At 31.3% G+C, this 65,637-nt stretch overlaps 2 protein-coding genes across 8 annotated transcripts; both read left to right on the forward strand.

Moving 5' to 3' along the window:
- The first annotated feature begins 42,543 nt into the window (after positions 1-42,543).
- On the forward strand, positions 42,544-58,702 carry LOC137929946 (protein tramtrack, alpha isoform-like). Of its 7 annotated transcripts, XM_068773097.1 has the most exons (5): positions 43,357-43,476; positions 44,348-45,424; positions 56,567-57,001; positions 57,817-58,053; positions 58,370-58,702. In XM_068773097.1, exons 2-5 carry the CDS (start codon positions 44,563-44,565, stop codon positions 58,525-58,527), a joined length of 1,692 nt encoding a protein of 563 aa, XP_068629198.1. In that variant the 5' UTR covers positions 43,357-43,476; positions 44,348-44,562; the 3' UTR covers positions 58,528-58,702. The 7 variants fall into 7 exon arrangements, with proteins under 7 accessions (XP_068629194.1, XP_068629198.1, XP_068629192.1 ...); XM_068773093.1 differs by lacking the exons at positions 43,357-43,476; positions 56,567-57,001; positions 57,817-58,053; positions 58,370-58,702 and adding exons at positions 42,544-42,820; positions 46,218-47,838; XM_068773091.1 differs by lacking the exons at positions 56,567-57,001; positions 57,817-58,053; positions 58,370-58,702 and adding an exon at positions 46,218-47,838 and having other exon boundaries at positions 43,358-43,476.
- A 4,095-nt stretch (positions 58,703-62,797) lies between these two features.
- LOC137929747 (MRN complex-interacting protein) lies at positions 62,798-64,120 on the forward strand. The gene is made up of 2 exons (XM_068772833.1): positions 62,798-63,024; positions 63,097-64,120. The coding sequence occupies exons 1-2, from the start codon at positions 62,974-62,976 to the stop codon at positions 63,796-63,798; spliced, it is 753 nt and encodes a 250-aa protein (XP_068628934.1). The 5' UTR covers positions 62,798-62,973; the 3' UTR covers positions 63,799-64,120.
- Positions 64,121-65,637: the final 1,517 nt, after the last annotated feature.

Consider the following 65,637-nt stretch of genomic DNA (forward strand, 5'->3'; position numbering starts at 1 on the left):
TATACATTACGTAATTATTATTTTTTAAACCATTTTTAGACGAAGAGTACATATATTAATTGGCATCAAACGTGATATACATTTACTTGTTTAAAACCTTTATACATAGGTGTAGGTATAGAACCAATTTTTTGGATGGAGATTTTTGAGAAACCGATTTTTAAATTATCGATATCAGTTTTCCATAAAGACCACCAATGTGTGATATCTCCCGTTTAACGTGTGAAACAATAATCGTTTATTATATGCAGACTAAAATATTGCACGTTATTTACAAAGGTTATATATTTGGCTTCGTCGATTAAATTGTTTCCGTCTTGTAGTGCATCCTTTAAGAATTATCGTAAAAAACTTCTTCTTAGATGCAAAGTAAATTTAATTAAACTGTCTCTTCATTTTAAGAAAATTACTATTTATTGTTTTGAGTGTGTAACTATACTTTAAGTTATATTAAATGTATGTAGAGAAGAGAAATACAAATTGGTTGGCTGATAGAGAATGTCTTTAAGTCATTACGTCTACCATTACACAACTTGTATAAGGAGTATATAAATAAACTATAAGGTAGAATAACAGAATTCTATAAATATTTTAAATATTTGAAAGGACTCTTGTCTATTCATGTACATGTAATTACAATACAAAAATATGCACTATTAGAAATAGTGCATATAAACTTTATAAACTAAAATAAAAATTTAAATGTAAAAAAAATCTGCGCAAATCGTGCCAATAGATGCGCAATATCAAAAAGTAGGCTAAGAGGTATTTGCGAGTGGCCCATCGAATGATTATTAATTGGAATTTATATAAATAATTATAGAACACTCGGAAAGATGAAAAACATTTCATGAAAGCTTTTGAACTTTAGAATATTTTTATAGTAAAATTCGGTCCTCCAGAAGATCTACAGATGCAATAAGTTACAATAGGTAGGTATGTTTATAGCCGCATTGCATCTGGATTCCAATGCCGTAACGCTCAATCACATAAATCACAGTGCTTGTAACGTTGCATAAGTGCAATGGCGGCCGCTTCTCCGGGGTTCGTGTAATTTTTGATTCAAGAACTATTGATCAAACCTACAATTTGTTTATCTAATAAATCTCAGTGCGTACTTTATGCCCTCGATTATTTTACTATTATATTGTTATTAAATGTTAAATATACGCCCCCAAGTGACTGCAGCGGTAGTTTCCTGCAGTTTGTCTCTGTAATTGAGATTAAACAGACGCAAAGTCACCCCATAAAGTTCCATAATACATTACACTTTCAAAATTTCCTGTAAGCAATTACTGTATTTCGTTAGAAATAGAATTCAGTACAAAATTGGTCTATAAATAAAACTGGAAGGATTTATTGTTTAAACTAGAAATATTAAATATTTTGTTATCATAACAAACAGAACAAGTTTAACTTTGCACACTTACGATATGACGGAATTGCAACATGTATTTATACATGCAATTAGACGTTGTTAGTTACTGCATCATCATGAGCACGAAGTGGATTTAAATCAATACACAGACTAAGCTGAAAATAAAAAAATCATTATAAATTAAAATGGATGATATTTAACCACTATAATATAATGTTCGACAATTATTTCGTGTTTATTTTAAAGAGTAAGCAAAACAAATTATAACTGAACAAATGAAACGTGCCATTGCAGGAACCAAGATAACGAGGACAAACGAGGTAATGTTATTTCAAAATCTTGTGCATCATATTGTTATGTGGAGGGCGTATCACTTATTATTTTCCTTATTGCATCATTTATAAATTTATCACATAATATATTACCTCTATACAATAGCATTTATCTAATCTTTCTTTTTTATTTATATCTTTTCTTTATCCAAGTAGGAATTTAAACGCACTTTTTAATCGACCTATATTTTAATATTGTCGGTTCAAAAAAGCCGGCCAGAATCTCAACAGTTGCCCTTTTTATATGAAATTTAATAATTTTATAACACATTACAATATCAACCCTGCAAATGAGTTGATAAACCAAGTTCCGCTTATTTTAATCGACTAAAAACTATTGAATTGTGGAATTTTACTATAAAAGCGTGCACTTGTATCATAAAGAATTCGTTAACTTTTGGAGTCAAAATTTAGACGCGTTATTTCGTTTTAGATACTTGGTAGATAAAAGGAGACCGTAATAAGAGGACCGCACATTTATTTTAAACATTAGGTTAAATTATAACAGTAAATAATAAGAAAAAAATATTCATAAAAATGATTACGTTTTAAAACTGCAACTAAATAAGTTGTTCCAATTATAATAATTGCAACCTACTGACCCGCCGACGCTGCGTTTCCGAGTTACACTTGAAATATAACGATGCTATAAATTATAAAAAAGGTGTCGCGAGAATTATTATTATAAGCAAATTTAATTTTCTTGTGATATTAATTCTTTAATCTGGACGTCTATTTCTCTATTTATTATTATAAATATATAACTTTTGTTATGTCTGTATAAATAAAAGTTAAATGTTATTACACGTGTATTTTTTTTGATGCAGCATATTTTCCTTTCAGGAAGTAACATCGAAATTTAAATGTAAAGAAGATTTTTTTTAGCTTTCGCATTTGTGTCTTTAGTTTATTCAGTTTTATTATACTGTCTTTGAGAAAATTTGAGACCTGAGTTCCCAATCCGCTTAAATAGGTAATATAATGGCTCCCGAAGGTTTCCTCGTGCTTGGATATCGCAGAGAGATATATTTAATCTGCTAAACCTGCAAATTTCACCAGGCACTGTTTGTCTGTATTCGTCAATGACAATAAAAAATCGTACTTGAGGTCACTTGCAGAAGAATGGGTCATCTCAGATGACTTAATCCGAAGAAACATAGGCTATTAAGATTCGCAAATGTATAACAAATTTAATTAATAGCACTAGAAGATTTTAAAATAAACTATAAAGTAATAGAGACAATAGGAAACAATTCAACTTTGGACGTAAGGAATAAAGATATGCAATCAATGTTGTACAATTAATTAATAAAACATTTTATATTTACGAATAAATTTAATAACATTAATAACATATGTTTTTATTCTCGTTGATTATTCAGTTTTTGTGAATTTTAAAGACTCTAGTACTAATTCCGTTTCGATATATGCAGTGGTTGATACCGACGCTGCTAGCCTTGTGGGTCTGTTACAGCTTCATCGGACTTAGGACTCGACGATCAAAGATCCGCGATATATCTCTCTTCCCTTTTTTAAACCTAAGAACGTAATAATTTAAAAACAACATATTGACTTAATGACATTTCGTCTTTGCGAATGTCACCAGTTTTATTTGAAATCAGGTGTAATAATATCGTCTCTATGTTTATTCTCGTCGCGATTTCAGCCTCTACCGCCTAACGGTAGTCTTTTTTTCTAATCTTTTTTTCAGATTGTTTATTTAATTATTAATCTTATAAATAACTCGTTGTTACTCGTGGCATTTTATTACTATTTACTATTTTTATAATTCATTCACATTATTTTATGTCTTATACACTAATTTAAGCCTTGTGCTTGAGTGTATGCAACCTATACGAAAAATAGGTGGCGTTTAACAATCTTTTAACATTACCCTTAATTTACTAATCTTTTTATTCCTTTATCTTTTTATTTTGGCTTTCTTTTTTACCTCAGGTATAATTAAAAAAATATATTAATTTTTTATACAAACTTTCTAATAATTACTTAATTCTTATTTCTGTCTCCACTATTGTTTACGTTATTTTTAATCTCTACGTCAATTTTACCATAAGTGAGTAATAACTAAAAAACTAAAGCTAAGCTAATAAGCCTAACTTTAGCTATAAGTAAGTAGCAGAATACAATTTTGTCTCATTATCGTTTTTACTGATTCAAAACTTATTTAATATCGTCAGAAACTTAAAAGGCTCACTGTCCGGTAAATAATGTATGAACTAAAGATTATTTTTTATTTTCTTCATATTAAACGATACTGTTTCATCAGTTTACATCACAAAAAATTCAGTGTATTCTTTCCATTACAATTAATCTTTGCTCTCTTCTTCACCAAATATTTGTTTCATTATATATTTATAGTAAATCGCGCACAATGTGTATTTCACTATTCTGGAACTATGCCGCCTTTCATATGAAAGGAATCTAGTAAACTTCTTATAGAGAAGCTGGTTCGAAACCACTATATTGAGGCCGACCTCATTTAATTACGTATTTCTCTTAGTTTTTCATATTTACTTTGTATTTTCATTAATTCTAGGTATATTTAAAGGTATGTAGAAGTACGAAATGTGTGGGTAAGCACTTTTTAAGTATGTGTTTTATGTATTTGTGCGTAATAATTATTTATCGTCTGTATCACAGCTTGCAATAAATAATATAAAATATTTCAAGTACATTACGTAGAAGCATCTTGAAAATGGGATTTATAAATCGCTAAAAAATACAGTTATAAAAAATATCTTCTTAATACGTTATTCAGAAAAGTTCATTATTTTATTACTTTAATCGTCATAAAATGATGTCTATGGTTTTTAAGTCATTTTCATAATAAATCAGCTTTATATATCTTTCCTCTGAGTAGAATTAAGATAAGATATTATAAAGCTATGTCGTATATTTTTAATACTTCATTAGATAAAGGGAAAAGACGGTAAATCAATAGGGAAAGTTTTTGTTTGTTTATTAATATTTTAAGCGCAGAGATGAAAAAAAAGATATATTCTATAAATAAGTGTGACAGACATAATAAATAATACATTTATATCGATTGAAGAGTCGATTCATTACAAAATGATTGGCGATTCGAGTGATTACGCCGTAGTGTCAGCTCGTCTAATTGCGGCGCATTAACAAGATACTGTCCTCAATAGCCAACGTGGTCGACGTCCTGCACTCGTACCACCCCTAAGGATGCTCATTTCCTTATAGCTGATTACAGCTCACGGAGTAAAAAAGTACAATCATAGTGCTCTCCGGCGCGGAACGCACTGTCCTCATTTGAATACAAACGCAATGCGCTTGCGCACACACCCTTAACTGAACACAGAGTTACTAATTAACAAAGTAAACAAAACCGTATGTGTAAACCATTGAGTGTAAATTGCAGCGGCAACTAAATCTACGTGCCCTCTTTTCAAAGTTAAAAGAAGAGGGATTCTCGCGCGCTAGAACGGGAGGGCGCTATGCACGAGGAGGACGGAGGACATTAAGGGCATTCACCCCATACCCCGTGGGTTGCGACTAGCGGAGCTACAAATGATGTACAAGCACATAGATGCCTTTCTCTATTTAGGTGCGCACGAGTTTCGAAATAGTGGCCGTGGTACTTTTTGTTGGGAAGTGGATCCTGTTTGGGTTGCGTCACCGCATGGCGATAAGTTTGGCTGTTGCCGCGGCGAGAGAATATCCACCGTCGCAGGTGTGTTAATACAGTACTGCCAACCTTTACAAATTATCACCTATAAGAATTTACACGCACGGGCATGAGAATATTTAAGATTTTTCTTTCACTTACAGCTTTGCGCTCCTGTTGGAAATCTCCCTAAGTAATTTTCCGGTTTGAATATTAACTGGACGAATTGATTAGCTGCCAGAGGAAATAAATATCCTTTAAACGTTGCATTGAAGTTTGCGTGTTTATGTTAAAAATATGATCAGTACACAATAAATTTGCTTTATTGTGTATATGCCTATGCTATCGTATTATTTAGGTATATGCATACAATAGCATCATCTATACATAATATTAGCATTTAATGTAATAGTTCTATCGTTGAACTACATCTAGGGATTCGAGTGTGAATTATAGTTAATGCAGAAAAGGAATAAAACCTTTTATAGCGGCATAAAATTAAAGAATTTAATATTAATCACTCTACACTATCTTTAAATGCAATTTATTCATATTATTATCAGCATAGAATCATTTACAGTGACTGCTTCTGTGCGCCATGCGACAAATACAAGAAGAGCCCAATCCAATAAAAACTGGAATCAGATTGATACGATGTTTCCGAACGCAAAGTTGAGAGCCCACTACAAAATCAGGCAGACATATTTTTTATGGTAAATTAATATCTTTAACACAGCAAATCATTTTGAAGTATTGTTATAGAATATATGTATACATAATTCATTATAGAATTCTGTAACAAGTTTCCTTTAATGTACTTCTTAAATTTATAAAGTGACAATCGAGAGACAATACATTGAAAAATATTGTAATACTGTACAAAGCTGCTCACAAAAGAGTTACTAATTTTATGAATCCAGGAGAAAGTTTACATTTTACATTGCTATTTTTCCTAATTTTTTTTAAAGTGGTTTAATTAGTTATGGGTGCTTTAAAGGGGTGAATCTATAACTCATTTGTCAGCGTCGGTGTAGTAATAGTTTGTAGTGTAGTGTAGTGTAGAGATCACTTGAAAATAGGTTATATATTATTTATCAAATTGATAGTAAATGTGCTATTTCACATTCCTACTTTTAAAGCCTTTGCACCTATAATCAATCACCTTTTATATATCGATTATGTACCGTCAATATTTAGTTATATAAACAAAACCGTTTTTGTCTTTAAAATCTCCTTTTGATATTAAACTTATATCCAACATGTGCTCGATCGGAATAGGGTAATCACGTCTACTAAACATGTTAGTTGGTTGGCAGTATTTAATATCGGTGCGTTTGTATCCAATCTTCATAATTGAATTTGCTTGTAATAATATGATCGTATATAATTTTTAATGACGCATGAACATATCACTTCTGATTACTTCACAGTTTCCTTAATTTTGTAAATACAGCATATACTACGCATTGGAAATTGCGGTAATAGAATACACGTGTATTTTATATTTTCGATAAATATTTTTAGCCACTTGCCCTCTTGGACATCACTGATATGCCAATGGTAAAATTAATGAACTAACACCAGGAAATGCAAAGGCGATGCGATGAAGTATTTTGAATGTTTTATATTAAACTTTCCAAATAAGCTTTGCTAATCACCTTCTAAAAGTCCAGATAATAATATAACAAACGTTTTAATATAAACAGATAATTGTCAGGTTCGTAACGTTGATTTTATCGAGAAGAACCTGGGAAGAAATTCGATAATTACTCTTTTAACGCTAATTTTACAAATTTTCCTATTATAAATCTCTAAGTTATCACCACAAAAACAGTATATGATATAATATTTCGAGTTAGGTGATGGCGCTTCACAGATCGGTGAACGCTAGAAGCTCTCTTAGCTGCGTTCTTTAAGTAATTTAACTTCACTACAAATGATCCATGTAAGAAAATAACATGAATATAATTACCATGTATATGATTTTATTTATTAGGAGATTTTCCTTTATACATTGACTCATTACAAATTCTCTGGAACAATAAGGCATAGAGACTTCGTAGGAATATTCCTTTCGGCGAGTGGAGGCCAGTAAATAACGGATTATATGAAATATCGCCTGAAAGTAGGTTGAGAGGTTTTCATTAAAATCCATATGTCCAAACTATATGCTTTTATAGGTATAAACATTTGCAAGAATTATTTATTGATACGTTAAAAATTACTTTATAAAATTTACTCGTATTTTGTGAAATGAAATCCACAAATGACAATGCGATGCGGGCCACGCAAATGGATTAAGGAACTGCTGGTAAAATAATATGTATGTTGGCAAAGCTATATGCTTTAATCCTCATTATTATATTTTGTAACAACACTTTAAAAGAAGGGAACCCAATGAGGATATAAAAATGCTAACTTCAACTTCACATTGGATACGCAATTTTTGTCTTGTTAACGTGACTGCGTCTTAACGCTTGGATGTAACAATGCTTCTTTGTTTTTTCTCATCGAAAATCGTTGTTAACATCTGTGGACCACAGTGATCATTTTTAGATGATTATATCCCTATTTATATGATGTAAATTACTATTAAAATTTCAATGCTCTTTTCCTAAAATATATAAATTCGACATATAATGACAGTCACGTGGTTTGTTTAAAGATTATGGAAGTGCTGCCTACACTCGTAAATTTGTTTACTGGTAACCTACAGCAGAATGAGGCGCTTCCGTAAGGGATGTAGCACCTTAGATAACTCTTAATCACGTTGATTGTAAGTAATGTTTTAAAGTTTTCTTTAAAAACAGAAAGATATTTGTCATTAGGATGCCATGCATCAATACCGCTTTATAAATAATTCACTGCTGGCAATACATAGGCCGCCATCTTTGTTTGTGATTGTTACAAAATAATTATTCTATGTTTATCACTATTCTATTCTTCCGTACATACCATTATCTATTATATACATAAAACTTTGACCGAGATTTATGACCGAGCTCTAAGAGTTTAGAAACATATAAAAGGTAAAAATAAAATAAAGACGTCATAATAATTGGTCTTTACTTATGAACTTTCCGTTTTACAATAATGGACACTTGACTTGTTATTTATTTACGGTTGCCAATAAATTGGGGGACTGGAGGGAATGGAGGGACTCTCAGATACAGAAAATATTTTGATCAGAATCGTCACTTGTAATGAAATATGGTTTCTTTATGATAATTGTACGTAATCATCATGACGGTTAGACACTGGTTTTGAACCTAGGCAAAGACCCAAATGAAAGCTTACCTCTAGAAAAGTGATGGCCACTTTTTAGTGCTATAGTGTCGGTGTCATTCATCACGAAACGACAAGAGCGTTACTGAAGATGTGTACTGCAAGTAACTATTCACAATGATGATAGAGCTCGATCTTACACGGCTCAACAGAGACAGTATTTATGCCACAGGCGCTAAGATTGAAAGTACTAAGTAGTAATTCACGGTACACATATGACGTAGCCCCGACAGTCTTCTTTTTTTTCAAAATTTGGTCTTTGTCAAAAAAAAGGTCATCACTCGAAAGGCCTAAACGGTTTTTAATGAAATTGTTTCCTTACATTTCCTGATTGATTGCACGATTGCATATTTTGATTAAAAGAAATATAAAAAAGATTTTTTATAATAAACGACAGTTACTAAGCAAAGGACCAACATTAATGATGGCGCAAGATTTTAATGAAATAGTTCCTTATTTCAATCAATTGTGCAAAGTTCTATAATTATGTGCTTTAGAAAAGTTTCTTATATTTGTTAATCGAGTTACCAAAAATGATTGCGTAAAGAGGTAACTAGTTGGCTTTACGTATTGGTAGTTTTCCATCAGTTATATCGATCGGCGCAGATAAGGAGGCAGGTTAGCTTGGGGTGGGGGCATCCACCCCCCTGTCGATACGCCGATAGAGCCCGCATAGTGCATTGATATAGGGGGTGGTGACGCCATATTGCATCGAATTCGTATGCTAGATACGAACGCGACAGTTGTGAAAAACATTTAGTTATTGGGAGTGAAAATAATTAATATGGTTAAACTTTTCTTTTACAGAGGAATAAATAAACGATAAGAAAGAATGGAAATATTTATTAACTGTGTTATAGAGAATCAAATTATAATAGTTTGCATATTTATGATAATCATTTTTTTGTATTAGGTTCAATGTACACTCTGTGCATTGGTGTGTACATACATTTTTAGGTATATGTTGAGCAGCATTTTCGCGTTTTCTGAAAGTATATAAAATTTTATGAATTCAAGTGACTTATACATTGAGAACGGTTAAAACACTACATTTAAAAAGCAAAGATACTATTCAAATAAAAAATAATGATACGTATGATTGCAATAGTCGATTGATTAAACAATATCGATAAATAATTTTTGGTGACAACATTTTTATATTTTTTTGTATCAGCATATCCTCGTTGTCCCTTTGTCTTATGGTATATTTATTGTCGGTTTTTATATCCAAAACTGTAGATATCAAAGTTAAATTAATATTGAAAAACCAAATCTAAGTTTTAATTTTAACAATAGTTTTTGCTGTTATAATCTATTGCGGTTCTTGGTAAATGCATAAGAATTGTATAGAATTTTCAAGTACTAATATAAAAGCTAGCGTAATAGCTGCAATCATCTTTAAAATTCAAATTTAAAATTCATATGAAAATACAAATCGACCACGTGTTTATTAGCGTTTAACATTAATTACACAGCTATTATATAGATTACTTATACGTCAGAAAAATCTGTGCCATGTTTTCATGTACTGGTTAGCAACTGAGATAATCTTTGCTAGACGAACTGAAAGAGGCAGAAACTAAGAGACAGCCCTGTCAGACTTTGTGCAGACAAAAGTTGTTGGACTACGACAGTCAGAAAGGAATATTAAATCAATAAAGTTTTTTTTTTAGTAATCACTGTATTTACTGACTAAAATCCTAATAATACACAATTTTTAGTTGAAAATAAGTTTTCTGTTTTGTATACTGTCATTTTTTTTTATTAATTTTAATTTGTATCGCTAGTGTTTTTTTTTACAATATTTATTTAAGCTTTAACTAAACGCAGACAGTTGGGAGAGGGTTGCCGCTATTTGATACGGATCTTTCTTCTCCCAGCTGCGAGGCACGACAGCGTTTTATAATTTTTAAAGTTTGTCCTTAAGAATTAATAATAATTTTATTCCTGTTTATCGCAGACGATATTTATCGTTTTACAAAGTCCTAACAAACGTTTCTTTGATTGATCTAAAATACTTAACTACTACACTGGTGTTTTTATTGATTCTTTGGCTTATATGGAAAAAGGATATATTTTTTTTTACTATTTTTTGCAATCTTAACGTTTGGCCTCTTCGCAAAAACGTTCTATTAAAAAAAAAAAACACTTTAGAAAAATTCCCAAATTGTTCGAGACATTCTTCAGTTGTCCGCTTAGCAACACGTTTGAAGATTAATTTTGTTTATAAAAGATTACTTCAAATTTTATTCGGTATGATTTGTCACAAGTGAAAAAGCTTTAAAGCAGCTCATTTTTCAGAAAAAAAGCTTTTTACGTATTTTTACAGTCATCCTATACAAAGTGATCACAGTGATATTTATTGAGTTTGTTTATTTTTTCTACAAGATTGCTACAGACTAATAACTTTTGGCTGTACAAAATCTGCAGGGCCAGGTAAACAATAATTAATTTCAATACATAGTAATCCGAATTTCTAAACTTTATTGTCATTTATTATTTTTGTAGATTTATATATTTGATTTTTATATATCATTCAATACTTGTAAGCTTTTACGCCTATAAAAAATAACCCTGTACAGCGTTGCAAGTTTCGTTATATTTTTTTAATTTTGTTGATGAGTACGTTGTTATCAATACAAATAATATGGGTTATGAATCATTATGTTAAGGTTTTCAGAGTAAATTTTGAAAAAAATTGTTACTAAGTTATCATATCAAACATATACCAACTACGATTTTTGAGTATTTACCAAAGCATATCAATTACACTCTTATAAAGCACCCAGTTTAAATGGAATCAATTTCATTGCGTCAATTTGTGTTCTCTTAATTTCTGTGTAATCAGTTTTAACGTCCCACCGCTTAATGTAAGGAAACGAGGTAATAAACTATAGATTAACCTGAGTAGTAGATATTGAAATTGTTACGTGACGGTAAAATATTTTTACTGTTGAAATTAATTAGAAAAGTTTCAAAGCAATTATATCATAATATTTTATTATCCATTTTCTGTTACTATAAAGGAAATCTGAAGGTAGTTGTAGTTACTAGCTATTCTGACTTCATCAATGTTTTATTTATATTATTATTTACAGGTGGCTAAAATAGATTATGCGGTTGCGTGCTTCGTTTTTTAAAAATTAGGAATTTTTAAGAATTTTATCACCGCAAATATATTTATTATTTATGCCTGATTTATCGAAATAATTACAAAAAAGATTCTTTTAAAAAGATATAATGAAATATATTCGTAATTTGAAGACTTTTTTTAAAACGACGAAGATTGTTAGAGCTTATTATTTGTAAACATTACAATCTTCTTAGGTCAAATTATTTAGCTAATAATTTTATATAAAGATAATTAAAACGTATTAGGTAATATCATCAGCATTAATGTACCATCTATATTTTTTCATTGAAGTTTAACATGTCCTGGTCGGACCCTGAGAGGTGTGATGTGCATATTCAATGCATCTATTACATTTATATAATTGTTATTTAAATAGAATAAGAAGTAAAAGTTTCAAGGGCATGTCCAAAAATCCAAAAACAAAATGAACAAAAGATGGTCAAAGGATAAAAACGACTCACCCGGTCATCCCCCTCTGGACGGTTGAGAAAAAGAACAAAACGATCACCTCCCGCCGTTCCCAGGCATGCGTTTACGTCCCCTTCCCTCTGAGGGACGACTCGCTTTCGTGGGAGAATACTTAGTGATTTTTTTTGTGTTTAATTTGTGAAGTTTTAAAAATAGTCGTCTTTACCTAATGAATTAGCAACCACTGCAAACAGATTTGATAAAGCTAACTTAATTTCATCTTCGTAGTTTGTAATAAACTTAACATAAACATTAAGGTATATACTGTAAAGGACATATACAGGGTTTTTGTTTAAAGATGTAAAGCTTCAAGGGGGCGAATATGTAGGTCATTTATCAGCAAATAGCTGTACAGCTTTTACACCTGTTTCCAATTAAATCTGTATAAAGTGATCGCTCTGAAATACGTTACGTTATTTTTTTTTCTAATGTAATACGATTTGTCAGAAACATCTATCAGTCTATCATCACAATGTCTAAGACAGATAGTAAATATGAATTATTTTAATATGTAGTAATCCGAATTTTAAAAACGATTTTTCTTACGATGTTACATAACATTATATCTGAAACCATTGATTTTTGGATAAGGTTTACCGTATAGCAGTATATAATTCAACCTTTATACGAAACTGGTTGTATATTTCCAGTGTATTCACCTGTAAATCATAGAGATTAGTTTCTTTTACCTGTCATATCCTTTTGTCTCGTCTATAGACGGTATAAGACAGTGACGTCTGAACATTACTATTTAAGAGCTGCTGAGTTCCCCTTCAAGAGAGACGTAGCCAGTGAAATTACCAAGTTATTTAGACGTACTATCTCAAATTACAGGATTTATTATATTACTTTGTGCAACATCTACTATTATTTTTACTATCAACTATTTTTGACCAGTCATATAAATCACATGTTAAGCTCATCTTTTAGCTGTATGTAATAAAAACTATTACCTCACCATTTTCACACTAAGACGACGATTTTTTTTTATTTATTATCTTTTAGTGAAACTGTCTTGCATCTACAGTTGGACATGGGCCTTCCCATATATTTTTAATAAGATTTGCTGAAAGAAGCCTGCATCCAGCGTCTTCCAACGACCTGAACAAGGTCGTCTGTATCCTTGTTGTTGATCTCCTACGCTGTTTTTGTCGGTCTATGATTTCCACTTCAGAACCTTACAACTTAACGGTGGGATCTAACGGCTATCTATTTAAATTCATTCAAAAATTAATGTAAACTAAGTTAATTATACTTTATAACGATATTAATTTTAAATATATTTATTTAAGTAATGTTTAATTATGATATTTCTCTTATGTTGATATACGAGTTAATTATTGGAAATTGAATTGAATTAAGTGAATGTCCAAATAATAATATAAAATTCTATGTATAATAAAGGTATACATTAAAAAATATAGAATGAGGAAGTAACAAAATATCAATTGTTTTCGGTGTTACAATAAATAAAAGTATTAAATAGAAGAAATGATTAAAACGACTAATCAACTACAACTGCTAAAAAGGATATAAATTTTCGCTGCAATTATGGTTATCACATAAACGTAAACAATGTCTGTATAAACAATACATTCACTTTACCACTTTTCCCTAAAGCTAACGAATACCATAAGCCACAATCTAATGTTGATTTAAGTAACCACAGTTTATGCCTACTCTCTAATAAATGTGTCAACATAGGACAACATGACATAGCACGTCTATTAAAACATTTTAATCGTACGGAGTATACATTTTATAATTTTTATTTCACAAAAGTATTAAAAATATAGTTTACGACTTAATTTATAAAACTATGAAATTTAAAACAGTTCTATTCGGCTGAAACTATTACATCTTAATTCTAAAGTTAAACAATAATAATTACAAACCATATTTTTAACACGTCCTAAAAATAAATATTATTCTTGCACGGAACAGACTACAGAAAATCGTTAGTTTTATTTCTTTTTAACAGAAATCTCTCTTATAAAATGCAAATGAAATTTTACTATAGCAGAATATTTTTGGGATCTCAGATAAAAATATTCCTGACAATCGTCCTAGAACCAAAATGAGGTTAGGTTGTAGTATATTCAGCATTTTGTTAAAAATCACCTCAAATGTTTTTTACATATCTTATAACGAAAATTTAAATAGACGGAGTTCTGATGAAAGCAAGTAATATTACTCAAAGCTTAATCTGATTGTACACAAAACTTTACTTTTACTTCTTGAGACACTATTACTGTATTATCATTTCCTACGGAAAGTTCTGATCTGTTATTAAAAAATCTTAACATCTGTATTTTTATGGTCAATGTTATAATATTTTAAATTAAAAAAGTTAGAAATAATAAGTAATATATATATTTTTTATATTGGCGAGTCATTCAAATTTCAATTATGAAATAACAATCTACAGGTTGAAGACTTACATATATATATGTTAGGAGACTGAAGGCAGATCTACGTTAACCTCATCTGGGAAAAAGCATGACGGCACACATATGCATAGGTATATGTAAAAGATGATACTTTATTTTAGTATGAATGGTCTACATAATTAGTGAAATGAATATTATATATAGTATGTTATCAAGACGTATGATCTTGTTTCAAGGTGACGAGAGCGAACGTACTATCCATGTTGTTATATCTTATAATCCTAATAAGGTGACATAGACAGAGAATATTATTTTCCGTCAAATTAAAGACTTGCATCACCAATACTGATGTTATAAAACAAAGCATTACGCGCGTCTTGGTCAGATGAAACAGCAGTCAGTAACGGTTCAACGCGTAGTTTAACTAATGTATGTTTTTTTTTACCTGACTTGGACTACTAGTCAAGTGGCATTAGCAAATTCCACTGCCTCGAAGGGAAAAGTTACAAGGGGCACTTACCATAAAATCACTATCAAAGTTGCGATATTCGAAGGCCAACAGAAAAGCGCCAATTCGACCCGCTACATATATATAAATAGTTTCATCGGATTAGGAGGCCGCCGAACTCTTAGATCACTTAGGCGAACGTTTCATGGTCTTACTTAGATTACTTGCCTTCTCGGTTAAGGGTGACACCCTTCGTCGATAATGTTTGAGTTGTCTCTCATTTATATATGGACTAAGAACGCCAGTGCAATGTAATATATGATTTTGAAATAGAAAAATCTTGAGTCTTGAAATGATAAAAATGTGATAGAATTTGTTTTTCTAGTGCAAAAATTTCACTAATTGTGCGACACTTTTATCTAGAAAATTGTAATGGGTGTACAATAATAATTGTAACGGCATTTAAATGACTCTGTAATGGCTAGACAGTACTTTTTAAAATATCCATCAGTAAAATTAACATAGCACAGTAATCTTATATGACTTTAGATATTGAATTAAAAATGAAAAGATCGTTGTAAACTTATTACGACAAGTATTTCTGATAGATTATTGCTGCTGAAAACTATAATCTGAGAGAAACATAATTTTTTAAAGAGTGTAAAAGGGTAATTTTTATATAATCGCTTTTTATTATATGAAAGATTACATTGTTTCCAATTAATGTCAAAATAAAAGGCAATTAATATTTATTTGGTAATGAAATTATCGCCGATTTCCGTTCCAAGGGTGTCTCCTTTTCCCACTGAGATATTTATAGGAGAAATTTGAATAAGTTTATATGTTAATTACTCCTGTTTTACATTTTAATTTAATAAAGTCGAGGTTAGACGGGACATTTGTCATTCTTCGTGGGCATTAGACCGAAGCAGTATTATGAATGAACGCACTCCCCATGTCGGTGGTGTTGTCACGTGACATGTCGTGACTGGATGTATGACGTGGCGGCCACAGATATAGTGCACTTAGGAAGAGTCCCAGGTAATTCTTAGAATCATATACCTCGTATTTATTCTATCTTCGAAGATTGTGATTTTTTATTTAAATTAATGACATACTCTTTACAATCTAATTTAATATTGAAATCAGACACGTTGAAATCTCATAAGCATTTTTTTTTAAATTAATATGAGTTTAGGATCGTTGTAGAACTTAAAATTATTTAATATGAAAAAGTAACAAATGTCAACAAAGCCTATTTCCTATTTTGATTTCATAAAACATAGCAAATTAAAATTCAAATTAAAAAATTCTTTATTCAACTATGGACAGATTACTTCTCTTATATTATGATGGGTCTACAACATGTTCGATGATTAATAACTCAAATCAGAGAAACAAGAAAATAAAAATTAGCGAGACCATGTTTATATTTTAATAAACATAAAATTACATATTTAATGAACACTAAAACAACTTTGAGACGAATATATTAAGCATCAGAAGTGGTAGCCCAGGGGTAGGGGACTGAGACTTGTGATCGTACGTCACAGGTTTGATTCCCGAGATGCAATCTTATACTATTTACACGTTGTGCATTAATTACATAGAATTACCACTGCTCACAAACAAGTTTTCAGAAGATTATCAGCAGCGTCCTCTGCGTACCATTATACCACACTGCGATCGTCAACCCGCCAGCTAAGTGTGGCGCTCGTGGTATATCACCCAAAGATATCTTTATGGGAGGCCTATATACATTCTTTGAAGTCATTTACAGTATAATAACCATTAGCCCATAAGTGTTTTCGACATTTTTTTAAATCTAGCAATAGAAGTTTTCTGAATATTATCTAGGATCATAACGTAAGAGCATATACATTGCCCATGAAAAGATTTACTAACCCAATGAACTCTAGTCTTAGATATACAAAATTTATTTCATCATACTTCATGGGATATTCAACAATGTATTTGTGCACGTACAAAAACATTTTTATACAGACATTAAGAAACAATAGTATATCAATAAATATTTTTTTTATTTCTCTTTAAGACTACGATTATCACATATTTGTTAAGATGCTTGAGGATTTAAGAACATAAAAAGGTTCCTAAATCATCAATTAAAATAAATCGTTTATTACTTACGATAAGTAGGTTGTAAAACGTAGATATAATTTTAAATCATTCTTGTTAATTAACAGTTAAAGAAAAATTCGTTAAAACTTCGCCAACGGAGTTGAACGAAAATAATTGGTAAATTGAAATTTAGGGTTGAAACCCCAAAACAAGCAAGAGGTTTGTGGTTAAAGTAAGGGCGGTGTCACTTCCAGCGGCGGGATATCCCACGGGCCCCTAACCGTGGAAACCACGAGCACTTGTCGTTTGACACCGAGACTGTAGATAAGCAACGAGGGGCGCTTCAGTTTACAGGTTATTAAACCGGGCCCCACGGGGAGAATTCGCCCGCACGCCGATAAACGAACGTTCTCTATTTGGTGAATTGGCTTTTGGCTGCGGTTTCACGCACGTGGTCGTAGAAGCCGCAAAACAAAATGACATGAAACCAGACGTACTTTACCTGTATTTTAGGTCATTGCAATGTTTAAAATTTATTTTATTTTGTAAAATTTAATGAATATAATATCCTTTTTAATATGTGCGTGTAATTCAAAATTTTAGTTCATAAGGATACATGTTATTATTGCGTAAATGGAAAATGGTTAATATCGAATTCCCCTTTTCTGTTCCAGCATTATTGTAAAAAACAATTTATAGTGGCGGTATCGCTAAATATATTTTTTAATAATTTTAACGTATGTGTGATTTAAAAATATACAAATAGTTATAGGTTATGGTTGCAAAAGTATTAAAGGGGTGAATGTATAGCTTATTCGTCAGCAAAACGTTTTACAGTTTTTACACTCATTCCAATTGTATAAAGTAATTACTTGGAAATATGTTATCTATTTATTTATTTTTCTTTTGAAATACAACAGGCAAAATACATTCCGGAAGTATAACCTTTGCAGGGTCAGACGGTTAATAATGAATTTTGAATAGATTGTTATCACAATTTTGAAAGGATTTTTCTTATTATATTGTCTTTTCGTTATTTAATATTTCGGAAACCATTAAATTTAGGATAGATATGGATACATTCATACATTATATAGGATACATTCACCATTTTAAAGCTTTTACACCTATAAGCTAAATTATACTTTGCATATTCATAATCCTCCAATTCTTTGAAACTATTTACAAATGTATTTAAAACTACCGCCACTTAAAATATTTCTTTTATAAAGCTGGAACAGAAACGGGGAATGCAACGTTTTGGAAGGAAACATCGTTCATCGCCTCAGGGTTAGTTCGTATGTGTCGCGTTTTAAATCATCAGAAGCGTGATCTCATTTAAAAATAATCAACTCTTAAATTGCTTTACTTTCACCAAATTAACACTCTAAAGACGAATCATCAGTTTTGTTTCATTGTTGATATAACGAGATTTAAATTTGTATATTTTCAATTATATTAGATATACAATAACTAAACACTCCACATTTGATATTCATATATTATGGTCAAAAGTTAGAATATAATAATATTATATATAAAGAAAAACATGTTAGTCTGTAAGTAGACATTCAACATATTGGATACATCAAAGGAAATACGGGGAAGATAAGTTTTGATACGATTGCGAAATTTTGTTATTTGTAGATGGTGATAACAAATAAAGATAATTTTCGGTACAATTGACTAGACTGTAAATAAAATGCTATAAATAAAATTTATTATTAGTACATTTTCAATCACTAGCTATTATTGCACAACAATGGGATTTAAAAAAAATTGAATTCATAGTACCCGGCATTTGACTTGGCATATCGCAGAAGATTTTGGTTGAAAATCGGCTGGGTAAAGTTTTGTAAATCGCTTTCTTTCTCGCAAAATACTATGTGTATAGATTTTGTTTATTAAAAATAATATTTCCGTCATAAGTTATTTCCAACATATCAAATCGGGAAAAGATGAAACAAAACTTCTTCAAAATCTTACCCTTAGCTGTGGAATTTTATTTAGGATATAACATTGCCCAAGTCCAACTCTTAAGCTAGCGTTCTATGAGATTTAAAGACTTTTATTGGATAGACACACCTATCCAATAAAAGTCCTATAGGTAATAACCTGTATTGGAATATTTATTTATTGTAAAAAGTTGAAAATTGCGAGCAAATGAATCCATAGTTTTCGTAGTCCAACCTGCACTGATTGTAATCTAAAAAAATAAACATACCTTGCTGTAGAAAAATAATTTTAAGTTCTTTAGATAACATTAGTGTGATAAAAAAATACAGTGTTATGCAATATACAGCATTGGAAAATGGGAAGACCTGGCGTCTAAGGCGCACACACAGTAAGCCTAGTTTAGACCCATTAAATTTATTGTTAATAGAAGTATGATCAGAAGAATGCGGATACTTTTGACACTAAGAGGATATGATACTAAATTCTGATTGTATCACTAATTACCGTCCATTTGTACTGATAGCCTTAATCTCATTTCGTTTTTATTAAGACCATTTTATTAGTATATTATTTATTCCAACCTTATTATATTCATTCCAACTTCAACGTGTAAAAGTTTACTCGTATGTCTAACTAAACCTATTTTTTATTTTCTATTATATAATTAATTCTAAAAATTCGTTATGTCTAAGCTCATGATGTAATTTTTTTATACTCGTACATACCATTATATACACCATCACTACCATTTTCAGTAAGGAGTCAAGGTAGAAGAGTTGTTTATTTTATTCTATTATAATACTAAGGAAGTAAAACAAGCTGAGAGCTTGTTCGTCTGATGGCAGGCAGCCATCGTTGTGTGTGTGATATTGTTCTATATCCTTGTTGTGATCTTTAATAAGAACTATATCATTGTTTTACTATTCTGAAACATAATGGTTTATGTTAGTACCAGTGGCGTACCTAGGGGGGGGCGGTGGGTGCGGTCCGCACCGGGCGGCATTTACCTTGGGGCGGCATTTTTTATATTTACTTATAGTTGTAAAAAGCAACTTTTTCATTTCAAATTTATTTTCTTTCTTGAATAATAAATGATTATTATAAGTTTAATATTTGATATATATAAATTATGATTAACTTTATGTTTTCGAATATTATTCCTCTGCATTTTAGTGTAAATTTTGGATTCTAATTCAAGAACAAAATAATAATTTTATTTTATTGTATTCATTAAAATTCGTTGAATTCGTAAAAGGATCTTTACGACTTTGTTCGGCAATTTTTCCTAACTAAAATTTTTTGATGTCAGTTTATAAATGTCATTTCTTTTGAAAATTTTATATGATTACTTTGAAGTGATATATCAAAATTTTTTTAAATCAAAAACCACTATTTGATGGACATATAATAGAAAGGGCGGCAAACTGGAGATCGCCCCGGGCGGCAAAAGTTCTAGGTACGCCACTGGTTAGTACACTGTTCGATTTCCTTTTACTAGGCATTGGAAACCAACAGCTTAAAACATAGAATATTTTTTATTTAACACTACGTCAGCATTCATCGCCATTTATAGTTTTGAATCAGCTGTTACTGTTTATCGCCAAATAAGTCACTATTTTTTTTACCAGTCCGACAATAGCAAAGAAACTCACCCAAGATATTTTCTACCAATATAAACTAATCCATACTCAAGTTTTAGAGTGAATGGACGGACCGAATGTCCTTGTCGGAAGACGCTAGATGCAGGCCGCTTCCTATACGTCCAAATGGAAATGTTTGGGGGAGGCTATGTCAAACTGTGGACGCTTAACGGCTGAAATAGTGACGATTATATACTCATTTTATGTGAAGGTTGTTTAAGTGGTTCAGTACACTCCATTGTTATACATTAACTAATAAATAAATGTTTGAGAGGCTTTATGGATGAGCTTAAACAACTTTGTAAGCTCTGATAATTAATAAATTTTGTTCGTATGGGTACTCTGTTAGTAATCCATTTAAAATTGATCTGTTTTAAACAAATTAATCGTATAATATGTGTAATAATAAACAGAGTGCAATTGTTTTTCAGTTTGAAATGTATGTATATCATACATAGGGTTTTAATTTTTATCGGTAAATAAATGTTTCGCATTGCAGACAGAACAGATAATTTGGTTTAAACAGAAAAAGAATACCAGTTTAAATTTAATATTTAGTTGTCCGTATTTATAAAATCAGAAATCAAAATATTCACTTGGATGTTTTATTTATTTACTTATTTAGTTCTTGCGTGCTTGTATGAAAAAGATTGATCAAACTTATTAATGCAATCTTTGACAAATTCTATTTTTTTTTCAACTTTTCTTGTTTTCTGTTATGGCTATACTCACGTATCCTCGTGGCCCGAGTTTAGGAATCGACTTAAACTTTTTTATGTTTAAAGGTAATGGATGCAGGTATGTTGCTCTGCAAGATGCTGTATCGCACTGTCATCACATCTCATGTTAAACAAAAGTTACAAACATCAAACTCTAATAGCACACAGAACAGATGTGTGCTTAGAAGTTTAGGTTCTGGGGTGGTCTACGGACCAGTAACACCAGCGTAGGGCATATATGCCCTATATCGCAAAGTTGGTAGATGAACTAGTTGAGATTGTGGGGGCTGCTTCCAACCGGTGTTGGAAATCTATTGAGGTAGGCCTATGTTTAACAGTGGATGCCTTATGGCTAAAATGATGACAGTGATGATTATCACTGAGCTAATGTCTCTTCTTATCTCAAGACGACGCACGCAAATACGGTATTGAAATTAATCTTTATTTTCAAAACATTAAGAGAACGCAATAGTGGAGGTCGTTTATGTAACTCAAAACGTCTTGATCAACTTTGTAATATAAAAAACTAAAACTTTTTTCAGTTATTCTAGAACGTTATTTCCAAATTTAATGAAAGACTTTGCATTCAAACTACTTATGTACTTTGCCTTCTGATCCAAGTGGATTTAGAAACAGTCTAGTACAATCGAGATCGTTGCTATAAAGTTACCCAACTTTACGGTCTATCTATTTTGCCTCCCTTACTTTTATAGCTTGGTATCAGGCAAGATAATTTTAATGGTTCAATCATAGCTACTTTCTAATTGTATTTTACGTAAACAGGCTTATAAAAATAATTGAATTCTTACAAATTGCATAAATCAATTTAAAATAATAATATTACCTTTAAGAGTTAAATTATACAGGTAAACTATTTTCCTATTCTTTCTAAGTTACGTGACAGATGTGATAAAAGATTTATAGATATTTTCAAGTCACAATTATTAAGAACAATCTTTTCTCTACCATGTACCGCGGAAACCTTAACTACAGGTTATTATTGTTTCCATTAATTTATACATTCAATAATTTCCTTATTTTCACTAAAAACTAGTTTAAATATTATTTTTTTAACTTTTAAATACTTCCCACCGCTCTCCTTCACATTTTTTTCTGTTATTATTTTTATTTCTTCTTTTCAGCCGATAGACGCTCACTAGACTATCTTACTTACTGATCGTCTATTTATCTTTTTTATATATATTTAGTGCATAATTGTTTACATAAAAAAACAATATTGTTTTACACATCATAAAACATCTAATATTTTTAAGGGATATTTGTCATTTTTTTCCTAAACCTTATTTAACATGCTTAATTCCATAACTATAGACATATTTATTGTTACTATTACTTTTGATTAATAAAATGAATATACTTAATGTTTGTACTTGTAAAATTAAAATGCCAGCTTAAAACACTCGGAGCAATTTTAAATTAATTGTCATTAATAAAAACAATCCACCCCTATTCAGTTTACCCTCGCATAATATTAAAAGATCAAAAATATTTTCCCATATTCAGTAATGTATTGTATTTTATTACTTTTTGATAGAGTTCGTTATCGTTTGAAAATGTTTTGTACGTCTGTGTGAACGCAATGATTGTTTCGTAATGCAGTAAATTCAGTTCAATTTGCTACGAGCCAGTTCGTACGGCATGCGGGTGGGGTGCTGGTGTTTTATTGTTTTTTTGTCTTGCTGCCGCTACCCGATCGTTTTGGTCGATGGAGGGTGCATTTTTATTTTTTTATGGACATTAAGAGCTTACGTATTTTTAGAACTTAGGGCTTTTAGTTTCTTGATTTCAATGTCATAAAGTTGTATGATTAAACATTATTCAATAAAATGCGATTGTATGTTATGTAAAGGCAAATATAATCTTAAATATTTCATTTTTCTAATACGCGGTTAAAAACTATCGTCTAACGCGGAACTGAAGTGTTTTGGGAAACATTAGCAAAAACATTTTTTATATTTCATTTCATACCGATATCTCTTCAATCTGTTATCTTCAATTTATTAACTAAATATAAAGTTGCATGATTAATAAATGCAGTGTACAGTTACGGATAATAATCAATATTTTGTAGGTTATACTTTTAGGTTTGTGTAAACCTTAAAAGTGATTACACATATAGTACAGTACACAGTACATAGGTACTTATAAATATTTAAGTTAAAAAGCTAAAAATCATGTTTTTTAATCATTAATGGTTGACGTACCATCGGGCTAGGGTACTATTCACTTGTTGCCTCCCCATATTTAGATGGTCGGTAGAAACATTTAAATCATTTAAATTCATCAGGAAAACTGCGGGGCGACTTCACGGCCCGGTGATCTTATAGCCCACGCTCCGATACACACCACCGTGTTTTTGGAGGGAAACAGGATTTAATGTAGAAATTTAAGGCGCCGTAAACGCAGTATTTTTTTAGCCTTTAAAATTACTTCATTGTATATGTTCAGTAATACAATGCTCGAATAATTTGATTTACTTAATGTTATTAAATTTTGAACTGTCATGATTCAAAATTACATATATATTCAAAATGTCGGAACTTTTTTGTCATTAATATTTACTCGTATTTTAAAGGTTTAACTATTACTGGTTTAAATGTATTTGTAATTTTGCTAAATTAGTTCAAAAAAATAGTTTCACCAGAATGTAAATAAATATCAATTTCAATAAATTACTGTGTTTAATGCTATTAAATAAATTTTAAGAAATTTGTTCTTTATGTTTATAGTGAAACATGTTTTTGTGAGGTATCTTTTTTTTAACATGCCCACGGAATGATTTTCTTAATGTTAAACGTTTATTAATTATTTTAATATACTGGAAACTTTTTGTAATAATTAAATAAAATCAAAACCAAGCTTTTACTCTTTTATTTATAAAAGCCTAAATTTGCACAGGTTTGACTCGTAAAGTGAGATCAACACAAATCCTAATTCAAAGTATAATTAAAATTTTATACCTCGGCAAAGGTAAAAAAATAAAGAAGTATTATTTTCTATCTTGGCGATTTTTTTTATTAAAAGCCGTTCCTTCTATTTATTGTTTCTTAAATAAAACTGGCGAACTTACAAAGTTCCGAATTAAGTTTAATTACCATATTGCTTCTTAGATTAAATATCGAACATGATAATACCTTCCAATAATATGTCCAGAATAGTATTTCAGTTCCACAAAACTCAGTCCCCATGAGGTCACGGTGACTAAGCCTAGGGTTATGACCTAACAGAGGCATGTTACGTGTAGGCCTGATAATTATTTAGATGTGTTCTAGAGCGTGGATTAAGTATTTTACTACGTAAACCTGGACAATCATGCTTCGTGGCTAGCATTCGATGTTCAATGTTTACATGTTGACTAAAATACGCTGGGCACTTCTATGTTAATATCGTTTTCAGTTTATTTATTCCTTTCAATTTATTTTCTTAAAATAAATTGCGTTAACGGAGTAACTAATTTGTCTTCTTGTCATATCGGGCTTGAAAACAGGAGAACAACTGAAATAGTTTCGTCTACTGTTAAATTAAGTGATACGTCATCGTTCATATAAAATTACGACGAGTGGCCATGTTTTGTCTTAATAGTTTTACATGTTATTTTTGAAGCTCTAACATATCTCACTCATTCTGTGTTAAAGTTATACTTATGTTAAAAAAGAACAAAACTAATGTCCTCTCAAGTACCTGCGCAGTGCCCTCTTGAGTTAGAAGGCATTTCAAAACAAAGAAATACAAATGGAGTCCTTGCCCTCAGAGCCCTCGGCGAGAGCACAAAGGGCTGTGATTGCAATTGAAGCGAGGGAGGCAGGGTGGGCAGGGGAGGGGAGGTGAACGACCTCCGGCCGGGGTGGCCGCCCCCTGCGTATGCGCACGCTTGGGCGACGCTCTGCAACGCAAAGACGTGTACGTATTTATAAAACTTCTTATACCTCGAATTTGTATTTGGTCACTGAAAAATAAAATACGGGTTTGGACATGTATTTTAAGATTTAATATACTAAAAACTCTGAAACTTAGTATACAACATTTAAGACGTAACAAACTCTAAAACTAACTTATACCTATATCTTGCTCATAAGCAGTCAAAAAGTAAGTGACAAAATGGAAAGTGAAAAGAAATTATATTGAAATTATAATCATAATTTTATTATAATTATTTTGATTATGATTAATATTTTTGAGGTTATATAACAAGTTTTAACCTGTTTTATACGTAATCTTTAGGGGACGCCTATATCCAGCAACATCCTACGGCTAAAATTATTATGATGATGATTAAGAAATATACATAAACTTTTATTGAAAAATATTACTTAATATATTTTTCAATAAAAGTTTATGTATATTGTGATATTTTATATAAAAAAAAAATATTTTAATTAAAAAGCAGCCCAAATGATTCCCTTGGTGAATGTAGTGTTACAGAAAACATCGTGAAACCAATGTTCTGTCTCATTATTACACGTTTTTATAATTTATATTATTGTATTATATTATAATGTCAATCATAAAGAGGCAGTTTTAAATATTTAATTATTTTAAATATTTATTACTTCAAATATTATATCGAGTGTATGGAATGCAATAAAATATGATTTATCATTCAAAGGTTTTTTCTAATAAATGATAATTTTAAGCATAAGGGCAACATCACTCACGCTAAGTTAGCTTAACATTGCATGATTCATGAAAAAATTATCGGTAGACGGTTTTTTTTTTATAAATGCCAACGCTATCAACCATTAGAGTGTTGGCATTTACATGAAATATTCATTGGGAGGAAATGAAAATAAATATCAGAATCATTTTTCTTACAACATCGCTTGCAACGTTTTTGAAAATATTACATACTTTACGTACACGTTACCTTCTAAGATTTTATGCCAAGAATTATACGTTCGTATAGAAGTAAGGGCTTTTAGAAAATGTATTGTAATTTAAGAAAAATTTCTTGTTTAGACATGATTAAACGAAAATAAATATCTATGTAAAAGAAATTATAAATCAATTAAAATTTTGCCTCAATTTAAATTGTACTGAAATGCATAAAAATGTAAGTTTAATTCAATCAATTCCATAGGTTTATTGATGTAACAAATTGTGACAAATTTTTTTAACTTAAACCCGAAAAAATGTTCTTCGCCTTTAAAGTTAGTTAATCATCATATTTATTAAAATTTCAGCCGTAAGACGTCTATCACTGGACATAGGCCTCCCTCAGAGACGTCCAATAAGTTAAAGTTTCATGCAAGTTAAATCATATGTAAATATTGTTCGATTATTAATATATGATAATCTGACGATATTTCAAAAGCATAAACAAAACTTAACCACTTAAACGCTTTTATTACTAATGTAGCTATACATATGATTAAATAAACTTTCATAAATTATTAAACGTTATTTTTTAACAAAATGTTATTGACGAGCAGACATTTTTCGAAAAAAAATTGTAGTTGAAAAAAAAGGTTTTTTGTTGATCGTTTCATGTCAGATATTTTCCAGTAATTATTAATGCTTTTAATTATTAGATAATGTTTATAATCTGTATAGATTGTAATTATTTATTAGTATCGATTTGTATAAATGAACGTGAAATAGACGTGAAACAGGAGCGTAAACTAAAGCTTGTTTAGTTTTTTTACTGAAGCTTTCGGCTTATAACAAAAAAATTTGGTATTATTTATATGTGTATATATATATATACATACATATATATATATATGTATATATATATATGTGTGTGTGTGTATATGTATGAATATTAATGTCTTTAACAGCAACAATCGGAATAAAACTAAAAATTTCCTATTGTTCCTGAATATCTAGACATTATATGTTGAAACAACTTGACAATTTACAGGTTATTTCACTAATGTATTTTTTTATTTCATAAGGAATACATAACACTTGATATATAACCAATGACACTTAACCGGTGCCCCATGGCGCAAAGGATAATGAACCACATAAATTAGAACTAAATACATAGTCTATCCTAATGCGAGTGCAGTCCTAATGCCGAATGACCTACTTCATTGCTGATGTGAGTGAATTAGTGTACATTGACATTACTTTATTTATATTATAGTTTCTATAGCAAATGCAAACACATTTCACTTTATGTTAATATACAGATATTAAATTAAAACTGTTATAACATAAAACATTTACATAAAGGCAATAATTTGAAATAAAAAATAATTTCGATCGAATCTTTGCGTTATAATTAAATTATAAAAACAAGTTTTTATTTACATATACGAGATGTCCTAAAAATAGTAGCATATAGTGAGATAACCTTAGAATATTAATTTAGAAATGTATTTGGCTCGTATTTTACAAAAATGTTTAAATTTTGAAGTATTAAAAATTTTGAGTTCATCGTATGATAAGAACTGTAATATTCTTTAAAAATCAGGTCAGGTGATGACTTTTTGAAACGAATATGAATTTTTGTCCCTCGCTTAAAAAATGACTACTCACGATAATGTGTAAATATAAAGTTTCGATTTGTAGTCATACTAATAGAAAGGACATCATGGATATATAAAGTTCATTTATTTTTTAATGGCTATAATTTTAAACATACATGAGATAGATTTTTAATTACTTATTTAGGGTTCGCCACCTTCTGTCCTATCACCAGATTTTGACTTGACGTCGATTTATGGGAAAACATGTATACGTATATGAACGTGATATAATTTGAAGCCTAATAGTGCATATTGTGAGGGTATGCACCAAGGTTATATCAGAGTGGCATCATAGCGGTGATTTTTTAGTTCGGTGGCGCGACCCCCACCTGTTGGTCGCCCCCTCCGGAAATGGGGAATTTGCATCACAATCAAATAGTACCCTCGCTAGCTCGCTTCCTGCCCCCTGTGCCCGCGCCCTCGATGCTCATCGCAGCGACCCCGATTGTGATCTACCAGATAAATGCCAGTATCCGCTCCATTTCCACGATAACGTGAAAGTCGGAATTTGAAAAAGTACGTAATAACATATACAGGGTTTTCCAACGAGGCACGGATTAACATGTAGTTCTAACAGGGTGCTACACTTCACAAAACCATATAGATACAATGAATTATTTAATAAACCAAATATTCGGTAATTTCATGAAATTCAGTTGTTAATTTGCCACCGCAATATGCCGTTAAAAAACATTTCATAATTGTTGTAATCTACACACAGCTAATCGATTGCAGCTTGAACACTTGAATACTTTGTAATTTTACTTAGATTTGAAAACCTAAATTACAAAACTTTGTTTTAAACTCTTTTATATTGCCACCCTATAACATTCATGATTCTACATACAATCATGACATTTTTTAGGGGTTTAGCAATTCGTGTGAGGATATGAAATAAAGAAGCCAACGTTGATTTTACATTTCAAAGAATATATCCCATGTCTCCTTTTCACAATCGCAGCTTTGTGTCTGATTACTTTTATTTAGATATGTAAATTGACTATCCATGGATTAGAATAATTGACAAATTTTCTTTATAAAATAATTTTGTTCATACTCATTTCTACAAAGATTTTGTGACATTCAAGTATAGCGTAAAGAGCAAACATCACTCATAAGTACAGGTACGCGGTAGCGACCTCGTTTTTCCTGTGTGATCAGTGTTCTAATGATGGATTCGTCTAGCGGTGGGTGTTATAGATGTCTCTATTTTTTTATCTCTATTACAAAATTCCGTAAATTTTGTACATTGCCATTTTCCCACTCCAACCACAGTCATTTGTAGTCAACTAAATTACAGATACTTAAATTAATAATATTTAATTTTTATTAATATGTATTATACATTATTGATTTTTGTTGCCGATACAGAACAAAACACTTATCCGCTGTCACAATTTATATTTTACGCGGTAAACCGGGTGTAATGTCAATTGTTATCAATATATTTTTATAAACATAAATATCACACCATACCACCTATTCATTGTCTTATCACGATATCCTTGGAACCATAAGGCTTAGAGACGTGAGATTTGGCAGGAATATTCCTTTCGCCAAGTAGAGATTATCCAAAAACTGATTTTATAAAATTACACAAGCAAGGGGAGTTGAGGTAGCGTTCATAAAACTACTATACTACTATAGCTCTTATAGGCATAAAAGTTGCCCAGAATATTTTTTTGGAATACTAAACATTACCAAGATAGGATTTTATGAAATTACACCCACAAACAGCAAAGCGGGTCGCCTAAAGCAGACGGGGGACAACTAGTCTATTATAAATCGAGATATGCAAATTAGTTAGTTTTATTTTGTATAAATTCTTATTAAGACTTAAAGCATTTACAATTTTTTAATAATATGCGTTGATAAGCTTTTGTCGGCTAGTAATTATTCGGCCCAGTATCCTTAGTACATCCTCTTTAAACTATTACGCAAAATATACAGAGCGAAGTCTATATTTTCAATGGATAAATATGCATAATAATCCTTTGTTTCAGAAAAACATTCTGATTGTGTATTATCTCTAGTGATGTATTATATTTATATATATATAATATTGCAGATAAAGACGTGCTATACTTGCTACGATTTAACAAACAGCAGACGGATCTCTACAATCGTTCGGTGTTTAGCGCACGGCTTAGTGGAGTGGAGAGGGCTTATCGTGTCGAGCAACGGAGACCCTGCCGTGACCTTCCGATTATAGTAGGACACAAACGCCCCTCTAGTCCTGTGCGACCGACGACTCACTTCGATGTAGGTTGGTTATTTTAAGATGTGTCGGGCTAAAGTTATCGGCTAATTATGCGATTATTATTGTACATTTTAATTTCAAATATTATTATATTTCTGTTATACGTTATTTGTTTAGAACTTTTAGTGCCATTTTGTTTGTTATTTTATATTAATTTTTAATCTATTTAATGTACTATTTATTCATAAATATTTCTCATACTTTCTTGTACATAATAATTTTTTTTAATAATAAAAATGATTTATAAAACATAGTACACATTCTATCGTATCATTGCTGGAAAAAGTTAAGCTTAGGTTATGTAATGTAAATTAGTTTTGGTTAAATTTTAACATGATATCTAGAAATATTGGAAAGTGATAAAATTATTGTTATTTACTAATAAATAAGGGTATAATACTTACATCTATTGTTATATAAAAAACTTCAGTGTTTGAATCATTTTCAGCTGGTTTACAATAATTACGTGTAACGTCTGGTGTCAAGGCAAGCGTGATTTTTTATAGATACACCGTCGTGTATGTTTTTTCCTTATTATTAAAGACTTAGTGACATATAGTTTACTAGTACTACATAGCAGAGGTATTTGCGTTATTTTTGTATTAAAATATACTTGTATAACATTCTTTTAAATGCATTCTGTACAATACAGATTGTACTTAAGAAAATGTTACCAGATTCCACTCATATAAGAAGGGTTACGGCTGATATTATTTTAAAAAGTAACTTACAGATAAAATGTGAATAGCACTACTATCATTGACACACCCTACTGGTGGCTTTTTATCTCAAGTCATCGTGCGACAGTGCGCAAAATTACAATGTTCCATTTTCACCGAAGCCTTAGCAACTAGGACAACAATACGTGCCGTTTCATTCTCAAGGTTATTTAATCTATGTGTACGATTTATTATCTCTACTCTTGGGAAATATCACTTTGTTTTATTGGGTTTAGGACAAAATGTACGATCAGATCATCTTGTCGTTTTTTTTACTACCTGAAGCAACGGGACTACCTGATGATCTGTAAAACACTGCAATGATACTAAAACTTCTTGGTATAGTTTTAACATAGATTTCAGTTGAAAGATGTTATTATAGGAAAGCTCAATTCGATCCTAGTTTCTATTGAATTAAGCTCCACTGAGATTCTTCTTATGACATAAACAAGTGATTACTGGAAATGATGCATTGAAATCATTAAATCAGTAACGTACATTTTAATAAAGAGTCTTATTTATTATTGAATAAAAAATCTTATTCAACAAATGAATTAAATTTTACTTGATTTTATTAAATGTTTAACAATTGCAGTGTAAAAAACGTCGACTCAGAATTGTAAAAAAAATGATTAGGTTTTTAAAATATTCTTTCGGTCATCAATTTATAATTCATATTGCAACAAGCCCGCGATAAGATTATTATTAAGTGGACCAAAACAATTTTGACATAATGTTTATTTATACGAAGTTTTTTTTTTGAATTAATAGTATTATAAAACGAATAACGCGATGTAATTTTTAGAAATCTTTTAGTTTGGATTATTTTCTTGTCCTGTTGCGTTTGTACATAAATGACAACAACGCAACAATCATTCGCATACATGTATTGAGATTTCCCTGAGAATCGCGCAGAGCACATGCGGGGAGGAAGAGAGGGTAGGGAGGAGTACGGAGAGCGCAGCTCAAGGCGTAGAGGGCGCGGCGGGCAGCTTGCGCTGGCTCACTAATCACCCGTTGGGGCCTCTCGATCTACGCCCGCGCAAACGCCACTGCCCGTAATAATGACTCGAATCTACAGGGCTGCTCTCATAGAGGGGATCTCATCTACGGCCATATCGAAATCATTAAAAATTGCATGCACCATCTCCGATCGACGCGGCGGTCTCTCGAGCAAAACAGAGCCCTTTCTCTAATTAAACATTCCTACTTAAAGTATATGAATGACGCTATAATACTCGTGAAGTAGGAAAGATAACGGTGCTGAGAATGATGAGTGCGCCTTTCCGATGCACACGTGTGGGAAGCGTTTGCGCAAGGCTACTTCCAAGCCGTGGACACGTTGGGCCTCCAAGTACCGTGGAGAAGAGAAAGGCAAAATATAAGCAAGTCATGCGACGGAGACGAATATTTCGACTATTTCCGCTTTACGTCGAATCTTGTTCACATAAAAAATGCATCGACTACAGAAAATTCGTGCAACCATAGATTTTCTTACCCGTTGAGCAATATTTTATCGTTTGCCTTGACAAAAATTCGGTACACGTCAATTTGTTATGTACTTTTGTAAATTTTTAATACGAGCAGGCAAAAAAAAATTAATTCATTCTTATGATGCTAATATTTTAAAGTATCAATTAGTAATATAGATTCCGTTTAAAAAACCAAGGTGATCTATAAAAATGGACTAAAATTGTATTTTTGTAATAGGTACACATGTAGAGTTTTGAACAGGTCTCGTGCAAAAATATTAGGGTTGATAAAAGTATATTTAAAGTGAAGGTCATGATTATCATACAATGGCTGTAGCACCGCAGCGAGACGACATCGTTGACAAAATTGTTATGTAACAATATTGTTCAATGCCTTATCAGTTTTATTTGCTATTAAATTATATTAACATATTCGTTAATAAAATTTACATCTTGATACCTACTTATCAAATGCAATATTTCGCGAATATGTGTATATTGATTTATACAATAATTTAATTTACAATTTTTATTTATGACGTTAGACCCACTCTACCCTACGCTATAAGGATATTTTATCATGTTTAATTTTATTTACGTATGTATTATATATTTGACAAATGTTGCATATTCACGGACATGGATTAAACAAAATATATTAAGTGAAACAAAATGCAAACATGTTAATAATCATTGCAATTATCTCCCTTCCGCTTTACATGGACATTTTATCCTAAAATCTAAATTATAAAAATCACTGACACGTGTGTCGCAGCGAGTCGTTGACCTCACGTGGAACCACCCTAATTTCATATACGTCGTCTCTGTCTAGCTTTGCAGCGGCCGGTATAACCGCGCCGTTCGCGCCGTCCATTCTCACGTGCGCGTGCGCCGTACAACGCCGCGCGCCACCTATCCAAAATCTTTAATCCTTTTCTAAATCTCTTCATAAATCTATTCATTTTAAAAAATAATTACAGCATAGTCTACGAATAATACCTAATATACCCGTTTATAAACTTGTATTTGTTTCATATTACGAAATTAAAAGGAAGCCATAATTAATTTTTTTTATTGTTTTAGATTATTTTTTTAAATATAATATTTATTAAACTATAACAACTAATACAACTATAACAGTTTATAGATATTATATTTTGCTAAAAAGATTCATTAGAAATCGAAACGTTTGTGATTTCAAATATGACTAGATTTATTTCTATGTGCATTGATTTTTTTACCGAAGTTTTCCTTATTACCTTCTCTTCGTCTACTGTGCCATTTACAAACATAAGAGTGGGCAATCAACTAACATAGTTTACGTTTCTTATCTATCGCGAAACTATTAAATTAGGAGTAGCATTCATCACAGTGTAGCAATAAAAGAAACGGGAGTAGGGAGTTTTTCGTCTGCAATGTATTTTAAGTGTGAGACCCGAATTCGGGCTCTAGTAATTCACTTGATACCGCTACTTTGAGATAAAATTTACTCTTTTAATTTCCTGTTTACTGTAGCGCTCAAACGATAAAGAACTTTAATTCTTACTAATACATTGAGAGCATTTGTTTTGTTTTGAATAGAAAACGGGTATTTTTGAAAATGTCTGCGTGGATAGTGACATTTTAATGGAAAAAATAGGTAATATAGTTATACATTCTAAACTTTTTAGGCGCTATATAAAATATAGGATAGAAACTCTGGTTTCAATGTATTATCAGTTTCCTTTTATGAAACACTTACAAATATTGTAATTTATAACCGGAAAACAAATTGTTGGAGACAAAGAATAGTTCCTGGAGACGTATTGTTGTTTAGTTAAATTATCAAGGATGCTTATGAAATGTGATCAAATACCTTAGCGAATTACAGATCTCTTTAGAACAGCATTAAGAGACACTTTTATAACTATTATATCATAGCTTAATATTATTAAAAGTTTATAAGAACTCATATTTTCAACAACAAAATGTACGCATAGTTTTGCGATTTTATATATTTTTTGTTAAATATATATGTTTGAATAGTACGATAAAAAATCCCTGTTTTAATGCAAATTATGTTGATTTCTCACCGTTTATCTGTATACTAAGATGTAATACCACGGTGTAATAGAAACTACAAATGCTTGAATTCTTGTATTTTACTTTTAGGAAACTATAACAAGTTTAAATAAAATTTGTATAATTAAACAGGGGTATAAATAGAAAAAAAATTAGTGTAATTTGTTTTAATGTTACCACCACTACATTTTAATTTAAAACTAACAACATACGGATGAATCACAAATAAACGTGATTGTTACTATTTGCATCTTCCGTCTCGTTCAAATAAAGTACCAATTTGCTATGTACAAAGGTAGTTAGTTTATCGCTATATAGGTAGGCGTCGCCGCTCAAGGTCTCAATGCGATGGTGGTGGTGTTGAATACGTATAGCTATGCATTAGTTATTAACTACATAACCTACAGTCTGTGCATCTCGACGCGTCGCTTATGATTTATCCCTTTGATGAACTCGCCGAGTCGTAAAACACAACGATAAAATGATACTAAATGCATATTGAAATCGCTATCTACTCGCATCTCCTCGTAGATATAAAATTGTTAAACGAATGTAGCGTTGCTGCAACTTCGAATGTAACTCGTGTGAAAGTAATTTAAGATTCAGATGAAGATGACGTTCAGAAAACGCAAAAAAAAGCTTATGTGCGAAGTAATTAACGCGTGTTTTTTTAATGTAATATGTTTAGCGTATCAGCTGTTGTCTTGTCACAGTGGTAAATATTTCAAATGGGCGTAGAGTCAATGTTTCCTTAGAATTGTGTATTTTATAGACGGTAAGTGGCGGGCGTCCGCAGCTAGCGTCGTTCTGAAGCGTTGGCCTTGTCGCGTGGGAGCCGCGCTAGAAATCGGCCCTGCACTTACGCAATCCCAACCACTCGAGCACGGTCTACGAGTCTAAGATATTTAATTCACAAACAATCTGAAGATATCCTTCGTCATAAATATGAACCTGTCATTCTGTTGTCTTTCATTCCCTTTGACGTATAGTTGTTAATGTTTGTTTTTTATAACATTTTTATTAATCTTACATTATTTTCACATTTACAGCTTCTCGTTGCTTAACGTGCCAGTTACAAACATAGTTATTCTAATGTTTCTCATTCCCTTTAATTATAATAATATGTGAAGATTTCAATATTATGTAAAAGTATGCTAATCCTACGTAACATATATCGTAAAAAAATATAACTTAGGAGAATTTAAATTTAAATAATGATATTTTATGCAAAGTGATTAATATCAATACTCGTAAGTTTAGCACTATATCGATTCAAATTTAAAATATCCTTATTCAAGTAGGCATCTACACGCACTTTTAAATCGTCAGTTATTTTGACATTACAAGAAATATGCAGTTTGTTATTGTACAATAATATTATTTATAAACCAGATTTTTTTAAACAAACATAAGAAATTATAAATAATGTATATATACACCGCGTTACTTTTGTTAACAATTTACGTGAAAATGGCTGCCCGTAACAGGTTACGGGTGGAGCTTCCGTAAGATGCTAATTAAGATAGACATTGTAGAGCACTGGGAGGCTCGGGTCAAATTACGTTAATGATAACACTTAAAAATCCCGTGGCTATGAATTTCGTGCAACCATGTGAATTATTTTTAAAACGAATAATAATTGAAAAACTATTTTTGAGCAAACGACAGATGACTTATTTACCTTTTCAACTAGTTTGAGTGGGTACTTCGAAAACAAAAGACATACCTAACAAATGAACTGTAAATCACTTGAAAAGCTAGCAACCTAAAAATACGATCAACCGCTGTGTTCCATAAAAATTGGTTTATATTTCGGAAAAGTAAACCATTATTATATAGGCATGTAAACCCTTATAACAATAATATTAATACACATCGGGATAAAGCTTTTCAGATTATGAATCACTCCATGAAAATGGAGTTTAAACTTAAGATAATCCTATTTTTATATTAAACAAACATTTTTGTTTTCTAAATAAAATTAAAGGAAACCATGAATAATATCGGCAATGACGATAACGACAAAGTTAGTGATATATATAAATACAACAATTTAATGAGAAAATTAAGATAAATTTAGTAGTAATTAATAACTCATATATATTATTTTTTATTCCGTCTGGTCTATTTTAGATAGTAAAAATTCAGGCGGCATCCAGCGGGTAATGTTTGAACGTAATTGATTTGCGGCCGAGCGTAGTTTTCGTGAGATAGAATTTGTTATGAGTCGGGCTGTAACGGGACGGAACGCATCTCGCTAACGGATGCTTTGCTTGGCCTCCGCCGTTCGCAATGACAGGTGTCTATGGTTGCGATTACTATCTGATAGACTTCAATACATGACATATCACACGTTCGACGAAAAACATGATATTCTTTAAGTGATAATAGCGCTTGGGAATAAATTGCTTTAACTACTATTAAAAATATAAAAGTTACCACTAAAAAACCTCTTTGATTTCTATATAAGGTGTTCGCAGATCAAGGCGCGTTTGAAGTTTTCGTTGCTTTAATAGCCTAGAGTTTCAATTTTGATACGAATCTTTTAAACCGAATGTTCATATTACTATTATTTTTTTAAAGGTTGGCTGTGCGAATTTTACTGTTGTATAATATTCTTTCCAACGAAATTAAAAAAAAATCTATTTTTCCCTTCATCTAGACCCTCAAGCAAACACAGTAAAATTAAAAAAAATCACTTTCGTAAATCAGGCTATTATTATTAAGGGTTAAGTTGAAGGATGTCTTAATCTAAGTTCCAACCAATTGTATTTTTTATCAAATTGGGCTCTTATGACATTCTTTTGATGACGTACGTTTAACTTTAATTGATGGTGTATTTTTGATGTGGTATTTTTATTAATTACATTGTGTAATAAATTCCTCGCAATTTAAAAAGTAATTTTGGTAAAATTTTTATGCTATAGTCGTTATTTAACTGCGACATAACAATTAATCTGCCATTATAACGTCGCAGTTAAATAATGATTTGTGCTAATGCATACATAGAATTATTTAACATTGTTTTATCAAACTAGATATCATCAGTAAAGTAATGAATTCCGACGACTATAACAATAATAAAAATGCATTGTCATCAGGTCATTTCTTGATATTCTCGCCCTTCCTAGAATCGAGAGTTAGTCGTAATAGGAAGTTTTACACCCTATTAACCGCTGGCTGGCCTTACGAGTACCAATCGTCTAGTATATCCTACTTGTAATATAATTAACGACGTATTTTAATATTAATTCATTTTTATTTATTTACTCTTTGTTTATTTATTTATTATAACTCAAAATAAAATATAAAAATTAATGAGATGAAATAGGAAAAGAGAAAAGGCGATTTCTTCTGGGCAAGTCCTTCAATACAAGACTTTTACATCGATACTATGTATACCGGTACTATTTTACCATAATAAGTGTATGTTCTATTCTGATATTTATTTTTCGCCATCGCCAGAAGTTCCGTTGACAAAATTACGTAATTAACGAAAACTCAATTTTATAAACAAAATCCAGGTTTTATCAATTATTACTTAAAAACTATTTTTGCTTAATATAAAAAGTTTATGCAATATTAATGTTTACTATGTAGCCTGAAAATAAAAATACATTTTATTATAATTTTTATTTGCAGGCTACTAGTTAATCAACGCTAAATTTCAGAAATAGCACTGTATTCGTAGCGACTTAAAACTGTTTTAATAAACGTGTTAGTAATTGAAATGTTATTCTACTGGTGCGGACTCGTTTAATAATCAAGGAGTCAGAATGCAAAAACTATAAATCATGAACACGTTAGAAAGGAGAGGCGTTTTAAAGAAAGAAGGACGTGCTACCGCGCTTCCACGACATAGCCTCGGGACACATTTCTCTCATTATTGCGGAGACTGCTGTTGCTTGGTACAAGATATCTAACAGTACACGGCGAAAATTGAGCGTCCGAATCGAGTCAATGAACCGAAAACCGACCGTTAGTCGCACCGAATCGAATCTAGCAGGACGGGCCCTTCCACCTCCTCCCACTATTATTGCACCCAACATTTTTTCGTCGTCGAATGTGTGTTGCAGCATCACGGAAAGTAGGCGAGTCCGCCATTAGGCGGCATCTATTGCAAACCTTGCTTTATCAACACAAACGTAGAGCTTATTTCAATAAACGTCTATTGAATTACAATTAACTCGAAGCTTTTATTAAATGTAAATTAACGTTGCTTTATTGTTTCAGATTTCGTTATAACTGTAAATGTTATTGCTGCAATTGTAAAATAAAAGGAAATATTTCTTAATGGAAAATATCTAGAGAGAATGCAATAGACAGCTATCTTTAGTGCAAAGAAAATAATAATCAACGAGTGACGTTTCTCCCATCCCATCTTCATTGAGAACGTAGACGATTTATACACACGTGTGTGTTAGAAAGCTGAAGGATTTCTTTTTGTTCGCAGCTTTTACCACTTGCGTAGTTTTAACAGTTACCGGCAACTGTTAGTTGGAGCCGTTACTATGAGTCTGCTTATTCATTGGTCTTTAAAGTTACTTAAATAATGTCTTCGGTATCACGATGGTATAGTAAGCAAAGATAATAATTAAAAAGAATATAAAATCTGAATAATTATTGTATATGTATGATGGTTATGTTTTATATGATATAATAAACACGTATTCAAAACAAAGATTTTTTTTAATTTAAAACATCAAACCTGTGATTTTTAGGCCACGTTTGTTATTAAGGGAAAAGTATGTTGGCAAGCTTTTATGTGCCAACAGCGTCGCCTCAAAACTGGGTCAGCTCACTGTAAGGACTTCAGCTAACACTGGCACGATGACCTAGGTCAGGTCACTGCTGAATTATACCCTAGCTGCCGACAAATCGATACCGACACGTTTATTTACATCGCCTTACATGTATTTATATTCAGCTCCATTACGACACATCTGCATTTCTATTTAAATAAATATATAAAAGTATAAGCACTTTTAAAGTTGTTAATTGTTTATTGTTCTTATTAAGACAATAGTTTTTTTTTCCAAAAAGGGATAATCTAAAGTAAATTATATGTAAAGCGTATTTATAAATAATTTTACTTTTAGGATGTAATATTCTAAAAGTTCTTTTTATATATGCATCGATGTAGAAAATTTCTATGTTTACACGATTTATGGATAAAGGTTTTGATGGCTTTTTCTAATAAAGGAGTATTATTTTTTATAAATATATATAACCATTAAACTACATAATGTAACGGGTATTTATACATAGTAATTATTAAAACGAGAGAACGAGAGTTCTATCCGATTAAGTGTTTGTTGTGGTTTTTAGATGTAGTAATAAATCAGTATCACATACTAGTAATGTAATTCATCGTCGTTTTTAAACTGTTATACAGGGTGTTTGGTTATAAAACATTTAAACGGGTAAATGTATTGCTCATTTGTCAGCAAAAAGCTAGTTTTTACACCTATTTCCAATCACTCTGTATACAAAAGATACGAGGTTTTCTTGAAAATCAAAATTATTTAAATCAAAAATACTATAGCAAAGTGAATTTTGGCAGTAGATCACCTTTTCAATGATGCATCGATTTTTTGTTCCCACATATAACTACCATTCGTTACCTTTACTATATTATTCAGAAAAGCCAGCGCGGTTCCGCGCTCTCCTCATTACCAACAATAAATGCATTCAAAATATTGAATAATATAAATGATTTAGGATTATTTTGGAACCTGGTGCAATGTAGGGTACTTCCTCTGTCTTAATGTTTGCGAAGAAATACGCTACACGAAATATTAATTGTTCTCACCAAATATATATAAACGTAATAAATATATATTGTGGATATGAATAATATGTAATAGAATAATATGTATAGAATGCTAACTTTTCTACATATGAGTATATTTAAAAATTACTGCACCCTAGCTTACCTGTTTATTTGTCGCCATTCATTAATATTGCCTAATATTTTTCTAATATCATTAGTAGTAGGTTTAATCAGCTACTTAACCTTTTCAAAAAGAGTGTAATTTTCAAAACATGTTCCGCATGTTACAAATTATCGGAACAATGAATATTTGTGTCTAAGTGTTAAGAATTTACCTCACCTGAAGAAATATTTGTGTGTTTATATTGAACCCATATTTGCTTCAAATTAACAAAAGAAAATAATTATATTTTACTAATAGTTGGTTGTTTTGATAACATGTTAATTATTATTCTCTTTAATTAGCTCTTCCATACTAAAGTTTTGTGGCATGTGTTACTCTTTATTTTCATTTAAGCTTCCATCAACGCATTTTCAAAATTTTCTTTAAAAAATGTGCTATCCTAATTTTAGTATCTTTTAGTATGCTGATAGACGTAAGATAAAATTTGTAAATGATAACGTAAGATAAGCGCCAGATGACGAATCATCACCGCTGGTAATTTAACATCGCGTTTGACAGGGATTGCTATATATAGAGTGTCTATACTCCTTTAAAACGTTATACCTATTTACAGGATGATTGGTTATATGTGTAAAAGCTTTTAAAGGATTAATGTATAGCTCATTTGCTGCAAGTGAATGTATGATATACACTTACGAAATCTTAATGGTTTCAGAAATAATAAATGATATAATGATAATATAGTAAGAAAAGGCGTTTTCAAAATTCGGAGGTAGCAAATATTAAAATTAATTATTATTTGCACTACCAGAAGTTATTATCCACGTCGTATTCCAATAGAAAAAATAAATTCATGTAACATATTTATGAGTGACCACTTCATACAGCGTTATTGGAAATAAGTGTAAAGCATTTTGCTGACAATTCTTTGTGTTCCTGTATATTGTTTCTTTTATTACCTACACGTTAAAAACTGTTATATATACTGGAAGAAATGGGTAGTTCCAAAAATTGATATTGGTACATAACTACAGTTTTGGAGTTATAAAATTCATTTAGTGTCACGTAAGTAATAAGCATTACATTAATACTAACTAACGCATCGAGTGACGTCTACGCATAGAAAGAGCCTGTATTAGTGTTAATAATGCACTTGATACCGTAGTTTTGAATGGTTAATTTGGGGCTTAAACACTACAAAGGTTCGACCTTAATACGACCGTTAACTGTTTTTAATTAATGACAAATTTTACTTAATATAAAGAATTCGTTTCAAGACTTCAATGTTTTATGTTGCAAAATAGAAACAAAGAGGTTTATGGAAAATAATTTAGTACCCGTAGTTTACAAGATTTTATTTTTTGAAAAATTATGTGTAAAGTGATATACCGTGCTTCTCAAAAATAAGTTATTTATGAATATTAACTATTAGTTATTGGAATTTACGAAAAAATACGTTGTTATAATGTTAGGAAATAGAGATAGCAATTGCACAAATTGATGTATAATATCTAAACTTACGATTTAGAACTATTGCATTATTCATTTTAAAGTCGGACATACGTACGTAGTCTAGATAGAGAATATTAAAATTTTATTGCTACAAATATAATTTTAAATTGATTCAACCGTTTATTTATTTATATAAAATTAATTAAGTATGCCGTAAACAGCTATACTAGTTATTGTGCTATCCCATCCCCTATAGTCCTTCTCCCTTCTAGTCCCTTCTATTGAAATATACTTAAACAACAAAAAATTTAAACTAAAGTTAAAAATGTTAGGTTCATGGATGTAGTCAGGATAGATTATCAAGGAAATTTGGGAATATTTTCACCCTAAGAATAAAGCATCTCAGCACCCAGGCTAATGCAGCGCGACGCGTTTTCCATGATTCACTTTTGAAACTTTCTAACCCTGTGCCGGAGTGAAGCGGCAGGGAGGGGCGTACGCGGGTGCCAGAGTGAGGGTACCGACCTCATTGCCCATTGCCACTCCTCCCGTCGAGGCGGCAGGCCATTTTTATTAAAAATACTTCCGTGTAACATATCGCGCGCGGATTTTTTTTTCATTGTCCTTCAATCCTAAAAACTTTTGAACTTTTTTTAAATATCATCCTTTTTCTATACTTTGGTGCGAAAAATTTATTACTTTAGTTTAAGACTATTTTTTGTGTTAAAAGTGAATAATTTAAATAAAAAATAAATAAAGATATCAGTGCGACTCGCGGACTATTTTCCGTGTGGACTCGGGTGCATTCGGTTGCGAAAAGTGGCGAAGATCGGGTATCTCCGGCGGCGGCTGGCGCGACGAGGGCGTCCATGCCACCCCGCCCGTGAGGAACAGAGACGGAGCATGTGCTGACATGGCGACAACACAAATGGATTAATGTTTTTCACGTGGAAAAATCATCCCTTGTACAATCCTTCGAAAAGTAGGTTGTATTAAACGATAATACAATATTTTATCATATGTTCATACTTATGTAGTTACCTAAGATATCTTCTTCGAGAAATCGAAAAAGGACACCTAGAGATGAGATATAGATGGAAAAGCCTTACAATGTAACGGTGTGTTTTAAGTTTATGGTATTCTCTAATTATGTTTCTTGAAAACTAGATTTATCTAAATTAAAACTGTCCTAAGTAGTCTCCTAACATAATTCTGAAATAAACGAGGGATAGTCGCATTGGAAAATTCTTTTAGTCCATTAAAATACGTTTAATACATTGTCCACGACATGTAATGAAAACATATGATATAGTGAGTCATAGTCGTAAAGCATAACCTTTACATGGGAGCTGGTTAAGTTAGACGAATTGTAATCAATACATTTCAATAAATCAATATTTTACCGTGCACCCTGCGCTGAATATATCCGCTGCCGCCATTTCGATGATGACGGCGTATTTTTTGTGAGAGATATTCGAGTCGCGGAGCGAGGCGGTGTACGCCGCGCGGGGTTGCGGCCGCGAGCCCGTCAGTCGTCGGGTGAGCGGGGTGCGACGTAAACGCGGACTCGGACTATGGCGGAAGGGCTGTTCCTCACTCCCATAAAAGGGTCGAGTTGATTGTTGTGCAGTACGTGTGGTACGTTATTACGTTAGTGCAGTGATATAATTATTCTCTAACTGTCGTTATCACGGCGCATCAACCGAATTAATGCGGATAACGTAGGTAATAATGCCATTGTGATGACGTAATGTAACGCGCTCGACTGGGTGCGTAGTAATAATTCGAGCGCCCGTTTATGCCGCGATAACGTTAGTGGTCAGCACCTGTGGATGTGACGCGAAATCTTAATGTTTTCAGTTTCATTTAATATTTTATTCTCATTGGAATCTTATAGGATTTATGTAAGAGTTGTAATGTATTTTTTTACCATTGCTGAAAATTGTTTAAATGTTAAATTGTATCCGGTGCAAAAGTGTGACCACGATGTTCTCGCGGGGATGCATGTCGTATACATACTTGAGTTTACACGTAGAACGTTTTCCTACTGCAGTGCGCTCTTCGATGCACAGACTCGCCACCCGCCGCTAGAGGCGCCCTCGATTTTTTTAACCTTGATTGAATCTACTAGTATCTACGTATCGGATCATTCATAACAAACCAGTTAAAGGCATAATAAAGTTTTTTGAAGAGTTTAAGTTATTGTTTACCGATAATTATGTTTTAAATATTTTAAAATTAGGAACGAATTGTAACGTTTATAGGCCAAAGAACAAAATGGACAATTTGGGTTGAACTTTTTAAAATTTAAATTTTGTGCTCATGTTAAACCTAGTTTTTATAATTATATTTTGTTGTAAAAACTGATAGCCCTTGGAAAAAACAATTAATAATTGTTAATACTAAATAGATTAACACACACACACATATATATATATGTATATACATGATGATAATGATGATTGATGTTGTTTCTATTCATATTAATTTGTATTTTTTCCTATTACAGGTCCCCCTGCGCCCGTCACACAAAATGCGCTAGCACTACGAAACAAGCAATTTAAAAATGGCTTCTAAGTAAACATTATCCATTGTTAAACTTTTGTTATATTGTTCATGGAACACGAGAGAATACTTATGTATACATCATTGATATTGTTAATACATTAGACTTTAAGCCTGAAGGTGGAATTTAAATCTTCCGACGAATAATAAAAAGCAAAGATGGCTACGCAAAGATTTTGTTTGCGATGGAACAACCATCAGTCTAACATGCTGTCAGTATTTGACCAGCTATTGCACGCAGAGACGTTCACAGACGTTACTTTAGCAGTCGATGGCCAATTACTTAAAGCACATAAAATGGTTTTATCGGCTTGCAGTCCTTACTTTCAAGCCCTCTTTGTGAATCATCAAGAGAAACATCCTATAGTTATATTGAAGGATGTGCCCTACTCAGACATGAAGAGTTTATTGGATTTTATGTACAGAGGTGAAGTAAGTGTGGACCAGGAACGTTTGACGGCTTTCTTGAAAGTAGCCGAGAGTTTAAGGATAAAGGGTTTGACTGAAGTTAACGAGGAAAAGTGCGATATTCCGGCTCTGACGAACTCGCTTATTCAACAGCAACAGAGCGGCGGCAGCGCGCACACGCCACCGCCGCAGCTTCACAGAATACATCCGTACATGCATCAGAAACGGCCAGCTTCCGGAATGCCCAGCGGAGGCGCACCTCCCAACTTGTTAATGCCTTTACTGGGCAACGCATTAATGCAACCTAAAAGAAAACGGGGTCGGCCGAGAAAGCTCAGTGGAAGTTCTAGTGATGCGTTGAACACGGCAGCGAGCCCACCTGGCGAGTTCATTCCGGAGTCCGCGTCTCACGCCTCATCCAACAGGGCCGGCGACCAGTTGATCAGGGGCTCCCCAGAAATGCTCGAGGTGAAAATGTCCATGGATGCCTTCAGCACTGAGGACGGTGCGACGTCAGGAGGCGAAGAAGCAGGGGAAGCTCTCATGATAGATGAGGGCGACGATGCCCAGTCGAACGAAGCTCAAACTTGCGGCAAAGACTCCGAATCTGCAGGTATGTGTAGTGATAATGGATTTTCGTCGGTAGCAGAAATTCTTTTACCCTTGTAGTTGTATTTTTCTTATTAGAAGAAAAAATTACGAACCTAAATTATTCTTAGATTTCGTAATAAATTTGTAAAATAAACGGAAAAAAAATATGAAATTCGTGGATATTTTAATTTCGCTTATCTTTTGTAAATACATTATAATTTTCCTTTCCATTGACCTAACACCGATTTTGTTTTTTTTTTTAATGTACAAAGATATAAGAGAAAAGCTAATGGGATATAAGCTTTGATGATAGGAAATGAATTGAACAAGTGAAAAAGTGAAGTGTATTATGATTACCTATTTATTTATGATATTTAAAGTTTATTATGAATGGGGTAAGTGATAATCTATCAAATTATTATTGACGTATTCGTACTCGAAATGCTTATTTCTTCTACAAGTCATCAATTTAACTATTGCTTGCTTTTCTGCTTTCGGGGAGAGCTATTAGAGGAATGGCCAGGGGCAATTTCGGTGTGGTAATGGTTTGAATAACATAATTTCACTCTATTAACTTTTTAAACATATATATAATACACGAGAAAAGGGAAAACAAACAAGGCTTATTCCCAATAGCTTTCCTTCATTCAAAGCATAATTGGAAATATTCTAGTTCCTAGTATTTATTTAGTTATTTTTTGTTTGATCACGTTATTTCCTGACCTACTACAATATTTCCAATAGTCATTCAAATAAATTTATTTTATTAACCTTATAGTTAAAGAGATAAGAAGTTTGAAATTACAATCTTTCAGATGTTGACAAAACCACAAAAGAGGACCTACAATCTCATAATCCGACTAACGGACCAATCCTTAAAATTGAAAATGGGTCCATCAAACAAGAGCCGATCAACGAAGCGACTGACGAGTACAATGAACCAATCGAATACAAATTTAATCCGGAAAGAAGCCGCGAAAATTCCAATTCACAAGAAGGTCCTATAAAAGACGCAGAAGATAAAACAAGACAAGGTCGTAATTTAAAGCCAAAGAATAGTAAAAAACTGCTGCCCCAAATGTCTAAATTTAGAGCTCGAAACTTATTCAGTCAGCTCTCCGGTCTCTCTAACTTAAATCCAGCACTAAACAGCTTCGATAAATTCCCTCCCGAGACGGTGCTAATGCCCGCTCTGGCGACGCAGTTGTTCGCTGCTGAATTAGAGCAGAACAATCTCAACCTGCCCGCCAGCGAAATGTCCGATTTGTCCCAAACTAACTGGGAGCATCGCATATTCCCGTCTCCTATTAGGAAAAATAACTTGGGTAACGTTGGCAACTATCACGAAGAGACCAACGAGTCGGTGAGAGATTATTGTATTAAGGAAGGAGAAAACGTTTTTCGTTGCAAAATATGTGCGAGGGTTTACACGCATATCAGTAACTTCTGTCGGCACTATGTCACTTCCCACAAAAAAGATGTCAAGGTGTTTCCTTGCCCAATCTGCTTTAAAGAATTTACTAGAAAGGATAACATGATCGCTCACTTGAAAATAATACATAAAAATCAACCGAATGCCGGCGAGCAGATGGCGAAACAAGAGTCTTAAACTGTAGCAAAATAAATTTGTAAAGAGTTACTTAACTCGCTTTGAAAATTAACAGATCTGATTTAACAAGTAGGGATTCGTTTTTAAGTGATAGAATTTGTCTTAAAACATAGCAGCTATAGTAGATTTCAATTGAATAGAAGTTCGAGCTCTAAATTTCACGAATATATCAATAAGTTTGTTGATATTGAGCGACAATATGTCGTTTGTTGTTATATTTATGTAATTATTTATGTTGTTCCATTTGTTTCTTGGAGTGCTTCAACTCGAAGGAGTTTTGTGGTGAATTCTATAATTTACTTGTTATTTTGCACTCACTTGTTACTTAATTTTATTACTTACAAAAATTTCAGGGTACAAAGTAAACTTACTCATGGTAATTTTATCAAAAGTAGTGTATCGGAAAACATGCAATTCTCATTGAACTGAATTAGTTAGTATAGGATTAGGAATTACGTTCACGAGTATACCGATGGCGCGACCTTTTTGTGAAATAACGGTTAAGTGATGTAAGACGTACATTACAAAATCCTAATGAAGAGGCTAATTGACACAATTTACAAAAAGGTTCGATATCACTGCGCCATTAAGTAGCGGTGTGGAATGCATTTTCGTTTACTTGCCTTATTAGTGATCTTAGATGGTAATACAATAACTTCTCCGAAGTAAAACTCAACACGGGCTATGATAATTTCTAGGTTTTTGTTAAGATAATTTAAAATATTTTATCAATGTTAATATACTTGAACATAGATACTATGCAATACGATTATAATCCTTATATTGATGACAAATCTTTATATTTCAAAATCTCAGTAATATGAAAAGGTAGATTAGAGTCAGTTCCTCATTAAATATATAATGACAATTTTACAGCTCTGAATAAGCTAAATTTATTTACACTTATTTTGTTTACCCATCAGAGTGATGAATAAATGTTATATGTATTTAGTAAAACAAGAAGAATCTATTTATCAAATCTGAGTTTCTGTCAAAGACAATATAATAGACAAAATATATTAGAAAATATCAAATTATAGGGGCAAATAGATATCTGTAAACTAAAATACTATATTTAATTTAAAACTTTTGCAAAAAAACATATTTACCCGGGTTTAAATCTAAAAAAAGTTTTAACCAAATCTTAAAATTGTAAATATTCAAAATGGTACCACATTGTTGTCGTAAAGTGATGTAAGCACGGTGCTTCAAAATAAAATTGTAAAAATATCTAATTACGGAACCATGAGATGATTTGTAAACTCTATTTGATTAGAAATCAAAACGCCTTATTAGTAAGGAATCGTACTTATAAATAAACGTTTTAGTTAATTTAGAAGCAAAATGTAGTCTTCCAAGTTTAATACCGATAGTCACATTTTCATTTTGATTACGGGATAGATGTCGATTTAGGTACATGTCTTATTTATGCGTTTGCATAAATTTCTACTGTATTAGTATACAAGACAATTACGTTCTTAATCCAAAAAGTTTTAATGTTTCCAACATACTAGGTAGAGTCCAGGGAACGCTTGCCTATTAGTGTGCCTTTACTTGTAATAATAAGTTAAATTACTACGACTACTAGGTGACTAAGAAATTCAAAGAATATTATGTATAATTATTTATTTTCATTATTCAGATTTTACAAATCTACTTTAAGAAGCTTCCTTAGAAATATAGTAACCTTTAGGCCCAAGTAGTTAAATATAACGTTGATAGATGTATGTAAGAATATCATCTCATGTTTCCCATTTTCTTGGAAAATCGAAACGTAAATGAAATTAAAAAATTAAAAAAAAGATTTAAAGGCAGATTTGCCTTTATCAAAATGAAGACTGTAAAAATCTATTAAAAAAAAACGAATTTATTGTACCTACCTTTCATAAACTTTATACGAAATTTATCTCGGAAATTCGTTAGGTACTTAAAATGGAGGGAAATATGTGATTAGAGATGAGGCTATAAACGGAATCGTAAAAAAAACTTAATAATAATAGTCAATTTAGCCAGTGCCTAAAACCCTAACATATTAGGAAAATGAAGGTCTTTTAAATATTGTCTAATTCCAAGGCAAAAGTATCTTTTCGGTGTTCCTTTATAACTTTTACTTTGTAGATAACGGCTATAACAGTTTATTTATAATACAACAGAGTTATATAATAATTTTAATGACAATGAAGATTATTTAATGTTGTTAAAAGCTATATCATCGATTGGTGCTAAATTAAACTTAAGAAAATGTCACATGTGATGTGACATTAAATATATTGTCCCTATTATATGTATGTATATAAAATATGTATTATTTGTTGAATTGTTATTTAAATACATGTAAGTTTCCATTTCTTTAATTACAAACAAGGTTACGAAATGGAAATCTTTTGCAATTCACACTAACAAAGCTATAAAATTGGTATATTCATATGTAAATACAAAGTAAATATCATATTTTATTGCAGACTAATGAAATATGGCTACTTAATATTATTGGGTCTTTCACAGATGATATTTGTTTAACATAAGCTGTTCAACTAGTTTTCTTCACAATTTTCAGAGTGTTGCTATTACCAGAGTTTCATAACTATTAAATAATATTTATTAATAATTAATATATATTGCTTTTATTCGAAATAGTACATATATATCAGTATGAAAGCAATTTGTCTAGAGAAGTTTTTAATATTCATTTGAAAACCGTTGTTCGATTTCTCTACTTTATTAAAAAATATAGAAGATAGTGCAAAAAGTTAGAAAAGAGTCATAGACTTCAAAAATCATTAGACGATCTAAAATATAGTTACAATAGGAAAGTAATTTTTCTGAACAATGTTAATCAATTTGAGAACTAAATGGGGCCAATTTCGTGCCCGTGTTACTGACTTATATTGATTCCCAATAGCGATATATAAAATACTAATATATATTATATATTTATGTATAGCAGTTGCTTAAAAACGACTGCTTATTGCCTTATTCTGTCGTCAAATTACAATATTTAAAGGTTAGGGTTTATTAAAAACGCAGTCATTTTTAGGCAACTTATAAAATGATGGCAACGTGCAATCAATAGATATTAAAATATAATGATCAATGCATTAAAATTTTACCTCTCATAAGTAATTCAAAAAACGAATAGATCTATTTAAATTATTTTAATAATCATAAAATATGGACGATAACTTATTACAATAGTCTCTAGCCAAATGTTAAATCCATATCTTTTGTTACGCACTTAGACAATAGCAAATGCAAAGAGTAATTATATAGAGGAATGAACGTTAGGAAGGAAAGTTACACGACATACATAGAATATTTGTTAATAAAACAAATTCATCTGTATACAATAAGGTGTTAATTACTATTTTTAGAATCTTTAAAGAGAATAATAAAAGTTACAGCAAAATAATCCAATGTTTTGAATTCATGTTATGATTTTTGAATTTCAATTTTTATTTTTGTTTTAACCATTTTTTTGTTTTAACCCAACGTTCGCCGCGGGCGTGTTTCTTTGTGCATAAAGTGAAAACTTAAATACAAATGAATATGTCTTTAATACAATGCCTGTAATGGTTTTTATATATTTTCAATTTTATTTCGGTGATTATCGCGGCATTTTAATTTTTCTGACTGGTGAAATTAGACGTGTAGATACGTCAAAAAATACAGTTTCTATGGAAAATATCATATGTCAATTACAACAGAGAGGCATAACTCTATTATACTGTCACTGTTGCTATACTGGACGTATCTATACGTTTTACATCACCTAATAGGGTCATGACTCTGTCACTGGTGATATTAGCAACGACGACGCTATGGACTTAAATAACATTTAAATAAATTTTAATTGTAATTGTAGCAAAGTAACAACACGGGTTATTAGTAAAGATTAGTGTAAGTTATTTATAAATACTTAGATATATTACGAATTGTGTTGTTAACAATGGAGTGAATTTTCTAAAGTTTAGAAAATGAGTAGTCAGGAAGAGAGGACTGATCAGGTAGGTATGTAATCATATGATACTACCCTCGTTTCGTAGTTGGTGTGGTTAGAGGTAGATTATGTTTAACAATATGCTTTCTATGTTGCTCAAAATGGCGCTATGCGAGAACAAAGTATTTTTGGTTCAGTACAAATTATTGCTTTTGTGATTTTATTTTACTATTGAAGTTTTCCTTTGTTTTCTTTGTTACGAAATATAGATAAAGAGGCTTTTATATCTAAATTCTTGTTAATGTTTTGATTTCTGTTTTCTCCTATACTGTATATATATTTACGATAAAATTTTTTGTTATGTTTAACTTAGTTACTATGTTTCAATTTCAAAATGCAGCTAATAGCAGATATATTTCATTTTCAACTTAACAACCCACCTTTTGTGATCTTATGAGCTAGGTGTGCTGACGCGTTATTTTTTTAATTATTATGTACCTACTACCGAACTTGCCGAAATAGTTCCAAATGCAAATACTTGAGTCCTATTATAACATAGTTAGAAACTTCTTTTTTGTTACATTTTTATAATTTATTAATTAGCAATACGTTTATTTTTAAAATAATTTAGGATGTTTGACTTTGCTACAGTTTGGTCTATTCGATATACATACTTTTAAATTACACTGCCTAGTGTAGTAGATTGCACAAAAGTAATTTTATTTACACAATTTTGTAAGATTTCGATATTGTTTCGACTTATATAAATTTTTTTGTTCCTTAGTTTTATTTTAGAGTTCATTTTATGGATGAATTTGTTTCTCTAACGCGCAAATCCTTCTCAAAGCAAATGAACTTGGTGCTATTTGCCACATACCTTGCATTTGTGGAATAACGGTTGTCTTTGAACTTCTTGATCGCGATAGAATCCGAGCAGCACGTTCATCCATGAATTATAGATCCATCATTCATTGATTCCTTTTATTTTTTCACGATGTAATTAAATTCGTCATTCATTTTGAACAAATAAATATTATTATATTTTCTACTTTGTTTTTTTTTCACCTATTTCATTTTTTTAGTTACGTTTAGATTTTTAAGTAGATGCCAAAATGTACGTATTATACATTATAGCTAAAAGGCTATTATTTGTATGGTGTGAAGTAAAACACTAACAGTTTTGTAAAGCATTCCTTTACTGATTGCAGGACGCGGCACTCCCGAATTTGAAAATAAAGATTTAAAGTTCGCACAGTCCCCTTCGAGCGACGGACATGGAAAAATTCGTATAAATCCAGCAACACAAAACGCATCAACATCTACGGAATATCAGAACGACTCGATAAATAATAACACGTTACAATCCGGAGGTAATCAAATGCAACGGCCGGTTGCCAGGAGAAGATTACGAAGGAGAGCAAATTCTGCTTCCAACGATCCCGCAGAACAGCTAACTGAAATGTCCGTCCGAGGTCTCAACTTGTTCCGTTATGCCTCCGTCAATGAAGGGGTTTATCAATGCATTGAATGCGCGAAGGAAAATATCCAGAAAACATTCAAAAACAAATATTCATTCCAGCGGCACGCCTTCCTATACCACGAGGGCCAACAGCGGAAAGTATTCCCGTGCCCTGTGTGCTGCAAAGAGTTTTCAAGGCCCGACAAAATGAAGAATCACATGAAAACAACGCACGACTGCTATGTACCTAAAGATTGCGTATATCCAACTAACGCATTTTTCATGATACCGGGTATGGAAGGGCAACTGCCGCCAGGAATTAAGTTGGAAGCTATGGGGTCCGGCTCTCCTCGCGGCACTACACCCTCTCATCCTTCTCCCGACCCTGCGCAAGTCTAAATGATGACGTCAGACCTGCCATCTTATCTTCAAAATTTTGAGGACCCGCAAGTGCCTTGATAAATGTTTTAAAGAAAAAAAAACCCTTTTAAATTAGTTTTGTACGTAGCCATAAGAGAATTCTGAATTTGATAGACATAATATTTGTTCTATTTTTGGAGTAAAATTTTGGGGTATACTTTTTTGTACGCGTCGTATATTTCCAATGATACTGTTATGCATTTAAAATCTAACGTTTGTTACATGGAGTTCATAATGTTATACTTTTTTTAATGGTATGGTTGTGCAAATACTAGACAATAAATATACATAATGGAATAATGGAGGCCAGTTACGCAGTTATTACGGCGTTATAAATTTATTGTTATATTCATACAAAAGAATAAGATTAAACGTTAACAGGTGCTGTACAAGTCTGTAAGTGCCTTCCATTTATACAGTTCTGTTAGGATTAAAGGTTACGAGACATTTTTGAGTGCATGAATTAAATATGATCACGTGTACAGTTTTGAATTTAAATATCAGCTGCACGATGATCTTAACAATCGCGTGTTGTTAGTAATTACTGTTGTCATATATCAACTGTTAAAGAAAGTTGCTTATACTACGAGAAGAGTGCGTCCTTAAAACTCTTTGAGGGTTTCAAAATCGCCTTTACAAATTATAGTTTGTTTATTTACCGCAAGACACCAACCAAAGACTGTAACTTTTTTATCTGTCTTCGCAATAATAATTTGAGTTGTGGAGTAACTATTTGACTACTCTGATGTAAGTTGCCCGTGTCATATACATATTAAGATTGTGTTCGTAGCAACAAAATTTATTAGCTTGCGGAGGTTTTAAGGATATATAAATAATATAGTTTAACGTAAATGTTACTTTATAGCCGTCTGTTCTAATTAAAGACTTTAACTTAGATTATTAAATATACGATTAATAGTGAGTCTATTGTTACATTATGTACCTATATATCTTATATATTAAAAGATTTTATGGTTTAGAAATATCGGAAGGCTTACGTAAAATGTAATAGTGCCATAGCACATTTATCCGTATTGACGTGTTTCCATCAAACCTTCATTTAAGTGTAGTTATAACATGTTCTGGTATACGTGCCGGGACAGAAAACGACAATCAGCAGTTCTTCCATTGATAAGGGATATAATGTTTGTTAGTTAATGTTACGTCTAAACTCCGCATAGGTTTAAGTTATCGTTCGAGGTTAATAAATCTCCATTTAGGAGTAAGATCTTCGTTTCTATCGTTAAAATGTAATTGGCAAGCAATTTGTTTAGTGTTGAAATATAGAAATATAGGATATAACTATATCATTTCCCACTTAAAACTATAATTGGTTATAATTGAAGTTACTTTTCGTGTTTTAAATTTGAACGCACAAACTTAAGGTTTTCGTTAAGTTTATTATTTAGGGTTGTTAGGTACGAGTTTTGTACATACTGTACGGGATGTAACACTTGGATTATTGTAGATTTAATATCGCCATTAAGGTATTAACAATTGCAGTGTGATTTATTTAGATAGTTATGTCAGCGCCGGTCTCTCGCACAAATTTAACATTTTAATTAATCACCTTTTCTTGTACGCGTAGATTTATTTCTGTACACTTATCGTTTTATATTTTTTCTGTTATTTTCTGACGCCGCCACTCTTTCAGTCTCCTATCCGAAGAGATAGAGCGGTAGATTGTTTTTTTTTCTTCTTTTTTTGTAGTATTTTATTTTGTGATATTAGTGCTAACTAAGTTGGCGATTCATATATTCATTGTTAAATCATTATAATTATTTCTTTTCCTTTCTAACCAGACGCTGCAAGGCAGCTTATTTAAATTTATAGTTTTTATAAAGAAAAGTAATCTTCATAAGTATTATAGGCTATAAACGTCACGTTTTTGGCACTTATATAATTAACAAATTAAGTAGATTCTCTTTGAATTAACTTAAATTTTGCATCATTTATTTTATAGTTTATATATCTTTAATAAAGTAACTTATCGATTTATATTGGATATATTATGAGTATATTACTGTACAGTAATGTTTATTGACAATAACATATAACAATTATATGAAATCGGTAAAATAATGACGTAGCAGCACTACATACAATCGGTATGATCTTCAAATTACTTTTTTTTTTATTTAATAGTTATATCATGTTGCTAAAATAGCATCTAAGTTATCGTACATATTATCATTGTATTTTCTAGAGTATTCTACCTATATACTTTAATATAAAGTTAGCTTCACATAAATTTTTCACACTTAAGCTATGTGCAATGTTTTATTCAACTGTTAATTTTCTATATTCTATTAAATTGATGGTTAACTAAAATACAGATCAAATGATATTTATGTGCTATATAACTTCACAAGTAGCACTCTAGATATTTTTATCTACTATATTTTGTTATATTTTAAGTAGCTTTGGACATTTTCATTATATTTTTAACATCCACAATTTTAAACATAGATATTTAAAAGATCACTGAACTAAAAATCAAATATAGATTATAGGAAGAGAAATTAATTATCGTTAATATTTCTTTCATTTTAAAAAATCATGATTTATTTCATAGGTAACAAGTAAAAATCGTTACATGTTCTAATGTTTATTATATGGGTCTTAACTTATGGTTATGACTTAACGAGTTAGAATTTTTTTACAGAAGTTCGACTACCACAGTGTAACTGATTCTAACTGCTAAGTGTAAATGATCGTTGCAAACAGTAAAGCTTTAACAATTGAGGTGTACGACGCAAAACTTTATTACTACTGTAACAAGAAATTAAGTAGATAATATTATATAAGAAAACGAATTTTACCAGCGTATTAAAGTTTAATAAAAAATGTGTACACAACAAATAATAAATAATTCATAAAAAATAAAATGTTAAATACTACAACTTGTTTATTTTTCTCGGAAAATTGCCAATTTTGGTTTGGTTCCAACTCGAATATATATGTAGAAATGTCCCATTTTCTTTTTGTATTTGTTTTATTCAACGATTTTGTAATGTATGTTGTTTTCAAAATAGCAAGGTTTATCACATATAATTTATTTTTACAGGTAAGTATAAAAATAGCATAATAGTTGCTTTACATGATTATTACAGTTAAATTTATTTTTAGTTGAAAAGTAATTTTAAAATAAGTTGCACGTATTTTTGCTATCTTTAACATGAACATTTCTAATTTTTTTAGTGCTTTTCAGTTTGAAATTACATCAGACGTTATTATTTTTTTTTTCAATTATTTGTGAATTTTAATTATAATACATTTAATTCAAAAATTGATTAAAAAAATCATGGATGATATTTCTTACACTATATTATTAAAGTTAACTCTAATACTGGCAGTGGTAGTCCAGCGGTAGAGGGTTGAGACTTGCGATCGTAAGTCGCAAGTTCGATTCTGGGGATAACGAACAAGTTTTCAGACGATGGATAGCAGCGTGCTCTGCGTACCATAATACCACACTCCGCTAACCCGCCTACCAAGCGTGGCGATTGTAGTATTTACCCCTATAGATGTCTTTGAGGGAGACTTATACCTTGCAGAAGGCGTCTAAGATAATGAGTATGATTTGCTTTAAAAATGTTTTTGTCATTAATATTTTAATTCTTAATAATTTTATATTGTATCTTTTCATACAAGATGTGATACTCATGAAAACAAAATATCCAAGGGTAAAGTAATAATTACTAATTAATACTATAATATTGGTGACTTCGTGTTACAGGTTATCACTTTTCTTATGAAGATGACGGAGAAAGTGTACCCGTGATCACTTTAGAAGTTCTACCTCACGTAACACAAACTGAATATTGTGACCAACGTGATCCTTTATTAGATGCAGTGCAACAAATCCCTGGCGACTTGAATGAAACGATGGGCTTGCAATATGTATTAGAGAATAAACAAAATGATCAAATTAAGCCCGAAATTAATGATAATAAAGAAATAGATTCTGCAAACACTTCGAAAGTGAGAAATGATCTTTTAGAATATATGACTCGCAATGACGGTAGTGTTGTATGTAAACTATGTGGAGAAATCCTGCAAAGCCGTACCCACTGGTACCGGCATAAATACAAAGCTCATGCCATACCACCATTAAATCCAGCGCCATTATTTCAATGTGAACAATGTCTTGTATTCTTCAAAAGCAGAAAAGGTTAGTAAGACTACTTCCAGCTAAAGCTTGCCGTAACTCTGTTTATTAACTTTAATTATTTTAATTTTAGTTTTGTGGTTGTACAAATTACAAGGAAATGAAAAAGTAATTTTCTTCTATGAGAAGCAGCAGATAATACTTGATATAAATTGCTTAATGTTATATAAAATCTCTAATTTTCTTAGTCCATTTCTCTTGTAAACATACGTGGGGGCCGATAACTGCTTTTTTTTTAAGTTTCCCGGTTGTTAGCTTAGCGGCGTTTTTGTGAAGACTCAACACTGGACAAATAGTGTCTACCAAACTGAAAGCTATATATATTCGCACATTTTTTAATCCGCGAATTCCAATTTCTTTTTCTTATAATTTCTCAATCACTAAACCAACGGTAAGCTTAGGGCGAAGAGAGAACAAACATCTTATAGATATGCGAATCGCCGTCAAGAACGGCGTTACAACGATAACATTTCGAGTAATGATAAAAACCATTCCCTACTAAAGTGGTATCCCAATAGAAATAAAACTCTGTTTTGTGAATTAAACTGTATGACGGTTCCATACATAATGTCTGTGTTGACAAAATACACCCATGGTAATAATATCATAAAGGGTTTCGATAATCTTGCGGCATATGCGCAGATGTTGTGGAGACGTTTGTTTATTTCGACCTGTTTGAGCAGTGTCATTTGAATTGTGTAGTCTGTTGCGACAGTGCTTCAAGTAACACTGAATTCTAAGTAGTCAGAAAGTGCTTGCGACTTAAGACTGGAAAAAAACTGACTTAAAAACTAAAATAAAATTCTTTATTATTTAAGGGTACATCGGTCATTTGGCCAGCAGGCACAGTGAAGTTTTAGCAGATTCTAGTCCAGTTTTAACTAATTCACAAGCAGAAGCACTAGCAAAACAAATTCAGACACAAACAGAGATTAAAGACGAAACTGATCCGGAACTGGCTATACCCAAAACGAGCGTGCCAAATTATCAATCAATTGTTAAACAAGCGGCAAAAACTTTGGAATCCAAACGACAATGCAGAAATAACAACAAAGGTAAATTAGAAAATTCTTTTCGTGACGGTTTTTTGTTTGTCACTGTTGAACTATTGGTAGATAAAAGTTCCGCGAGTTTGAGGAGACAGGATGCAGATGGCGCGTAGCCTAAATCTAACATTAGACTATCTCGGCTCCGGTCGCTACATACTGCCTTAAAAAATCCACAAAATATTACATGTCAATTTAAGACTAATAGATTTAATATATAGAATTTTTAACGTTTATTGGTGAACCGTGTGTGACTTACATTGTTTTTTTTAAACATTTTATATACTATACAAATAGCATTAAGATGACTATTTCTTTATAACAGATCAAGAAAACAAAGCTGATTGGGAGGAGCGACGAACCCGGGAGGAGAAACTAGTTGCGGATATCATAGATCGTGTTCGCAGAGAATGTGAAGCTCAGGGTTCTGGTGGGCCAGCACGGCGAGGCTACACCCGACGCACTACCGTCATGCACACGTAACGCCCTCTAAGCAACGCGTCAGTCCCGATATGAACTCAAAAGTTCCTCTCATTAGTGTATACAGGACTTTAAAAGGCCTATCTGGGTCAGTAAAAATGCTCATTGTTCAAACTGTGCCATAATTATGTGCCATTCATCATTACTGGTGTAACGTCGGTAACATTAGTGCCAAATATTAAATTTTTAGCGTGATATAGTTATTTATATGTTAAATTGTTAACAATTATTAGTTTTTAGTTCTTTTCTTTTGTAACTTTTAAAGTTGCTCTCTTTTCGAAAGTAATATTTTTCCAAAAAAAGAATAAAAATGTAAGCCTTATATTTTGCCATGACGTTCCGCTCCAATTATGTTGATTTATCTTAACTTACTTTTAGGTTGCTATTTTGCATTTACTAAAATTTAATGATGCCCTGACAAAATGCATTTAAAATGTGAAAATACTCAAACGTGTCATGTAGTTTAGTATTTTTAAAAACTATCCGCGAGCGGGTCTCCGCGAAAGTATATGTATACATAGCTTTTAAAAATATTCGAGCGCGGAAACTCAAGTTTGACGTGCTTAATATAATTTTCTTGGGACTTGCTGGAAGGTGACGAGAATTCCCACCGATAAGCAGCATAGGCAAGCTGCCTAAGATTTTAATTGTAACTCGAAGTGTGAAATACTCAAAATCAGGCTTGAGAGGTGTTACCAGAGAAATAATTACTAGGCTAATAACGAAATTTCAAAATGACGACTTCACATCGATGCTTTGCAACGGTGTAAGACTACACAGTTATGTTATAGAGAGGTGTCCTATAAATTAACGTAAAGCGAAATTGATTAAAACTTTCAATAAAAAAATCTGTCACGGACTTTTAAAATGATGCCATAAAAGAAAATTATGTATTATATGCATGTTATGCTATTCTTTTTATCGATAATGACCAACAATCCTTACTTTTCCACATGTTTTATGCCACTATGTGTAATCCTTCTGTAAATGACAGACTAGAATTCATACTTCATGGCCTGATTTTGTTGGAAAATACTATATCCAACTTTAATCAACTGTACAAAAATAGCAGTTTTCAATTAATTTTCTGGGGCTAGGTTAGATATATTCACACACACAGAATGTCCCGTGTTGAAGTTTTACAGTTTATTAGTAAACTCTTTGAACTAATTTCCTTTGATGTTTTAAGGAAATACACTTTTATTTGGCGTATCCTTTAAAGTCAATAGATTTATATATTGATGCTGATGTTAGGTTATTTAAAAATATGTCACCGTTTTCCCGGGAAGATAAAGCTCTAAATTTAACTTTTTATTGGAGACGCAATTTCCAGATTTTTCCAATTACATAGTGTGCTCTTTGCAGCATATTGTATAGTAGTCTTAAAAATGCGTTCCTCGGTTCGCGTTTAACGTTTAGTATTACTACCAGAACCTGGTTTTTATTATACATATATTTAGATTATAAGATTAATCTTTTTAATAAAGGAGTTTCAAGTCCTACGTTTTCTAATTTGTAAGATTTATTAATGTTTTATTTTTCAAATGACTTTAAAAAAATCTTCCATGAATGATAGAAACAGTGTGCAATGATGTTAAATAATAGTTATGTTGATCGTTGATTTTTTTTAATTTACCATTTATTTAATGTATATTATATTATATTTGTATGATACATTACCAACTAACATAACCTCAGTTTTTGTAAAACTATTTCTTGAAAGAGACAAATAATTTAAAATAAGAATATGGGTATATAAACATTGCATTGTTCTACAGATGAGTTTCCGACATGAATTTCCTATTGAAATTATGTAACAAAGATTTTACTTATTTTTTTGCATTTATTGGAATAACCTTCTATACAAAAAACTTTAGTTACATTTATGACATTATATAATTTATGAGTAAATTTATCGTAAATGTATGAAAATTAACATTATTAATATACGTAACAAAGCATATTTTTTTAGTTCTTTGTTAGCATAAAAAATTAAAATAAAGTTAATCGTTGCTAAAACGGCTGATTAAAAATTCTGTCCTTCAATAAACAATATAGCTATAAGAATGAATTGTGAGACTGGATTAAATATCTTTAATACTATTTAATATGTAATTTAAGTTAGATAAATATTTGTGTTATACATTTTTAATATGTATATAATTTTTGTAAAAGTTCCGAAGGGCGCCTATTTATAATAGACAAATCATGTTATTTGTATTTATTACTAGTTTATTCTGCTTTATTCCATAGTCTGTACACAATTGTATAATAATTGTATAATTTTTAACTCGTACGTATGTATTACCGTATACAGACAAAGAATAAAAATAAGAAATGTACAAGATTTGTTTTAATAAAATATTTATTAAATTTTTGGTTCGTAATTTTACATACAGTCGACCAGTGATAATTCAAAACATAACATAAAGTAAATATTCTCGTGTAATCTCAATGCCTCGTATAATCCGTGTTAGCAAAGAAGTTAAAAACTTCCATGACGAGACGTTAGTCATTTAAGTCATATTTATTCATTTCATATTATGTGTTTGTTAATTTCTCACAGAACTACCGAGGTGTACGCTTTAAGGTCAATTTAAAACCCAAATGTATTACAAGAAATTCTATATAGTGGCAAATTTAGTTTCAAATACAGTTGAAAGAATATATACTTACTTTTTGGATATTTTCTAGGTGCGTACAATTGAACATTGGAGATACTATTCTTTCGGCTAAATAATATTCAAAGTTTTTGAAGATTATATGCTTTATTAATCTCCTGCTAATTCGGAATAATTTTATAACTTGTGTAAAGTAAAATACCATAATTTGATCAAACAAATCTTGTAATATTTTAATAATTTTAGGGCGACTTTAGTATCTTATAGGGATTTAAAAAAATATTCAACAACTTGAAAGTTATTTAGCATCTAAATTTTTAAATTACTTTTGTATAACTCGTGCGGAATCAAAAGTTTCGTTGATTCAGCATATTTTTACCATGCGTCCAGGTTTAAGCTAAATATATCGAAATAAGGCAAATAAAACTTGAAAGCTCAATTCGAACTAGCTGGCTAAAAATTATGCAAAAAAATTAAATGGCATAAAAGTACAAAAATAATTTAAATTCCTATGTTTTTATGACCAGAATCGACGTTAAATCTGTACATATGTACTGATTAAGCTTGTTAAATTAATATAATTGCTAATTTCATTTAGTTTTCCAACAGGTACTTCTGTAACGGATTTTAATATTACATTTTGTTTTCAATCCGAGTACTTTGGCGTAGCATGTAATTTATAATTCTGTCCTAATAATGTACTTCGATAATAAAGGATCAGCAACTGTTTAATATAATTTACATTATTTTACGCGTTATTTAAAAGAGTAGCATGTACGTCCGTAATTTTTTATAGGGCGATAAGTTATACATTGATTAGTGTTTAATATTTGTGAAGGTAATATTAAAATCTTTCATAATATTATTCATATATTTGTGTATATACGAGAAAACTGTGATGAATGTGGGTCAGTAATAAACTTTTAAAAAATATTCCGTTTGTTAATTCTTGTACAGTACTTTTTGTTTTGCTCTTTTTATTAATGCTTTATATTTTGTAACGAACAAATAAAGGAAAATTATTAATAAATTCAATAAATGGTGTAGGTAATGATTTCCCGGCTTATACTTTAAATCTTAATGTAATTTGATAATCTTGATTAAAATTGCTAATTCTTAACAAGATTAAAATTTAACTCCAAATAACTTGAGAAAAATCAAATCTGCAATAATTTGTAATTGTACTTTTTAATAGTTGTAATATTAAGCATTTTTATTTTGCTATATCCATATCCGGTTCTTAAAACATTGAAATAAGTAAAATGCATAGTTAACTCTTTACTGAACTCTATAATGACCCAAGAATGTTGCTTACCCTTGTCACCTGTGCCATATCGGTCTCATTTTAACTTTCTTTATCAATAACTGGAAAAATCATAGCAATATCTAACCAACCATCTTATACTTCATTGATTGTGTTAAAAGTGCATGTTCGATTTCATTTCTCGGGTATAATAAGTCTTTACAATTTTATTTAATTTTATGGTTAAAAGACGACCGTTGACCTTCTATTTACTTGCATAATTCAAAATAATTTAACAATTTGATTACTAGGTTTATAATTTAGAAACGCATAATTATCAAAATTTTAAAACACAGCCGTAACCTTGTTTTGACAGTAACTGTCACAACAATGAATTTAAAAGTTTTTTTGAACAAACATTCTCTCAAGTACAAAACTAGGGAATGAAATTGTAATACGTTTTCAAATATCAAACAAAAATTCTTAAAAGTTTTAGGGTACTCGTTGTACTAGACTAAGTTATAAAATTAAAAAAAGTAATCTAAAGAAATACATTAATATTGTTAACAAAATCACAAAGTTGAAATGCCTCAATTATTTCAAGTGTTAAGATGTTATAAATGTTTAGTGTTTCAAGTAAGTAAATGTAATCCCAAATTTATTTTAATATTAGACATTGGCCAAGTAACTCCATATCGAATTTTTCAGATACATCAAACAAAAAAGTCAAATAAGTGGCAATGTAAAATGTGTGGTGAGAAACAGTCCATTAAACGACACTACGGGCTTGGTAACGGCAAGGAATGTCGGCTTCATGTTCAAAAACTAAATGTACTGAGAGGACAAATGGAAGAAGTAAATGTGGCAGTTGATTCCGATAGTTACGATGAAGACAAAGACAATGACAATCATGAAGAAGAAACTTTATCCAATAAAATTAAATCTCTAAGCAAGTGGTCAATATATACTGACGAAGTAGAAGATGAACCTCAGGAAGTGGACACTCCTTTATTAGAAAATACGGAAGTGTGTTCTGATGCACCAAAAAAAAGAAAAAAATATAACAATCTTATAAGTAAAAATAAACGTTCTCTTTATGGACAAAACGAAGAAACGGATTACTTTAAAACTTATACTGGAAAATGCAAAGAAAATTCAGTGGTATGTGAGATTGAGCCCACTAAACTTCCAATAAAAACTTCAAATACTAAATTTGAATTAACAAGTCAAGAAAAAGACTCAACAATTATGGAAGTAAATAAAAAAAAGCCGGTTGAGATAATATCGAAATGGAATAAGTATGTTGAAGTTGAAAATGAGTTAAATTTTAAAGATGAATGTACAGTCAATACGCAAAATATTTTTCATTTATGTGAAGATTCAGAACTTGACACTGTATTGAATTTTTAAATTTTATCTTACCTTTTTGTATTTTAGTAGGCATTTTTAATTCTTAGAATTACAGGATAAATACTCCAATTCTGTAACTGTCCGGATTTCTTGAAGAATTAGAGGTATTAACCAATGTTTTTGCTAGGCCCTTGTTTTTAGTTACTCATTGTAGGTGATTCTTACTAGATGATAAGCCAGATTCATGTTTCTTCATAAATGGCAACTTTTTTTTTAATCATAGGTGTCTTCAATTTCGTAACCTATGTGCCTAATATGCTTGCTACCTAAAATTATATGTCAAAACTGTCTAGTAATATTACAAACTTTGGAGTAATTTAAGTTGGACATTACATTTACAAAATAGATTTTGAAATTAAATTTAAATAAAAATTATAATAATAATCTTTTCGGTACAGTTTTTATTGTCAATCTGCAGCAGATTACAATTAACATTTACACATGTATATTTACACATTTACACCTATGCATATATTTCCTGCAACAGAAATGGTAATAGTGATATTTAATTGTATGTTCTAACTAACAATTGCATTACAAAGCGTTTATTATTTATACATACATACATATATGAACAAAATTACCTATACCTTAACCTGATAATAGGCTTAGTAAAATTTACTGGAATAATTAAAGGACAGATCAAATTAACATAAATGGAAAGTACAGCACTGAGAACTTATTTAAGCTACTTGATTCTAGTCACTGTTCATAGTGTGATAGTAAAAATATACAACCAGATTTTATTTATTCTAAATGCCCTGATAATTTTAAACATAAGAATGATTTTGATGCTTTATATTTTAATTCAATTCATGTTTTCCAAAATGCTTCCCTAGTAAGTAATTGCCATTCACACCGACAGAAATAGACACATACAGGTCACCGGTTGGAACTACCACATTAAAGATCTCCATGATACGCCACATTTGCACTTTTTAATGTAGATAATCTACAGTAAACTTACGAATGGAACATTTTTTTATGATATAGTATTAAGTCGAAAACAATTACAAAAAAAGCTAAAATGGTGTCAGGATAACGAAGAATCCATCAAAATGAGCATATTAGTGTTACACGGGTCTAGCAACAATTTTGTAAAGTTTTGGAAAATTACAAAAACATTAATAAAAAGCAGGACCTATCATCTAGTCTAATAACATTCAGGACCCTTCTCAAATTGCGGATGCCTTTGTGAGTCACTTCAAATCAAGCCTTTGGCCGCAGAGTGTGTATCTGGGACTGAGTACCACGTCTGTCACGTAATCCGCAGTCGGAAAGCCTTTGCTGATTTACGCCTCATAACGTAGCTATGGTTATACACAAAATGCAGCGCGGTAAATCACCGGGGCGTGATGGCCTCCAGCACATACTCTGGTCCTCGTATGCATAAAATACTGTTATTTACCTGATGATTTGATGCGAACGGAAGTTGTACCTATTCTCAAAAACAGAACCGGTGATCTGCCTGACATTAAAATTTATAGACCGATTTCCCTAGGAACGGTAACAGGTAAAATCCTCGAAAGGCTGTCGCAACCTGAACTGATGCGAGGAGTGAAAATTAATGATGCTCAGTTTGGTTTCCGTGGCGGTGTCTACAGAATCTACTATTATAAGCCTTAAACATACAGTTAGATACTACACATCTAGGAAAACATCCGTGTACGCATGCTTTCTAGATTGTCAAATACAAACTGCTATGGAGTAAGCTTCTTTTGAAGAAATTAAACAACAGTTACCTTGCAGTAGTTCTGATGAGATTCTGGTGCGGAACCCAAACAAACTACGTGAGATGGGGTAACGCACACTCTAGCGACTTCAGGATTTCTTTAATTT

The sequence above is a fragment of the Battus philenor genome, unplaced genomic scaffold (assembly GCF_028537555.1).
Source record: "Battus philenor isolate CCGP_79_NKW_IND1 unplaced genomic scaffold, ilBatPhil1.0.hap1 SCAF_5, whole genome shotgun sequence".
Lineage (NCBI taxonomy): Eukaryota > Metazoa > Arthropoda > Insecta > Lepidoptera > Papilionidae > Battus > Battus philenor.

Excerpts from the sequence above, each read along its gene's own strand:
- LOC137929946 (XM_068773097.1), top strand. The coding sequence starts at position 44,563 with ATGGCTACGCAAAGATTTTGTTTGCGATGGAACAACCATCAGTCTAAC. Across the intron at positions 45,425-56,566 it reads CAAAGACTCCGAATCTGCAG|GTTATCACTTTTCTTATGAA; the intron begins GTATGTGTAGTG and ends TTCGTGTTACAG. Across the intron at positions 58,054-58,369 it reads ATGCAGAAATAACAACAAAG|ATCAAGAAAACAAAGCTGAT; the intron begins GTAAATTAGAAA and ends TCTTTATAACAG.
- LOC137929747 (XM_068772833.1), top strand. The coding sequence starts at position 62,974 with ATGCCTCAATTATTTCAAGTGTTAAGATGTTATAAATGTTTAGTGTTT. Across the intron at positions 63,025-63,096 it reads ATAAATGTTTAGTGTTTCAA|ATACATCAAACAAAAAAGTC; the intron begins GTAAGTAAATGT and ends CGAATTTTTCAG.